The 72089-nt window shown below is 43.2% G+C and overlaps 1 protein-coding gene across 1 annotated transcript; it reads right to left on the bottom strand.

The window, feature by feature from the left end:
- Window positions 1–23221: 23221 nt before the first annotated feature.
- On the bottom strand, window positions 23222–49932 carry YWHAZ (tyrosine 3-monooxygenase/tryptophan 5-monooxygenase activation protein zeta). Its single transcript, XM_042035740.1, has 6 exons — window positions 49815–49932; window positions 47275–47578; window positions 32090–32213; window positions 28367–28530; window positions 28182–28277; window positions 23222–24284 (listed from the first exon to the last, which is right to left on the bottom strand). The coding sequence occupies exons 2-6, from the start codon at window positions 47566–47568 to the stop codon at window positions 24225–24227; spliced, it is 738 nt and encodes a 245-aa protein (XP_041891674.1). The 5' UTR covers window positions 47569–47578; window positions 49815–49932; the 3' UTR covers window positions 23222–24224.
- Between the last annotated feature and the right edge of the window lie 22157 nt (window positions 49933–72089).

Raw genomic sequence — 72089 nt, forward strand, 5'->3', positions numbered from 1 at the left:
CACAATCCTGAGTAATGTGCTCTGGAGACGCAGCTCATGCAGGGAGGTGGAACTAGATGATCTCCAGTGGTCCCTTCCAACCTTACCCATTCTGTGATTTTCTGAAGAATCCACAGCTACCCTTGGGCTACAGGAATGTGGAACTGAAAAACAGGGCTGGCTTCCCATGGCTCTTCATTCTCACTTTCTGAGTAATTCTGTCATTTTGAGAGTGGAAACAATCCTGTATTCTGCTCCAGAAGGATCAGTCCCAGGAAGGCATGAGTGTCCCAAAACAGACCACTCCACAGGAAATTCTGCTGCTAATTAGCTTTGGCTTTCCTGATTTTTTGTATAATTTTGCTTTTGCCCCACCTTCACTTCTTTGTCATAGATGAAGCCTTCTGCCACTGTAGCCAAATGGTGGCTGTTTGGGACTGGAGCACCAAAATGAAAGGCTTTCTTTTCTGCATTTTGTTCCCTTGGAAAGGGATTTGCCTCCATGCTTTTCCCGATGTCCAGTTACCTGTACCTGGCACTCATCTCTGCTCTTCAATTTTCCTGCCTATCCCCTTTCTGTCTTTGTTCTTTTTGTTGGGTCCGCCTGAAAGCCAGCATTTTTTATACCCAGGATGTACCACTAATTCCCACTGCCAGGGAGCAAACAGGAGCCCTGACATGTATTGCTTGGCTTATCAGAAGGAAGGGTTGTATGGTGAGAAACTGCAGCAGGCAGGAATACACAACCCATTGTGCAACTCCTTTCCCTGAAGGAAAAAGTTTGCCATTACCTACACAGAACAAGTCCCGGCAGCCAGCAGCACCCTGTGCTCCTTCCACACTGCTGTCTCCTGGCTTTGCCAAGGGGGGAGAAAACATGGGGAAGGAGATGTCCTGGCAATGCTGAGACCTGGCTAAGACAACAGGCTGCCAGCACATTGTAAAGGCAGGACACAGATTTGGGCCATCTCCAAGTGCCTCTGAGCAACCTGCAGGAAGTACTTGAGGGCTATGGGGAGAAGTGAACCCAGCTGAACCCAGCTGCCTGTGTGGGTGAACCCCCTCACTCGCCTCACTGCCAGGGCTGCTGGTGGTGGTGAGGCACTCTGCAGCTCCCCTTTCCCCCGTTGCCCTGCTCACACCACACGCATCTGCAAATTGCTTCTCTTCATCCCCCTTTTCCCCCTTTGCAAGATGGTCAGAACAAGAGTTCCGTCCAAGAGTTTCCTGTTCTCTGAGTTACTTTTTTTTTTTTTAAATCATTGTGTTGTTTCTCGCTCAGCCTCCTGACAGATCCCTAGCTGTTACCTTGGACCATTTGAAGCCCCTTAGTTGCTGCCCCATTCTTTGCTGGCACAGAAGTTTGTGGCCAGGTTGTGGTTGCAGAACATGAATCACCAGCTCTGAAGAGCCTGGCACAGTTTCCTGTGTCCCAGCCCTTCTCCTGCAAGCAGCTACCAGGCAGGTTGTTTTGAGCCATAGCCTGTTTTTTAAGCATTTCCTGTTGTTATTATGGAGATTCTGCAAGATTTTTTTCTCAGTCACTGAGGAAATCAGCCTGAAAGACAAACTGGGAGCAGAGGGGTCCCAGCTTGGTCTTATTTGGTGCAGAATGTCCCATGGCCCATCAAGGCCCTGGAGCACATGCTGCCTCCATGTGCTGCTCATGAGCTGGATTGTGCCTTGAATCTGTACCTGGGGATGATTTCCATACTGAAAACCAGTAGGTATCACACCTACCTCCTTCTGACCTTCACATAGGTCATGGAGATGAAGTTTGCCTTGGTTGTGGAGCCAGGAGTGAGTATCTTGACTAAATACAGATCTTAGGCTAGGGACACAGGATTTGAAGCAGTCAAGTTAGCAGGTTAGAATTGTAGAATAGAATCCTAGAATAGGTTGTATTAGAAGGAACCTCTTATAGTCATCTTGTCCAACCCTCCTGCCATGGACAGGGACATCTTCAAGTATATGAGGTTTCTCAGAACTCCAAGCTGACCTTGAATGTTTCCAGGGGTGGGGCATCCATTACTTCTCTGCACAACTGTTCCAGTGTTTTGCCACCCTCATCATAAAAAACTTCTTCATTCTATCTTGAGTTCCATCCCATCTGCTGAGCTTGGCTTGACCCTACACAAGGTAAGATATTTCAGATTACCAGACCTCCCAAATTACTGTCCATCAGATGAACTATCAATTGTGACTAATGTCTCTTCATGCTGCCAGTAAAGTGTGCTGGTCTGAAACCCAAAAGAAAGTGGGAACCACTCAGGAGTACTGGGCTGGGTCTGGATCTGTGTGTCTCTTATCATGAGGGTCTTGCAATTCAGTGCTCATGTACATCCATGTCTCCCAATATCGTTGAAACAATATGCAAGCAATAGAATGGTGCTCAGGCTGTTTCCTGAACATGAACATAGTTACACCCTTAACAAAGCCATCCCAAAACAAGTGAGTAGTTGGTACCCTCTGTTCCCAGCTTTGGTATGAGAGCCAGCCCACAGAGGCTCTCCCAGCTCTACTGGCTCTCCTCCTGCCATTCTTTAGTCCACTATCATAGTAGTGGCACAAAGGCTTTCTCCCTGCTGCAAACGGGGCTATCACAGCCAAGGCTACATCATCTACCATTATCGCAAGTGTCAGGTCAACCAATTAAGAACAGTTACCTTCTCCATCTCTTCCCCATGGCCTTTCAGCTATTGCACCAGGAAAATCTGTGTTTCCTAACAGAAGAGCCTTGTTCTCCACTGCTGTTTTGACTGGGATCAGGTTGGTGGTAGCCTGCCTGCTGCACCCCCCACGAGTGCTTGGCTTGGGGCCTGCCCTGCCTAAGCAGGGGGCAGAGGGCTGACGGGAATTTTCTAGCTGTGCCCTGCCCTCTACCTCACTGCCAACCGCTGGGAGCCTGAAGGAGGTGGCCAGAGGCACTGGTTCCAAGATGCAACTCCCAGGCACTACTGCTGCTGCTATTTATAATTCCCCCTGCCTGTGCCATGTGGATGAGATAATAGGATAGCTGTTCTGCTAGGCAAGCTGTATTTGTTTTTACCACTGATGTATCTTGCTTTGTCATGGTTTCCTTACTTTAATAGGAAGCTTTTTTTTTTTTTTAATTAAATGACTCACTAATTTCTGTCAACAAGGAGGATGGGGCACATGTTGGAGAAACTTAAAATGTTTGCAGTGAAATCCAGTGTCACATAGCAGAGGTGTACAGACTAGGAACTGACCATGACTCACCACTTCATCGCTCTGAAGAACCATATCCAGAGATGACAGTATTAGCCACTTGGTGGCTCCTCCATGCATTTTTGGTGGCCTGATCCAGAGGTTACTGGCTCCTTACACTGACTTCTGTGAGAATCTTCATGTGCTTTTTTGTCCCTTTGCTGGACCAAGGTTGGAGTGCCCAGTGTGCTATAGGACAGAGTCTGCCAGGTAGAGCTGTCTAGTCACTAGTTTCTCTGACAGCAACAAGGATTGAAACATTTCTCTGAAATACAGTGACAATCCAGAAGGGAATGAGATCCTATCTGCAAAAGCTTGCCTGGAGAGCTGAATGGAAAATTATAGTCCTGTAACACCATTTACAAAAGGCTAGTGCAAGAACTTTTTGGCTAATTAACACTCCCTACCTTGTCTTTTGAAAAGTAGAACTATAATTTACAGGGGGGCTTGATCCAGAAGCTGGGATCTCAGAAATTGCATATGTTTCTGTAAATATCTGATTCATGTCCAAAATTTGCTGCTAGCTTCCACTAGTATCTCAGGACCGAATGCGTGAGGATGGGCTCTGCTTCCCCTGAAGTTCAAGCTGTGTGGGTCTGGACACCTCTTATTTCACCTGTACAACTATTACTCCAGCTTGAATCTAACCTGTGTTTATTTGACAGTCTGAATTCAAGCTGATGGTTACAAGCCTGTATCCTGAGAGGACCTTTCTTCCAGCGGCTGCGGAATCCTCCCTGCAGACCTGGGCAGCTTGTCACCCCAAAACAACATGGGGTGGAAAGCCATATTTGGGATGTGTAACAAAAAAGTGAATTTAAGAAAGCCATCTCTCCTAACTTGTTGCTCTGTGATGTCTCACATGCAGGTGACCATAGCAATCCAGAGGAGCTTATTTTCTTGTGAAAAAGCTGATTTCTCCTTTCTTGAGTTCTCCTTCAGCCTCCACTTTTTTAACAGTTGATTGCCATCCCCGTTCTGTGAGTAACGAATCTCAACCTCACGGTGAGGCACACAGCTCTCACTGCCTCTACTGCTCCTCTGGCTTCCTTCCTGTTGCTTCACACCCTTCAGAGGTTTTAGAAAAAAGGTAACAGCAGAACAGGGAAGGTTGTCCTGAAATGCTGATCTCCTTTTGCTGATCTCCAAATGGCCATGTCCTGCAACCTTCATGGAGAAAGGAAGGATGTCACCAGGCTTTTAAACTCACTTTTCCTGGCAGTGCTGCCTCTCCACTCAGGGGAAGCTTAGGTCTCTTGGGTCTCCTGCCATCCACTTTCTTGTGGCACAGGATGGGAGTCTGCTCTTCTTTCTGTGTTAAAATGTGCAAAATGATTAACCTGGAGGACAGCTTCTCCTCTAAACCATGTGGGGCCCTGAAGCAATGTCCAAGATTGTTCCCAGTTGGATAGGAATAACTGAATCAAAAAGCCTCAGCCTGCTCCTGCTAGCCCATGGTCCATCCCCTCAGACATGTTCCCCAGGCACGTCCCCAAGGCACGTCCCCAGAGCACAGCCCCTTTCTCTGCAGGCTACCAGTGCTTGCAGGGCATCCATGCCCCTGGGCTGGAGTTGGGCTGGATGCAAGCAGAGGAGAGGCCAGCATTACCCCTTCTGTGGTGAGGGAAGCCCAGTGCAGGGTTCCTGGCTGGCTGGAGCTGCCTTTCAGAGGCCACCAACTGCATGTCCCCTGTACCACCACACTGCCGGGGATGAGAGGGAATGAGGTGTGTGGGAGCAAAGACAGCCTGTCCTCCAGGCACTGTGCTGTGGATGCTGGGAGATCACCGTGTTCATGCTCGTAACTCCACCACCAGCTTGTGGCCAGTGACTAAATAACCTTGGAGTCAATTTTTTGCTATTCCAGCACATGAGCTCCTTTTTCAGCAAGATGATGTGGCCCTGGGAGGCTCCAGCACTGATGAAGCAGCTGTCTTGCTGGATTTCCCCTCCTGCTGCTGATGAAAACCACTGCTTCCTTCCACAACCCATTCCGGCCCCTCCCTGTCCTGTTCCCTGGGGTAGCCAGGTACCTGCTGATCTCCCCAGTGCTACCTCCAGCCCCTGGTAGAAATACCAAATCCCCACACTGTTTTTGTGCTCCTGATCCCTTGCATCCCCAGGTGAAGGACAATGGAAAAAGCTGGTCCAGATGGTACATGCTAAATGCACTGAGAGATCTCGGTGTGGCACGAGCGGAGGAGGGTTTCAGGGCTCCTGACAGCAGTGGGGCATCACTCCTGAGTGGCACTTGGGCATTTTGCTGTTGACAGGCAGAGGTGCTGGAGTGATGGGCAGGCACATGGCAACTCTCCATCTCTCTTACATGATGATTTCTTTTTATGCTGGGGAATGTACCTGGCTATGTTCAAAAGGATGCTGGTGGCTTTCTGAAAGCAAATACATGTGCTTCATCAAGAGTGATGCTGCCTCTCTTCTTCCAAATGTGGGGGGGTGAGGCCAAATCAATCAATTAGCACTGATTAACCAGGAAGAAAAGGAAAGCTGGCTCAGGTAACATATCCGTGCACTCTGAGTACCAGAGCACAGAGTGTTCAGGTCAGGGTGCTCCTCAGTCACAGCCTCAGACACAAGGAGTAAGCTGTTCCTGGCTGCTTCCAAGTAGACAGTAAGCACAAAAGCACCAGGGTTGGGCAGGGTTGGCCTGGGGCAGGAAGGGATAGGGACCAGGTGCAAAGGGCTGGCTTACAGGGCTTGCAGGGCTGCCTTGGGAATATACCTTATCTCAGTTCTCCCTGGTTCCCAGACATTTACACTTCATCACTTTGATTCCTCTTTTTCTGTATTCCAACCTGCACAGTGGCAAAGGCAGTGCTGCAGCAGCCCCAGGTTTGCTTGGTTGTTTTTAGTGCCATGTGTCAAACAGACCCCAGAGCTTCTTGGTTGCAGTGCAAAACCATGGGGCTCCTCTAACGTCAGGTGCTCGGTCCAGCTCCCAGAAAGCAGAGTTGCCTCTGCAGGTCTGAGTTGAGATGTATCGGATCCACATGTCTATTGAGATGTATCCGATCCACTTTGTTGTAGACTAAGGGCTGGGATACACTTCTCTTCAGCAGGGAGCTCTTGTGTGTTTTGTCCAGTTGAAATTGAAGGCATTGTTGGTGGGAAGTTCTGCCTGCTTGGGTGAATGGGACTTGTATGCACACCTGAAGAGGGTCGTTAAGGAATATGAGAAAATCCACTGTCTGCCCAGACTGAGACACCTTCAAGAGCCAAATTTTTGTCCTTCACACCCCGAGCTCCGACTGTAGCAGCACTCCCTCAGCACAGAGCTTACATCTGAGGCCTTCAAGTCTTTGGCTAAAGTCGTATCTTGCAAGGGAAAGGCAGAGACAGACCTTGTGAAAGTGTCTTTCCTGTAATGGGGGCATCTTAATGTAAGTTCAGCATTTGCTGAATAGGAATAACCTGGTATCTCTTCTGTACCACCTTACAAACAATGCCAAAGTGCTCACTTTTTCTTAACACAATATTTTGTCACTTCATTATCAGTGGAAACAAGACTTATAGCTGCTAAGCTTGTAAACCCTCCTACTTCCAGAGAAGTTGCCTGTACCTGGCACTTTGGCAGAGGCAGCCTGGCGCAGCCCCACACAGGTTGTCCTTCCCCAGCATGCCAGGGGTAAGGCTGCTCGGGAAGGCTGGGAAGAACAACACAGTGTATTTGCTGCAGTATTTTAAGCACAAAGACACATCACACTGTGATTATTTTCCATGTGGATGTGAACACATGAAACATGGTGTAATTTATGTTAAAACTGCAATGTATGAGCTGCTAAGGTGGCCGAGGATTGAGCGTCAGCAGCAGGCTGCAGGTCGGATGGCAGCAGGCATCCAAGTTTGAGGAAAGCTCAAGATCCTCCAATCTGTGTGGCATTTGGTGAAGTCTACATGGAGATGGATGTTTCACCCTCTGCTTTCAGTGGGAGACATTGCTCTCAGCTTCCCCAGGAGTATCATGGGCAGGAGTGGGTGGAGACTGAGAGCAGGTCACAAGAACAGTCCTTGCAGTGCCGTATGTGCCCCTGTCAGCCTAATGAAAGCCTAATAATTAGGATTGCCATTCTCTTTATTTTTAATTATGAGGTAGCACTTTATTGTAGAGGGCAAAAGTAACCCTGTAATTAGCTTGTATGATTACTCAGTTATTAGCCAGTCTCTGATGCTGCAGACACCCAGGAGAACCCTTGGCAGGCTGTCACAGGGCTATGTAGGTTGGATGGGACCCCTGGCAAAACTTCCCCATCCTACTACTGAGACCATGCACAGACCTGGCAGGGACAATGACAGCACGAGGCTCCAAGCATGAGGGGATGACCTCTGGCAGTGAGGTTTTGCCATCCAAAAGACTTTAGCTCAGCTTCTCTGGGCTGCTGAGGCCTCACCATCCTGCATCCTCAGTGCCCCCAGTCTGGTTTCTTTCACCTGCTCAGGCACAGGTGAAAGCTCCAAGGCCCCACCACGCTGACAGCCCGCACTCACTGGGAGCAGCCTCCTGCCAGAGGGCATTGCTTAGCACTGCAGTGCACAGCAATATCCAAACCGTCGAGGGCATGGGCTGAGAAACATATGCGTTTATAAAACAAATTACTTAAGAAAGAAAAAATGAAAGGGTGCAGAAGGCTGCTGTGAGCAGTCCTGTGCTTCTCAGTCATCTGACCCCAGCTCGTGCTGGTGCCTGGGGTTGTTCCTGCTCAGGGGCAGGAGGTGGCATCGCCTCTGCCCAGGCAGGTTGCAGCCTGCTTACCTTGCTTGGATCTGAAGGGCTGAGAATTTTATGGGTCAATGCAGTGAGAGCCAAAGAGGCTTCACTGGGCATGAGGGAGGAGAGCAGTGCATTGGTGCAGGGAGCAGCTTGGCACCGGCCTGGCTGTCTGGTGCATGCAGGCTCACAGCTGTGCTGAAAACATGCTGGACGGGTTAATTTTTCCTTCTGCTGGGCAGGTGCAAACAATGTTCTCAGCTTAGCTGCCATTGCTGCCTGCATCCCACACTCTGCTGAGTTTGTGGGGGGTTTCTTGTCCCCTCCTCTCACCCCCGCCAGGTTTGCTTCTTTAGCTGAGCCATTCCGAGGGCTGGCTGGTATTTCAGTCCGTGAAGAAATTAGTAACTGATTTATGTAACATCTCGTGTGACTGCTGCAGGGTCTTCACAGAGAGACAACTGTGAACAAGTATGCTATCGGCAGAATAAGAAAAAGGGGCCCAGAACACAGCCCACAGTGAACTGTGGAATCATGCTGCAAGGCCAGATGCCACTCTGCTGCTGTGCAGTGGCACCTGTACCTGTGTGCCATGGCCATGTCCTGTTTCGCTGCAGCTCAGCTCTGCAGGCGAGGCCCAGCAGCCAAGTTACCACATTCTTCCCAGGGCTGACCAGAGCCTGTTCCCACCTTGAAAAGGAGCTTCTGGTCTCCTCTGTTTCTCCAGACATCAGGCCAGGCCCCGTCCCAGCAGCATGGCACTCAGCACTGAGGTGCTGTGTCTCCCAGGGCCTGCTCAGGCTGGCATTGCCCGCCAGCAACGCCTCTCCTGCTGCCTCTGCCCAGCTGCATCGGTGCCCAGCAGATGCAGGAGCTGCGGTTCAGCAGGGGCTAGGTGCTGGAAGCTCTTGCTCCTCCTCCTCCTGGCTCCCTGCTGAGACTTTGGTGTCTGTCTCTCACCTCTGGTCATCAATGCTCATGGTGGGGCATGAGGGATGGTCACTCCACACATGCATGGGAAAACCTGGGCAGAACAATGCTGGGACATTGGATCCTGCAACTCTCCCTGACTCTCCTGGGGCTGAAGCTTTCAGCATGGATAGTCCAGGGGTTATTCTGAGTGTGCACATGTCCCTGGGCCACTGGTGGCAGACCTGACATTCCTGTGCAGGAATGGAAACCCCACTGGTTCAGCAGTGGTGGGTGGGAAGGCTGAGCAACATGCCAGCATCCCTCAGCAGCTGTGATTCAGTAGCAAAGGAAATAACAAAGAAATGCTTGCAAAATAAAAATGCTTTTGATATGAATAGAAATGTTTATCATAATCTGGATTTTTTTCATGTAAATAAGGCTCAGAAAATGTGTTTTGTCAAAATGACACACAGCGAGCTCTAGTAGGTGTACCCATCTCAGGATAAAAGGAACAGAAGCCACTCACTTGATGAACCTGAAAGCTTTCTTAGAATTACAAAAGGAATAAATGATCTTAATCATATTAACTCCTGGGTGGTCGCCTGAGCCTTTGTGAGCAGTATTCATCACATCCCAGACAGTGTAGTTTTAAGCTTATACAAAAGACAACTTCAGATGATCTCATGGTCTCCTTTTCAGCAGTGTAAATTATTGATAACACCCAAAAGGCTGGGATTTAATTCCAACATGAGCATGTCCATTTCAGCAAATCTCAGTGTGGGAAGACAACTGCTGCTCTTGCCAGTGAAGGAGCGCTCTCTGGCAGCCTCCCAGGGCCTCTGCCAGAGCCTCAGCACCCACTGGTGTCTCACAGGGGCTCTGGCGAGGGGAGAGGAAGGGCTGCAGGAGCTGGGACATTCACTTCTGCCATGCCAACAGCTGGGCAGGGGATGTGGCCCCGCCTTGTGCCTCCCACAGGTGCCGTTCATGACGGCGCTACTTGGAATGGTTCTTGCCCAAGGTTACAGCAGTTTAGCACGGCATTGGCCAAGCAGCTGCAATCCTAACATCAGCTGTCGATGATCATGTTTATAAAGCTGCTATATCATCATGCTTATAAAGCATGAAAAACAATGTCTGGATTGTACCTTTGCCTCCAGCAGTGTGTTTTCAAAGGCAGTTTCTCAGACTGTCTTGATCTCAGGTGAGAGGTGCCACTAAATTTTTGCCATACTGACATCGATTCAGCAGCTGTTACCAGTCTTCTTGATTGTGAAATGAAAGTTCTTTGCCAAAGGACTTATTCAAATGCAAAATGAATTAGGCTTTTTTTATCTTACTGCACATGTACTTCAGGAATTTAGGAATATTAAGAACCCCCAGAGACTACCTTCTTTTCAGTTACCATGGTTCATCTTGACAAGCAGCAACCCCCTCACTTGCAGGCAATGCCAGAGTTTTGGTTTTTGATGAGGGCAGGTGGAAACAATCCTGTGTTGTTTCTGGAAGAGGTGCTGGAGTCTGGGCACGTGGTGGGTGAAGTGTTTTAAGAAGAATTGTCACAGGGCAATGGAAACCAAATTAACCCTCCACTCTCCCTTTCCATCCCCTTTCCTCCAACTGAGCTCATAGGAGATGGCAAACACTGTAAAATTCAGTTTATTACCCAGGGTCCTACCTATGTGTCACGGAGAGATTATCAAGTGAAAATGCACCAAGAGATGCTGTGCCCAACATTTACAATCTAAACTTGGTCTGATACAATGTACAGGTTGGTTCCTTACAAATCTTTCATGGCTTCTGTCTCCAGCTCATCCTGGTTACTGCAGCATGCCCCCAAAATCATAATCCTGCAGCAAATGTTAGGAGATCTCACCAGCATGTTGTTTTCATTAAGTAACAACACGAGGATGAGATAAACTCACTTAAGAAAAGCCTTCATGTGTATTGTCTATAAACAGAAAGTTCACCTTCCTCTTTCCTTTTGGGAAAAAATAATGAAGCAAAGTGCTTTTTTATTGCCTAACCTAGTTTCTTTTCAGGAATAGAAAAAACTGTAAACATTTTTAGCCTCAATTTATATCTTACACAGGAGTAGAGTGTGTGCAGGACAGTATCCAGCAGCAAGCGACCTCTGCTTCACACAGGAGTGGCTCATGGACAAATCAGTCTGGTTTAGATCATAAATGCTCACACAAAATATGGCTTTGCTCCACTGGATGGAGAAGCTGAGTACTGCACGTGGCTGTTGCAAGTTTGCAGAATCAAGCTCCTCATGCAGGCTGTGTTTCCTAATGGGCTGCGATCACAAAGGGTCATCCCCTAGTCCCGGTGCTGACGCTGTGCCTCATGCCCTTGAGATCAGGGACCTCACCCAATAGAAGATGCAGCTTGGTTTTCAGCTGCATCAGTTTTCTGATTGTGAAACCAGATGAAGAGATGCGTTGGATAGCCCAGTCCTCCTGGGAAAGAAACAGCAGGATTGTAAATCTTTCCCTGCAGTGTAAACTACAGTTTTTTCCATGATGCTTTTGCTCTCCATTTGCAGCACGTGCTTTCTGCCTTGTTGAGCTTCCAATATAGTTTCTCTGAAAGGTAACAGCAAGGCCCGTGCTGATTTCAGAAACAGCCGATTCCCTGCCCGGGATTTCTCGCAGCACAACACAAAGACCAGCCTCCAAACCTGGCCTGTACCCACTCCCCCCGGCTGTGTGGGGGCTGTGTGGGGAAACAGGGCTCCTTTCCTTCATTTTGCAGGGGAGAGGAGGTCAGTGTCCTGGTGAGCACCACTCCATGCAGGTAGCACCAACATGCTGCAGACAGCGTTGAATTAATAAGAAAAACATATCCAGGTCCCATTTGCAGGTTTCCCAAGTGCTTTTTCTGCTTGAACACTTACTCTCAGCAGCATTTGGATTTGCATGTATGACAGGTTGAATCAAAGGTTTATTGTCTGCACAGCTCCTCTGTTTCTTCAGAGATTATGATTTTGGCAAGAAACAGCTTCTCGAGGCCCTGGGGTGTCTGTAGGCACAGGGGTCAGTGCAGGCACCAACCCGGTCAAGGGGTGGCTCCGCTGCCCTCCTGCTTCAGCCACATAAGCACAGAATTGAGAGAAACCTGGAGGGTTTTGCAGGAGTCGCTTTCCCCACTGCTTGGCAGAGAGGGAATTCGTTATAAAAACAAGAGGGTTAAGAATCCCCCTGCTCCTTGTATTGTCGTCTCCAGCCATGCAGAAGGTGCCCTTCTGGAGCTCCTCATGCACACCAGCTCCAGAACAGTGCCACAGCTGCCTGCTCCTGGGACAGGGACCTTTAAACACACAGAGCCTGGCAATGATGGACAAGGCTGCACACACAAAACAGAGCAGGCATGAGTAAGATGCAGAGGGGCAGCTCCTCTGACTTCAGCTGTCAGAAACATGGGTTCACTTGCCCATCACAGGAGGGAAGGGCATCTCCAGGAGATCCCATTATCTGTCACATACAGCATTAGTCACCCATGTAGAGGGACCCATTCTTTTCTGTTGGCTTTAGAGGGGGCCACGTTGAAGCCTGCTCCTGGAGACAAGTGGAGGGAACACTCCCACTCTGCCTTCCCCATCTACAGTACCAAGTCCGAAAGTTAGATGCTTTACAGTTTGGCACCATGGCCTCTTCTATGGTCTGATGCTGAGGAATACTGTCCAGGGGTCTTTGGGCTCAAAACTGCTCCATTGGGCTGGATGTGGTGTTGAAATGTGGAGCCTGACATCTTTCTAGTCTGTGACCTACCACACCAGACACTTGCTGTCAGGAGATAGATAATGATGCTGTCCTATAATCAAGGCAAAAAGAAAGATGTTGGGTATTCTGGACAGAAAACATGTTGCTGCTCTACCACAAGAGCTAGAATTCATTATTTAATGCAGAAAATAAAGTCCCAGTTTGAACGGCCAACAGTGCTCATTTGCAAGCACCAAGGCTTTAGTACTTCGGTCTCTGGACATTTAGCAGATGGAGCTGCCAGGCAGTTATGGACAGAGAAATGAACTTCAGCATGGTGTTCAGCCTCTGGAAGAATTCTGCAGGTGCACTGAACAACAGCTGAGAGCATAAGCCCCGAGGGCATGTGTTTGCTATGCCCTGTGGAGCCCAGCACATCATTTGCTACCATTATCAACAGGAGAAACATCTCTTGAGAAGTTTTCCTCTTCTCTCAGATAATTCTGTATCTTCTGAGAATTCTGAGAAACAACACACCCTTCTCTCAGTACTCCTTCCTCAGCTACAGAATAGTCAGACTTCTGTATAGCATCCTCAGGCTCTCCTCAGAGAGGCAGCTGAAGGTGGGTGTCAAATAGTTTCAACAGTAGCTCTTAAGTAACTACAAGAATACTTGTTTTTCATCAACAACATGAACAACATGTTCATTTTTTGAAAGGTGGATTTTATTTCTTGCTGTAACACACCACTGAAGTTGCATTAGAATGTCTGATAGGTTCTTGTTATTTTGGTGGGTTTTTGTAGATGCTGAGGAGGCTAGCAGAGAAAAATTCTCCATTTTTTACTGTCTCATGTGAAAGTCTCTGTTCTCACGCAAGCTATCTCTCTGATGGTTTGCTAGTTGGTAAACATTTGCAGGTGCAGGGCTGTTGTGAGAACGAAGTGGAATTGTTTTCAGTTTACTGGGAATAATATTTTGAAATGGGTGGTTATACCTCTTAGCCTATCACCTTGAACTGATGGACCAATCATGTAATTTTTCTTTTGCGATCCATGCTATAAAAAGATGGTTTTTGGCATTAAAAGGTCAGCTTTGATCATCTTCTCTGACCTGAGTGCATGTTGTTCTTCGCTGCCCCTGCGCGCAACAGCGACAGGTTTTGTGTTTTATTGTCAGATGCATATGGTCTTATAGGAAGGCATTTTGGTCTATGACACAACTGGAAGCCTTAGCACATGCCACATGATAGAAAAGACATAAATAAAGAGGATCTTGTCACAAGAAATAGTATCAGAGTCAGTTCTGCATGACTTGCAAGTAAAAGAAAAATGTATGATCAGAGTGTAACAGACGTTTCTTGAATCAAGAGAAGGTCATTTGGCTCATCTCTCATGGACATTTTATTTCATCATGAAGGATTCTTAATTGATTTTTTAATTTGTTCCAGGAACCTTGTTAGGGAGAGTGTGATATAGCTTTTGCTCCATATGTGATACGGAGTCTGTTCCAAATTCAGCTTACACTCCCTCAAAAATACCTGTGATTTTGTATAAGGTTTTAAGTACATCTTGAAGTTCCTTGTTTGAATAATAAATGCTTTAATCAAACATTTCAATTAAAAGATCTCTTATATGAACTTAAGCCAAACCTGGCAGCCCTGCAGACTGAATTCCTTTCTTTAGCCAGGGGATAGGAGCAGGAGCAAGGCAGTCAGCTGATGACTTTTCCTGGTCTTAAAATCAAGAATCAAACAGGGTTAGAAGGGAAAAAGGGGTTTTACCTTTGTATTTATTTTAAAGATCCTTAGGTGCACCACATCCAGGTGGAATGCACTCCAATGCACACCGCAATGCACTCACACAATAGATCAAGTATAACATTATAGGTTTTACTAATTAGCATATCCATCAAAGATTCCCCAACGAGAGGCTTGAATGAGCCCCCCCTCCCCAAGGAATCTTCCCCTGGATGGTTCTATCTTAGTTTACAAAACGTGTTCTGGAGAGGACCTTGGTGTCTGGGGCATTCTGATCCCTAACTATGAGGCTTCTAAGATGTTTAGTCTCCTAGCTTGATAAATAAGTCTAAGAATGTAGGCTAAAAACCACTAAGAATACAGAAGTTATAAGGTATAAAAGGGGCATAAAAGAAAAGGCAAAAAATCATCATGGCATCACAGCCACCTTGAATTTCTCTGCCAATGTCTCAGGTGTGACCTTTAAGGACAGCATGTAAGGATAGCATGTAGGGGCAGAGAAGAACTTAGGCTTTCTCATTATCATTCCAAGAAAATGTAATTTCCTATTATCATCCCACAAAACATAGAGAGCACTGGAGAGGATTGGTGTGACTGCAGCACAGAGAGCTGCCCCTCTCTCTGGCTGGCCTTCCATGGGTGAGCTGTGTCACTTGCAGTCTGCACTGGAGGCCTGCAGGAAATCCATCCAGCTCCTTGTGGGTTTATCCCTCACAGTGCCTTCCCTGGTGGAGGAGGAGCTGACAAACAGGGGAAGGAGATCGGTCACATTGTCACTCCAGGTTCAAACGAACTGAATTCCTGGGGGACCAGTCTGGAATACTGCATCAGTGATGACAGTGACGGCTCAGGACTGGCTCTCCATTCCCTGGCTTTGTCATTTACAGCGTCAGCCTCGGACAGGATGTTCACATCCCAAACTTTAATGACCATAATGCATTAACTGACTAACCTGCAAAAATGCCTCAGGCATCCACTGTACCTACCTGCTGGGAGGGAAACTTCATGGCTTTGCTGGAATTTGCTCAGGGTTTCAGAGAAGAGAGACACAGCTGGGGGTGCAGCCCTTGGAGCGCTCCTGTGGTCAGCAGCAGGTGCTCAACACACACATCGCCCACTCCAGGTGCTCATGGAGACAGGGAAGCAGCATGACTTAAGGAAAAGAACCAGGGGAATGAGCTCTTGAGCTTCTCTGGGGAAGAAGATTCCTTATCCTTTTGTAACAAAATACCGTATATACAGAATTACCAGTGAACAGGCAATTCAGTAATTGGCCACCTTGTTTCATCCATTTTATAAAGAAAAGAGAAAAAAAGAAAAATATTGAAATTCAGAGATAGGAAATCCAGATCTTTTTTAGTCTAAAGTTTTTAGCGTAAAGTTTCTTTTTAAGTCACCTACTTGGCTGAAACCAGCCCTGCAACTTCTTTTTTTCTCTTCCCTTTGCTATCAGTCCCCAGGTGTTAGTAGGATAAAGGAGAAGGTGACTCATGAATCAGTGGCTCTTTAAGGTATGAGGCACAGTCTTGGGAGGCTGCAAACTCATCACAAACTTCATGCCTGTGATCATTGGAAGCCACCCTCCCCCTCCAGACATACATTTTCTGTCACCACCAAGTGGCCATCTAGGCATCCATTTTAGCCTTTCATCTGACTTCCAGGGGTTTCCCTAATTAAGTGCAGTTTGACTAGAAACCATCCTGGATCCATCCTTTACATTTCCATGGGTTTGGAACATGAGGTACTGCAAAAATGTTTAACAAGGGACTTCTTTGGAGATTTTTTTCCCCAGCTTTTATTATGTTTACCCCACCATAGGAAGACTGTCCACTGCACCCCAACCATTAGAGCTATTTCCTTCCTCCTCTTGAAAAACCATAGCCTTCTGCTTTCCTAACCCCACACCTCTCTCCCAATCTGCTGAACACTTCTGAGAAGCCCCAGGGCTTCCTTAGGCAGTTTGTCTATCCTGGCAGTTGCTCCTGGCAGCAGGAGCCAGGGAAGGCAACTGGGTGGGCAGCAGGCAGGTAGCTCCCACATGATGGGTGGAGATTGTCCTTGGCTTGAGCAGACTGCAACTGGGAATGTCAAGTCTGATTTTCATTTTACTTTGCAAGCCTATTCAAAACCTTGGGCCTTGTATATACGGCCGATTCCAGAGCAGGGAAGAATTGTTCCTGGTACATATTGTATCACTGAAACAGTTACTGAAGCTAGCTGACCCTAGCTGAACTCCTCTAGCTGACCAACCCCTCAGGATAATAATTTTGAGCTCCTGCAGTAATGGAAAAGGAGAAACTGTTGAGCCTGTGATGATATGCTCCAGCACTCACCAGGCAGTGGCAGATTTTTTAGCTAAGAAAACTCCAAATAAATTAGGCACTCCCTTTAAAAGTCTTAATCTGTGCAGCATTTGGTATCTTCACTCCAATGATGACATCATTTTACTGGTTCCCCTAGGACCTTACTTGTGACCTAAATTTCTATTGTGGATAGCAGTACAACCAAAACCAGATTTTCATCAACATCTCATCAGTTTTGTCAGTAACACAAGCCTGATACATGCTTAACAGATACATTCTTAATTTAGAAAAAGGTGGGGAAAAAAGATACAAATATAACTGTGCTTTTGAAGGTCACATTTAATGAACCTGATCGCATTTCACATTAAGTCCAGACCATTTCTCTAGGTTGCATTCTGTCTAAAAATTCTCATGTGTCAAGTCCACGTGTGGACAGCTTGTGAAACACCTCCCAGTCCTACAACATGGAAGGTCCCACTGCATGTGTCACTCGAATGGTCCCAGCTCAGAGGGCTGGCTTGGAAGTCGGGTTGTGTAATCTCCAATGTGCTTTGAGGTTGAATTTTTGCTGCCTCACTTCCCTATCTCTCTCAGCATGTCTTCTTACTTCCTTTTGTTTTAGTCTTGCCATCAGCATTTTCTTTGCTCACCTCAACAAAGTGTCTGTTTGCATTCTTTGGAAAACAGCTATTTATCTTCCAGAATACTTAATGCCACAGACTTATCTTCCCTAACACTTAAACATAAACTGTTTCTATAGCCCAGCTGTGCAACCTGCTGTTTTGCTGGGGCTTTAGCACACAATGAATTTCAAGCCTGACAAAAATAGACTGGGAAAAGATGGATAGTCTACAAAACTTGCTATGCAAATGTTAGACTTCTTTAATACTACTGATGGGCAGCAGGAAGTAAAACCTGCGTGACCTGCTGGCCAGAAACCTTATGACTTGGCACGTCAAGCTATGCTGGAATTGCAGAATGACCATTAATCTGCTTCATCATGGAGGAGGAAATTGCTCATTGCTGGTGTTTGCTGCCTTAGGTAACAGACCTACACTTCTGTTTCCCCATTACAGGGTAGGCACCTTGCTTCAGTAATGTTCTGCTGTAGTGCAAGAGCCTGTCACCCCTCATGGTCACTGCTCCTCAACACATGGCATGATGAGCACGTGGAGGTGAATGGCCTGAACTCACACTGCAACGCCTTCCATCACTTAGCCTGGGTGAGAGCTCAGCTGCAAGCACTGAGGAGTTAACCTTCCTCTACCTTGAATGGAACTGTGAAGCCACATAAACAAAAGCTGCCAGGTCTCAAAACACAAAAAGATGCTTTGGTGAAGTTCAGTGTTTTCTTTACAAAGCTTACTGGTATCCCCTTTGGCCACCCCAGGAACACCCTTTGATCAGAAAAATTCCCATTCATGAAATGCCACTTGCTGGCAACCCAGAGACAACCTCACTGACCTAGAAGGGTTCTCCAGTTTCTTTTGGCAGTGGGAGTGGAATTAGACATGCTGATGCTAAATGGCTTAGCATTAGCAGCCAAACAGCTTAAATACCCTGTCCCAGAAGGTTAAACTGCAATGAGCCTCTTAAAAAACACTCAGTGCAATGGGCAAGCACTTGGCTCTGTGGCACAAGGTTGGGAATCAGTCTTCCTCTCACCTCCCTGTGGGGCTACACAGCAGCAGAAAGCATTAATACATAGGAAAATATTTCCAAGTTTTCAAACGTAAAGAAATAAAAATTATAAAATTTAGATGTAAAGAAAAAACCTGATGGAATTAAATTTGACATTAATCTAAGGATATTCTACCTTGATAAAGATTTATACTTAAGCAACTCTTTCCTCTCTAACGAACCTAAAAAATTCAGCAGCAGGGACTTGGCTTTACAATTTTACACATTGACAAGCTGTTGTGTCTGTCCTACAGGTCACCTGGGGTCCACGCCAGCCTGCCTGGGATGGTAGCTCAGGTGTGTGACATTCACATTTTACGTGGCTGGCACCCTCATCTACAGCTAATGGCACTGCCAGTGGATGCTTCCAACAATACCATTTTACTCACCAAAAGATGTTGATTCCTGATGAGATGCTCCAACTTTAAAGCACTCTAGTAGAGTTTATACAAGGGACCAGGATTAAAAGCAAGGAGAGGAAAGAACACAAAGCAAACAAACAGTAAAGGAGTAATTTCTCCCACTGAAACCAGTGTTTCCTGCCAGGCAAGAAATGTCCGGTCAACAAAAACAATTTGCTAAGTTGCTTCAGAGAAGCACATCTGTAGTAAGAAAGAAACCACCATAAAACACACTCAGCCTAAGAAAGAACAAAAGGAAGGGAGCCTATGGTTGAAAAAGCTTATTTTCTTCAACTATTTTCCAATCCAAGACAAGCTCCAGACACGTAACCCAGGGCGTGATATAGTTGAAGTTCTGTCCTTGAAACCTTTTTTCCCTCTTCCTCCCAGTCAGGAGTCACATGAAATAATGGGTCTGCAATGAATTACAGCATTCCAGATCTGCATCAAGTAGCTGAGTTAGGGGGACCCTGCCTTTCAGCTTCTTTCAAGGCTACTTTCAGCCACTACAGTCTGGTAATATCTGGAGGCTTTGCCAGGAGGGCAAAACAACCATCTGAGCAGTGACCTTAAAAAGTTTTTGAAAAAAAAAAAATTCTGAAAAATAAAAAACTTCTGCAGAACAGCTCTACCAGAAAGTTCTCCAAAGATATCTCAAACAGCCCTGTTTGCTACAGGAACCTTGAATGTTCCAGAAATGTGGGCTCCTGAGAGGCCAAGCAAAACTGCATGGCTTGCAGAGTGAACCTCCAAAGCCCTTAGGAACTCCTACTTCCAAGCCATAATTGTTGCTGTATTTTGCCTGGGACCAGAATCTGAAGCTGTCATTTTCTCCCTAGTTCTGAAAAGACAATTTGGCATGTGGCATGATTGACTTGGCTCTACCCTGTATTTCACTGCTAATAAGTGTTAGCACACTGGAAAACCAGCAGGGGCATCCCTCATCTAAATGGTGGAGATAAGGGATGCCCAGTTTACAGCCTCACCCCAGGATCCAGGAGTCCTCCCACACCAGCCAGTGCTGACAGGATGGCTCATGCCCCTCGTGTCCCTGCTCATCTGTAAAGCAAATCTACACCTCTACAATAGTTCCTTCTGTTTCAAGCACACGGTTAAAGATGGAAGTGCTTTGCATCTATTGAAGCTACACCTCAGCCTCGCCGAGGAGAGAAGGTAATTTGACTCTCAACTCAAAGAGCTGGTGACAATGTGAAGTGCTGACTCCAGGAAAATCACACCAACCCTGAGACTTAAACCGAGAGCTGCCTCAGCTTTTCTGCTTTCAGCTGGAAACTGAATTAACACAGGACACAAAGTCTTCAGAGCACTTTTCTGTCGCTCATCTCTCAAAAGCAGAGTTTGGAGACAGCAGAGCACAATGTAAAGAACATTGAATTGAGGTTAATTATCTGGATTAATATTGAAGTTGTCTCATGAATATTTCTCAATTTTTCAAAGATCAAGTAGATGTTATGACACTTAGTACTTGGTAGGTTTAAAAATGTTTTCTGTTATTTCAAATCCAGCTACAAGAGGATAGGAAAAAAAAGGGAGAACAATCCTTAGGACGAATGGTTTTGTTACATAAGAATAAACATATAAAGCAACCTTTACTGTAGAATTTGTAACCCCAAGAGTTGAAAAGCATGCTTAGGTCTCACTCATCATTACTAGCAGCTCCTACTACTACAGCTGACAGGCAATGCCAGTTTTTCAAAGGGTGGGGTAGGCAAAAATTATTCTCAGTTAAATCCATAGGATTAATGCAAGGTCTCTGAAAAGAGCTCAAAGGTAACAGTGATTGCTTAGAACAGTTCTCCTCATGTGAGTTTTGAGGCACCTTAAAACCACAACAGTAGCAAACAAATTCCCCTGTTTAAAGGGTATTTTGAGTAACCATTTTCAGAAAGACTGGAATTTCCTATCTTCCAACAGATTTTAACTGTACCTTGGAAGAAGATAAAGCTACTTACCATTAAAAAAAACATCCCAAGAGAGCTGGGAAAAGCAACTACATCTTGACTTTGAATAGATTTTCTTATCCAAAGGGCTGTCTGTCCTTTTTTCCTTCTGTCCTCTGTCCAGAATCTGGGATACCAGCCTGCCAGGACCTTGCTGAGCTGTTAGTGACAGTAAGGAACACACCCCATCACACGATGCCTGCTGCACAGCTGCCTCAGCAGAAAGAGCAGCCAGCTGAGTGAGCTGCCTTCCCAGAAGTGCAACAGGCACTACCTAGGCTGTCAGGGCTGCCTCTGCAGTGCCTTGAACTGCACCTTTAAAGCTTATGCATGGCCAGGCCGTCATCCTGGGAGGCTTCCCCTTCAGAGGGGCACAGGGCTGCTGGGGAGGCGAGGCTGCCCTAGGTGCAATGGTGGGGTTCCACGCAGACACCCCCAACCCCTCCTGGTTTCGCCTGTTCAAGCTCTGTTGCCCATCCATCGTTTGTAGCCCTGTACAGATCCCAGAGGAATGTTTGCAGTGTGCAGTGTCAGTCTTGCACTCAACACTCAGAGCACGTGAGGCCGCCAGAAGCATTTTCTGCTCAGCGAAGCAGGAGGCAGCAATGCCACACTTCAGGGGCTTCGGCGTCAGAACAAAGATGCAAAATACGTGAAAATGTTTGTAGTAAGAGAAGGCTGATCACTCAATACAGGACATTTTTTCATCATCACAAATTGTAGATCACTTGAGTGGAAGAATGGGGGAAATGAAGACTCCAGGTGAACCTCCTGTGGTATTTAAAAGATCAGCCTAACTGCTGAGATCAGAGAAGGCTTTCTTAAACAAAACCCACCACACCATCCAGCGACCTACATAAATATACCTTTGTATTTTGTGTTTAAAGGCACAAGAGTGGAATACAGCAGAAGAAATATTATACTCTCTTGATTATATGTGCTTCTTAATTTTCAGGAATACCTTGATTTCTCCAGGTACATGGAATAGCTTCACAGAGCCCTATTACTCAAAGCTTTCCTTAAACAGTTGGACAAAGGTTAAAAAAAGAAAAAAGGCATTTTCCAAGGCACGTTGTTTCATCTAGTTTAAATATTTACCATGCAAGCTGAAAGCCACATCCTTTTAGCAAGGGAAGCAGCCAACGTCTTCATTAAAGCCTAAGAGACAGAACTCACATTTGCCACAGAGCTGTGGTCCTTCCTTTTTAAAAGTGGATCAAATACCCCCACTGGAATTTTTTTAGTCATGGCCTGTCAACTTGCTTCGATTCCAGACTGGAATGTAGCCCTTTGTTTTGTAAATGTATGTGATTACTGCTTTTTCCTTTTGACAAGTGCTTTCATGTATTAAAGAAGTCATTGTTACTTTTTCACTGGTGACTGAGAGATGTACCAAGCTCTCCTTAGAAAACCTTGTTAACCTCTGCCCTCCATACTCTTCCCTTTTTCCTGTTCTTAATCAGGTTCCAATTTTTATTATGTACTGTAACACCTTCCAATTCTAGGAATGGTGACTATGGCCCTAACTGCTTTTATAAAGGTGTTACATTATCCTAACCACCTTTACTACCAATATCTTGACCCTTAAATACCAGGATAAAGGGCTTAGGTGCTTCTGGAAATGGAACGTCCTGATCTAAATGCAATGATGTAAACTTTTTTTTAATACAAGAATATTTAATTTGTCAAAGTAAGATCTGTAACTTAGTTTAAGTCAATTCCATGTGCAAACAGGTAAGGCCACTGAGTTCATGTTCAGTGAGGTGGTTCAACTCATTCCTCCAGGAATCAAGATTAACCTGGTAACTTTTCACCCCAATAAACAATATCTAAAACTAGAAAATACTTACACTGTACTTACAGGTGCGGCTCAATCAAGAAAAAGCCGCTCAAGCTTCCCCCATGTTGACTACATAAGTATAACATTAATATTTTAATACAATTCAATTACTTTCCAAGGTAAGTACATGACAGGGATGTGACACTGTTTGAAAATCAGTCTCAATCTCTCTGTAACTATTTCAGTTTCACACAAAGTATCCACAAATGCCACAGTTACTCTGAATACCGTGGGTGCACACCTCCCTGGGGAAGTGGAATGGAAGAGCACCCTGGCTTCATTACTCTGGGCTTTTCCACAAACTGAGCTGTAGTGTCTGAATCCTCTGGACAACATGAAGACTCCTGGCCCAGTTCTCCTTTACAGACCCAACAGTAGCAAGCCAGGGGTTTCCGGATAAATAGAACTATTCCAAAAGGTCAGCTCTTAAGGAAGTTTTTATGCCTCTTGCTGTAAGTCTGGGGACCATCTACATTTTTAAGGTATCTCCAGAGTTCCAATCAGGAACAGTCAAAAAGCTTAGGCAGCTAAAAGTTGTAAAGTAATTAATTAGAGCAATCTTAAAATCAGGTATGATGTATTCAATCTCAACTTCCCTGACATGAACTAAATGTCTAGATGTGTATTAAAATTTTCCTTAATAGAAACACACTTTCATATTAAATTTCTGTATGGTATTGCCATTACTCTAAAGGGTGTGGGAAGAGAGATGACATGAAATCTACACCAAAGGTAGTTGAAAAGTCCATTCATAAAACTTTTATTCCACTTACATCAACTTAATACACATGTTCTGAACAGTTATGCTTGGATTGTTCATGAAAATTTCGTAAGACATTAAACAAAGCTAGCCATCATCTCAAGTTATTTCCCTGTTAACTATTTTTACAGCACATGCATGTTAGGCAAGTATCAAAAAAAAAAAAATCACAAAAGCAAAAAACCTAAAAAAGTTAAATACATGGGTTTTTGTTTTACTGCTGTGCTCGATATACAGTGTCATTATGAATATCAAGCAATTCATTTTTTACTGCATCTTTACTTGTACATTTGTTCTTAGGTTGCTTAAACCATTTAAATACAAATAAAATGTGTAGCAAAAATAATGAAAGCAACAGCAGGTAACTTTACAAATAATGGAATGTGAACCGTTTCTCTGTCCTTCTCTAGAGAAAGCTGACTGGGTTATCAAACTGTCTTAAGGAACACTTCAGCTGCAATCAAAGATGTACACTTGATTGGAATATTCCACAGATGTCACATGTTCACGTGACATGCAATATCTATGGGACATCAGTTTATTTGCAGCCATGTGTGCTCCAGCTTGGATATTCATACTAACTACACCTGTGGCTGCAACATTGATTATCCCTTTTTTCCATCATGACAGACCAATATGCAAGCAGTCATCTTTGCCTGACATAGAAAGCTGTTTTAACACTGGCCCTGTGGGAAGCCACAATGTACCAAAAGTACTATGCCAAACATGTAAAACTTGTATAAAAATTTCACAACCCTATATTGGCCACCTCAGATGAAAACAGATAAATTCCCCAAATGTTAACTGGCTCTATTCCCCTAATATTAAACAAAACCACATGGGAAATATAGAAATCCAAATAGAAGTAACATAAACCTGTCAAATCGTAAACAAAAACTATTTGTGGGACAGCATGGATGACAAATGGTCTACTGTTTAAATTTCAGAATGAGGCAGACGGAAGTTGGAAGGCTGGTTAATTCTCCCCTCCTTCTCCTGCTTCGGCTTCATCTCCTTGGGTATCCGATGTCCACAACTGTTTAGCAAAGGAAACAGAGTAACAGGTACATTATTACACACTTATTACTGATAATTAGTAAGTAATTTTTAGAAAGAAGGCCTATGTCTTAATAATAACAACTTCTAAGAGGTCCTACTAAGCACTGTGAAGAAAAAGCACACAGTAACATGAATCTATTTCTTGGCTATGACAAAATGGAAATTCAGCTTTAGGTGACCCAACCCTACACTGCATTTAATGAGTAAGTTTATGAACAGTCAATACCTATTAAATTGTCTGTTTCCATTCCTTTCTTCTTTGCCTCTGTTTTGTGAGTTCTTTTACTCAGAGTTCGGATTAAAACACAGGAGATGTTGAGCTTTTCTTCTGACTCAGATGTTTATTATTTCTTATCTGTGGTACAGCTGCATGGAATGTGCCTTTAAGTTGACAAGGTGGCAATGGCCCTCGAGTTCTACCTTCCAAGGCCTTTTAAAGCCCAAGCTACCCAATTATGGAATACCAACTAATTTATTTTTACTTATAATCTAATAACTAATCATTCATGTTCTGCACTGGGGTTTTTTTTGAACCAATACCAGATCACCCAAACTTGTGAGGAAGAAGGAAGAAGAAAGAAGAGGAACTAACCTACACCCAAAATCCTCCATCTTGTTACATCTATATTACTATATCCCATAAACCTAAATTTTCTCAACCCAGGGTTCCAACAAATACCCGTCTCTTACCCACGAGGCTGAGTAATATACAACTAACAAGCAGGCAAGAATCAGATCTACAGAACAGATAATTGAGAATCAGGAACTAACAGCAATTTGTTTCTCCTCAAGCAAGTTTCACATGCCTTTCTGAAGGAGAGCTCCAGTAAAGGTATCTCTCCACACCCAATGCTATAGCAAACATTACCTTTTCTTCAGAACAGGCATCTGAAGGTTTTTTCTGTTTTTTAAACACCAAAATATTTCACCAAAATCTCTATCCCTTGGCTCTGTTCAGCTAGTTGTGCTCCTCTTTAGCAACTTTCAGAACACGGAGCTGCCAACTTGGCAGGCAGGGCCAGGAGGGAAGAACATCAGGCTAAGCGTGCACTATGCACAAAATGTTATTTTCAGCTCCATAAAATCATACTAAGGAGCCACATATCAAGATTAAGTACCAGCTAAGGAAACTAAGCATCAGTTCCAGAGCAACAGCCAGGGCCAAGAAATTATTTTGTGAACCAAGTATCTCCATGCTGGCTACTTCCAAACTATTACCAGTCCAGAATGATTTGTCATCTCTCAGTTTATGGAGTTAGAGAAGCATTAAATGAATCATTCACACTCCGTAGTATAAGGTGGTAAAACATAAAACTAACTAATTCTCTCCACGTACAGTGCTATACCACTGAACTCTCACAGAATGCCTTTATTTTTAAAATCCATCATCAGGAACTTTTCATCCTTTCAGGAGCAGAAGGCAATAGTGAAACCTGCACAAGACCAGTAGCCTTGTTCTTGTTCTGAACATAATGCACGGTATCTGCACTTAATCTTCCTTGCTGAAGGCATTAAGCAACAAGTTATTTTACTGGAGACAACTGCACACCAGTAGTCTGTTTCTAGACCTGCACTGTGATCTTTACTACATTATTATATTACCACATTAGTCTCAATTTCAGTGCTATTCTTGTAAGGAAGAGTTAGTAAGAACAGTTTTATCAGAATTCTATCAGAGGTTTCTATCCTAAATCATCACCCCCAGAATACAGCCACAGAGTCATTTAAGATGGAAAAGACCTTCAACATCAAGTCCAACCATTAACACTGCCAAGTCCACCATGTCCCCAAATACCACATCTACACAAATTAAATACCTCCAGGTGCAGTGACTCAATCACTTCCCTGGGCTACCTGTTACAATGCCTGACAACTCTTTTAGTGATGAAAATTTTCCTCATGTCCAATCTAAACATACACATTCATTAAGATAAAAGGCCTGAGTGCTATGAAAGGGGCATTACCAATTTTACCAATTGAGATACTGAGATCAGTTTAACAAATCTGCTGGTGGGAGGGGGGGAACTGCTTAAGAAGAAGGGATGCCTTTTATTTAATAAAAGAAAACAAAACAATTTCATAACAGAGCAAAGAAACAATCTAGCAATTCCAGTAAAACAGATGTTGATGGTATGTTAGACAGCCCTCTGAACACTCCTCTGCCTTCAGTCCCCACTGAGAATGAACACAGACTTCTTCAGCCATACAAGATTCAAGGCAAAACAGAACCAACAACTGAGGGAAGTGCTCCTGCACAGAACTGATCAACATTCTGAATCACTGCCTAAAGCCCACCTACCTCAGCTGTGCACCAGCCTGCACAACTTGCATAACTGGCAAAACAGACCTTTTTTACATTTATGAAATTCACTGTAGTCTTTTGTCAGTCACACACATATCAAAAGTTATTTTCTACCTCAAGAAGTTGCGGATAAACATGGAATCAATGCACTCGTACAGATCACGCTAAGCATTCACGGCAAGACACATCATTCATTCAAGAATATGGAATCTTGCATCTGTTTACAGCTTTCTCCCTTATAATGGAAACTTCTCATCAATTATCAGGCCTACTACCCTAATTCACACACTATGGTAGCTCAGGCCAACTTTTGCTTGTGCGAAACAATCTGCTTTCCAACTGCTATGACAAGCTTTACATTATTTTTACTGGGAAGCCAGCAATTGAAGTCAGCTTCTATTCTCTGTTTCAAAACCACTCATTCAGAGGGCAGCTCTTGAGCAATCCCACTCAAGAGGACAGTACACACAGACGTTGAGAGTGATACCAACCCTGTATCTGTCTCCAATACAGAGGTTGAGAAATCACTTCAATTTGTTTTGTAAGCAACAAATGGAAAAATTACAAGTAGTTTTTGCAGCAATGTCATTCCAGTGGAAAAGGCTCCAAAAGAGAGAAATTAAATGTTAGACACAAAAGCAAGAAGTATGGCAACTCCAATTTTATGCAACTGTACAATTCTACTTGCAGTTACTTTTAAAGCAGTGCATTTATTTTGCAAAGGTCTCTGATATTAGATGCACAAAGTGTTAACAAGGGGCTACATGTGACAACAAGAGGTGCTTCTTATTTTTCATTTCTTGCTTGCAGCTCTTCTCCCCACAGACCAAGGAGTGAACTAAGCCATTAATTACACAATTGCATGTTTGCTTACATTTAATTTCATTTGCTTTAGATGTTTATCTTTCCCAGTTTTAAAGTTCAAAGTAGGTTAAAAAAATCCGCACGCAAGATGAAGATTTTGATTATTCTGACAACTTACACCAAAGACAGCTGTGAGATCAAGGGGGGAAAAAAAAAAAGAATTAAGACAGTTGTTTTACAACTGCGATGGAAATAGCCTGGCTAGCACTGATTTCCACTTCAGTTTTACCAAAATTAAAACCTGCAAACAACAGGTGCTTAAATGGGCTTGCTAGCTGCTACCTTTGTTTCCAGTTTTCATGCAGAATCTCTTCCTCGCAGATGTATTCACACAGAATAAGCTATATGAAATTTGACATAAGGTTTAAAGAGGGAAATGCAACTATTCTCAAATGCTGTTTAACACTGTGTAGTAGGTTTGCTAGTCACAGTCCAGACTGCATCATTTAAACATGCTAGATTCCTTGAATAAAATAACCTGAAAAATGTGGTTCATTTGTCATCTGTCAGAAAATGTTAATTAGCATGCAGACAAAAAAAAAAAAAAAAAAAAAAGTAGGCAGGAGAAAGATTTAGCTCAGAAGAATGATGTACTGTAGACCTGTTCCTAAGTGACAGAACAGCTCCACGGCCAGGAACAAAAAGGACAACTCAGAGTGCCAGGAAGACCAATCCTGTCGCCTATATGCAAACTTTGATGATACTCACTGTCAAGTTGTCTCTCAGTAACTGCATTATTAGCGTGCTGTCTTTGTATGACTCTTCACTTAATGTATCAAGTTCAGCAATTGCTTCGTCAAAAGCCTAGTGTTATAAAAACAAACAACTCCATTAGCCATGTGACAAAAGGTTATGCAAATAATTTAAACGGAATTTCCCCCTCTTTGACTTACCGTTTTTGCAAGGGAGCAGGCTTTCTCCGGGGAATTGAGAATCTCATAATAAAACACAGAGAAGTTCAGAGCCAGGCCTAATCTGATGGGATGTGTTGGTTGCATCTCCTTTTTACTGATTTCAAAAGCTTCTTGATATGCCTGTTGTGATTGCTCCACTATCCCTTAGGGAAAAAAACAAATACAAACAAAACCCACAACAAGTAAGTAATTCACACACTGTATCCAGACACACAATCAGGACTGTGTTCATGCTTGCATGAAGAAACCATGTCAGGAGTGAACACCTGTGAATGAGCACTTTACCTAACAAGTCACTATTTAATGGAGATTATATTAAATTACATTTTCAATTTACTAAAAAAGAGGGAAGTTGTTACTGACCAAATCGCAGGTTTGAGTCTTTCCTGACTGTCTCTTCTCTTCCTGTGGCTACTTTTATTTACAAATGTTTGCAGCAGTTTTGTAGCACTGAAGGTAAAACCCACCATCTACTTGACACACTACCACAATTTCAATGTCTTTAAATACTGCAATGCATTAGAGATCCACATTTTAGTCACAGGAAACACCGATGACCTTTGCCTGTCATGCTGAACCCTTCCAGTAACAGTCATCTGTGAGTCTCCATTCAAACTGCTTGGCAAAGATAGTGTGGCATACTTCAACTCAAATTAAATACATATTTTTAAAAGCTTCCAACATAGTTCTATTTCCAATGCAGATACGAAAGGCATTTTTCCCTAACTTAAAAGTTCTAGAGCCTATAAACTTCCAAGGGAGAAAAATTAATAATTTGGCTCCTTTCTTTTAGAGATGAATCTCTTGTCACCCTTAATTGATTCAGTCGTACAAGTTATAAACACTTGGCAAAAAGCAGAAACTACAGTGTGTATATGAAGATTGAAGAGCTCAGCAGTTTCTTTCCTCACTGAAGGCACCTGAACTTAGAGCAGGTTCTGCCTGCGCAAGTCAGACATCAGGCCCAACACAGCCCACAAGCTGCAGGGGCCAGGGAGGCTCTGGATGCTGAGCACAAAGGGGCCCTTGTTCCTCAGCTCCCCACCAGCATCTGAGAAAAAGGTGGGCAGAAAGTCATTCAATTCAGATGCAAAAGGTCTTCAATCCTACCACTTCTGGATCAAACCAGAAAGGCATCCAGCATGATGTCTGCAAGAGTGCAGTCACATGTATTCAAAAACAAAGAAAGGAATTTTAAGGCTAAGGACTCGAAAATACAGCAGTATTTAAGTAAGGAGTTTTCAGACTCCAAGAGTGGAAACAACTAAATATCAATACTCAGGATGTTTATGCAATCAGTTTGTTCACCCTTAGATACTCACAAAAATTAAAGCATCATATTGTTCTCTTCCACATGGAAGAGTGAGGACACTCAGTGCACAGTTCATCAGCACTGTCCTCTCTACATTCATCACTAATAATGGAATGCTTCAGATCAGACAGCTGCCCTAATATCTTGAAAATTACCAGATGTTAGTACATTACAGTTTAGAAGAACTAAGCTTACTGAAAGTTACATTTAGAAATTTTGAGAAATGTTTAAGTCTTCTCATAATGGAAAAGCCTTAGAAAATGGTGCTGTTTATAAAAGTCAAAACAAGAATGAAAAACAAATAACTTCAGGGAATGAAGCTGAGAGTTTTATTTTTTAGTAATTTTTCTTTAACATAATTTCAAAACAAAAAGCGTATTTTTTTCTCCTTATTTGAGAAAACAGTTACCTTTTGAGCAATGATTCGGAGCACTTAATGCATATTTTGATGTATTCTGTTAATTTTTAAATCAGCCACAGAGTATAAAAGTTTTTAACCTTGAAATCTTTAGAAAGTGCAGCTCCAAAGTTCAAGGATAAAATAAGAGTAAGGTACCTGCTTGACATTCCTGTCTGCTAGACTGCCATAAGGAAGCCTCATTTGATAAAATAAACAAAAATCCAATTCCTAGAGTTGGGAGCTTTATATTGTTGCTGTATTTACTGCAAAAGGCTGGAAGAATAGTGTCCAACTCAACAGCCATTCTTTCCTAAATAATAATTATTGACTGCTCTTCTTCAAGGTCACAGACAACATACAGGAAAAGCCTGTGACATGAAACACTGGAGGTGGGGGATAAATTGAAAAAATGGAAACCCACCAAAAGCTGCTCCACCAGGAGACTGGGTAAAATAAAAATAAACTTTAAAAGCACTTTAAACAAAGATTTTCACAGTCTAATTTTAGAGCCTGTAACTTAATCCTCAACAGAATAAGAAACTCCGGGATTCAAAATATTTTACCTCCTATGCATGTGAATAGAGATCACTAAAATTACCAAAGGAAAACATGGTAACTCTCTGTAACAGATCTAAAGTACTGCTAACACATACAGTTCTGCAGTTACCAAGACTGGGTCAGTAAACATCAGAAATCAAATTGAGCCTTCTGTACTAAGCCTTAGGATCTTTGTGTAACTCTCTATTATCCAGCATGCTGGGGAAACTGGGCTTCACTGTGTTAACGTGGATATAACACATATGCCACAAAGCAGACACATCTATCACCTTGAAATTATTCCACATCTGTTTCACCTCTATACCAAACTCAATCTGGTCTCTGAAGTCCCACCAAAATCGTTCTGTGCCATACTGGGGGGTTTATTAGCTTGAGAGCAGCACGAGCCACAGGGGCTGCAGGTGCCCAGGAGCTCTGCAAGGAGCCGAGCGGGTGCTGCCAAGGGCAGAGCGGTGCCGAGCGCCGGCTGCACAGCTCAGCGCCCACACCCCCGAGGGTGCCACCTCCATGGGCTCAGACTGTCCGCACGCTCCCATGCATCCCAAATTCCTGCAGGCTCAGGGCAGCCCAAGTGAGTCTGACATACCAGGCTGGCTCTGTGCTGAAGTGTGCTGCTCCCCAGGGCATGCTGCCAGCAGCCCTGAAGTGGCTCCAGGAAACAGCCTGGCACTGTTTGCTGCAAGCTGGATCTCAGCTAATGTATTGCTCTGAACTGAAGGTGACTCTGCATGGAGGCAGCAATGCTGTTAGGGTGTCTCCAAATACAGCAGGTAAGGAACCCAAAATGTTAAGTACCTCATATTAACTTTTCTAACTAAATTTAAGTGAAGGCAACTTACCTGCAATTGTAACAAGCTGCTTACATGAAAATATCAGAAACTTGAGGAGATAGAAGACATTTGGACATTGAACAACCATGGTTACAGAAGAAATTTTCCTAACAGTAAGATTAATTTTATTAAACCTTTTCTCCTCCAGGAGAAACAACCCCCAGGTCGTTTCTAGTCTGTTTGCTCACTGAACCTATGCAGACTTCTTATATTCTGTAGAAATGCAGGAAAAATGGCAAGAGTAAGTCTTCAGAAAGCTACAAGACTACAAGGAAGTAAAACCCCTAACATTCAGACAGACAAGAAATGCATAAACCTGTACTTCAGTGATAAACCAGGTACATGCATGCAGAAGTTGGAGATGATTTCAACCTTTTGTGACTCAACACCTGTTTCGTGGTTCCATCGGCATGTACATGGAAATTTTTGTAACTCATCTGAAAGCCAACAATTTATGCATAATTTCCCTTCAGAAAACAGGAAGCCTATTACTAAAGAAATTTACATCCAAATCAGAAATACTCTAAAATTAGAGTTATGTCGCTGCCCCACCGAAGGCAATCTAATTGGACAATGTCCATCCACGAGCTGACATACAATACCTTTCTTGTCATCTCCAGCAGCAACCTCAGCCAAGTAACGGTAGTAGTCTCCTTTCATTTTCAAATAGAAAACTTTACTTTCTGCTTGCGAAGCATTAGGGATCAAGAACTTTTCCAACAGAGACTAAAAGGGAAACAAAGAACACAGTGTTTTGAACATACATACTTTTACAGCATGCTGAACCAACAATTCAATTATACTTCAATTTATTTCAAAGTCAAGACAGCTTCACTTTTTGCTTATTTTCTTCACATCCTACATAACACAGTCAGCTACAGAACGTGTTCTGGATTCCGATTCTAGATATAAATGGAATGCTGCATTGTGTGCCTTGATAGGGAGAAGGAGGCTGTGTCAATTTAGCAGATGAATATGACCAAAGGATGGCATTCTACAAGCCATTATACAGAACCATGGCAAAAATAAGACAGTCCAAAGATTCTGGGCAGAGGGTATATCATGGAAGAAAGTCTCCATCCACAAAATACAATAAAAGCATTTGATACATCAGTTGCCAAATCAGAGACTCAATTATTTTACAAACACAGGCAATAAATAAGCCTCCTTAGCCCAGTTCCCATTAACTTGAATGCTCTACTGGCATCACCAGCAAGAAACCACAAGGTGAACCTGGATTCTTGTACAATCTTCCAGACAGCTAACAATCTGACATTCAGCTCTGTAGCACCTCTATCTGACTTTATGTGCTGCCCTAATAGGTGTTTCCTCTATCTTCCAAAGCAAAGGTAGCTCTCTGGAGTCACTCCACCAAATACTCCCCATGGGCTGACAGTTAAGACCAGGTTTTTCTAGATTATTCTAACTATAGCATAGTTCCCAGCTGAGGCAGTCACATAATTTAGCAAGAGTTCTATTGTGATGAAAAAAAAAAAAAAAAATCACTATCTCCAACACATTTAGTCAAATTAAGGTACAAGCTTGTCAAACTTTGTGATGTTGAGTGCTTGAAGTCAGACTTTGTAAGAAAAGCCAGTTATTTAAAAGTCAAAAAAGGTACAGCATGCCTGAATAGTCAGAATTTAATCAGAGGCTGTTACATATACTTGGTGAAGGCTATGCAGAAAATAATTTTTTAAATGAAATTTTAGTACAAATTTTTGGCCATCTTTTTTTTCCCCTGTAGATTAGATGACTGACATTGCAGTTTTGCTTCAGTTTTTTAGCTTGTATTTCCAATGATACCACAGAAATGGACAAACTAATTTAGTTCCAACTTACAGAATGATGGCTGCTTTACAGTACTTTCCTCTCAAGGCCATCCAGAAGGTTAAATGAATGTCTCACAGGACATACTCTTGGGACAGGCATACCCTGGATACGGTACGCTGCAACTACTGCACTGTGACATGGGCACCTGTGGTACACCTGCTCTGCTTAACAGGCCAACTGTTAAGCTACAGAAAACTAATTCATAGCAAGAGCAAGAAGAGCAAATCTGGTGTTGGTTTTTGTTTTGGTTGCTTTTTTCTTTAATCAAAGCACTGCTAATTTGGTACTAATGCTAATAATGAATATTTATTGGTAGACTCAAAGTTGCGTGAAATTGCTCAAAATGGAGTGACCCATCTCTCTCATCATTTCTATCTCACCATACAGACAATAAAGACATCAGGCTGACAGAAACCAAAGTCAGACAAGGTCAGCTGTGCCTATGCTACAATGAGATAAAAACCTGTAAGTAGACTTTCTTTAGTGGCTTTAATGTAGTGGATTTATTCGTTCATCTATAATATTAGGCCTTTCCAGTACTATGGGGCTTGGTATATAACTTCATTTTATAACCACACAGGGAGACACTGAAAAATACTGCATGTCCTTGCTTCCCATCCAAATGACAGCAGAGACAATTCTTTGGCAACAGAAGGAACTCAACACAAGCTAGTCAGAAGCAATAGTATTTTCTTTGGAGACAGTCAAACGGGCTGCCGAGCTGCCTCATGCCAAAGGCACCCATCTGAAGGCATCCCACCACACCAGGAGAAGGGTTCAGAGCCATCTCTGCCCCAGTGAGGCTGGGATGCAGCAGGAGGCTGGCAGGTTTATGGGTCACACCCCTCAGCTCTCTGTAACTACTCACATGCTCTGTCCTCACCAGTAGAGAGCTTCGAGCTTTGTAGCTATGACGTTTTCTTGAGTCCCAAGAAACTCCAGTTACAACTGAAGGTTACCAGCTACTGAGAATGAGGCTCCTTATTAGTTTTTCTCTGTGAGACTTCAATTAAGCCAGGTGTGTCAGTCTGCACCTACCCTTCCGGCACCAAGCTGCCCTCCTTCTGCCTCCTCCATTAATTGGCAAGACCAAAATATTTTCAGTGATTCCAGAAACAGAAATTATTCCTCATCTGTATTGTAAGTCATCTGATTAAAACATACAGCTCTACTCACTCCCACAGCAGCGACCAAGCTCCAAGATTTAAACTTCACTTAGATCACAAACCGGGTGAAGTTGTTTGCAAACTAAATGGGTGAATTGCACCGGCAGACAGATAGTAGGAAAGACTACTCATTGTCTTCTTAAACAGACCAATACTAGCAGGACAACAGGAGCTTGAACACTGTAAATCTTGTACTGGAAAAAGTTCTACAGCCATGTCGAATTTCAAAGACTGATGAACTGAGAAAATCCCTTTTAACAGCTATTCATAGAATATAGCCAATGCAAAGAGACTCCGACTCAAACTGCACTGGGCGCTTACTCATATTTGGATGAAAGAGTCTATTCTATACAAACAACACGTAGGACTGGTGTGCCACTATCTGTGGAAGAATTTTATTTATGCCAAATACTTAATAAATAGCAACAATAAAACCTGTAAGCAGATGAACATTTAAAAGCTAGCATGTGGAATGACTGAAAGGAGACCTCTACCCTATTATTTGTTTAGTTTTATAAATTCGGTTTTTTCTGTTTGTATTAGTCCATTTATTTCAGGATCTATTTTCTTTTACTGGCATAAGTAGACAGAGACCACTCCTTTAAAGTTAGCTGAAGATTCAGAGTACACTCTTTTATCCTAGAAAGTGGCTGTGAAAGCACAACCTGCATGGAGGTGGTGTGGCTACAGAAAGCCAGACAGGTAAGACCAATGGAACTACTAACCTTTAAAAGTTCAATTACGGAAGATAGCAGAATCAAAAGCACAACAAATCTAACAATTTGTTATTTGCCAACACATCAGCTTATGGGGAATACTGTTTATCTTGTGGATTTTTCTAATAGCTTTAACTGCAAAGTGTCTCTGGAGGATACAATTTTTCCCACAAGGAAGAATATCTTGATATTTAAGTCCTGTTCATAGGTTTGTCCAAAGCTTCAGCAGTACCAGCAATACATGCCCACCTTCCCTCTCCTTTACCAGTTGATAGGGCAGTGTTTATCAGTATAGAGCTGATCACCATACAGGCCACTGAAGTGGTAGCAGCTAGCCAAGACTGGATCAGTAAGTGATCTGTATTTACTGAGTTTGTGTGATCTGCACCACTGCAATGCATACAACGCCCTGACAACTGCAGCCCATACAGCCCATGTATATTATAGCTACATTAGATATAGTTAAGGTCTCATGCTTGTTCATGATGTTCCTGCTATCACGCAAAACTCTCATCCAGTTTTCATATATGCTAATACATGAGCAGTTAATTACAGCATCTTGATCAGCATCTGGTAGGAAGAGTTTTCCAAACAAAACTTAACGACCACTCCCTACCCTTGAAACCCCCCAAGGACACAGCAGTAATTGTCAAGAGCTTTTAATTTGACAGCAAGAGTCTAACTGCTGTGAAACAAACCATACCATTGTAGTCAACCAGGCAGATGCAGCAGCATTTTAAAGTACTTGTTGGCCCAAACCTGTAACAGCTTGTACAAGTGCTCCTAGCACTTTTTGTAAGTCTTTTCAGAAAGATTTAATGGGAATTACTTTTTTTTTGAAAGGATGTACTAAATCTGAGTATCAACTCTTACTAATATGCTGGCTGTTCAAAGATCGGGCTTCAACACTTCACACCTGCAATTCTGGTTATGACTAAGTCAACAGCTTTCTGGTTCTCTGGACTGGCAAACAAACATGTCCAGACTTGGGAGATGTCAGCTGTGCTCACACATACCATTGATAAGATTTGGTACATTCCCTCATCCCCAGCACGTACGTACTAGAGAAAAGTCTTTGTCTCCATGGACACACCAGAAGCTGTCTGCACACAACTTGAATTATTCTAATGGTGAACTTCAATTCTGGCTTATTTTAAACACTAAACTAGAAAGAGATTGACTTTCTTCATTCTTTCACACATTCTACTGCCTGAACAGGATACAGTCAACAAGTGGCAACATGAAGCACAACACATTTTAAGCCCATTTCGATGAAAGGCTCTATGTACCTTTTCCTGCGGTTTTGCAAGATAAAGTCTGAAAGGTTCAGAGTTACCAGACTTACTCAGGAATATGAAAGAAGCCTAACAAGTAGTAACAAAAAAACTCCCAATAGCCAACCCTCTCCAAAAAGCCTGTCTACTTCTTACTGCAAGTGGACATGCTTCATTAGTCAAACTGTGGTGAGGACTGCAGTTGAAGACAGGAAACCAACACGAAGACTTGAAGAGTCCTTTCCTGACACTTGAAGCTTAAAACTACTCTTGTTTTAAAACCATTTGCATCTTGCATCGGCCAGAAATCTATTCCCAAATCCATCTTAAGAGCACTAAATTAATTTTATTTTAGTGCTCAGTTTTGCCTTGTTGCTTCTAGTTCAGTGCTTATTTCCCTTTATTAAAGGCTTCGTCTCAGTACGTTATTGCCTAGAAACTTTAGATAATTATAAAAGCACTAGAGACAATTGCAACAACAAATCGATTTTCTATTTATGTATTTCCCTCCTGACAAGCAAGAAAATAAGAGTCAGATTCTAGAAAAATGAAGTAGAAATTAGTGGATAATACATAGGGGTAAAGTACTGAGAACAAGAAGCCTTATTTTTAAATACAAAAAAATTTAATTATTAAGATATCTAGTTGAGTAAAAACATTAGAACTATTGGAGAAATAAAAAGATACTATTCTTGCACAAAAGAACCAAGGTGCAGAATGGCAAAACTCCAAAAGAATACACTGATAAACTTTAGGTAATTTAAATAGTATCTGTTCTCCTCTGAGATAACCTGACTTTTTGCTTACTAAATAAACAGGCTTTTTGTTTTCATGCAGTATCAAAAGACACCTGACAATAGTTATGACATTTTTTTCTAATTTTGAGAATAAATTACACGAGAGTACTAGCTGAACTTCAACTCACGTGTCACCCATCTATGGTGTATGACATAGGGATGAAGATGACACGGAAGAACTCTTTGCTTTTTAAATTCATGAAAAAAGGGTATTTTTTTTTAAGCTCAGCCTAAAATTTAATGACAAGAGCCTGGTATTTTCATGATGGAATCAGCATTCCACTATCTTCCTCCAAGACATTATAAGAACACAAGAGGGATCATACTGGCTGACGGGACTCCTCTGTCTACTAACCTCACTGCAACACTGCCCAAAAGAGGATGCCACTAGAAAAACACATGAACAAAGCAAGAAAGTGTCATGCTTCTCTTAGCCTCCATCAATGTCCAGGGACTTCCTGAGCCAGGTGTGGTTTCTATGAAGGTAATAACCTTTTAACAGGCTTCTTGTCCACATTCCACACATTGTTCAAACTCCCATTACATCAAAATAACCTTAATACCCACAATGCACCAGAAGAGAAGCTGTAGATACCTGCCTACCTGTACATAAGAGTGCCACTTTTGTCTTTAATTTACTTCTCAGTTTCATTAAAAAAAAGAAAAGACACCTATCAACTCCCATTAGAAGCTAGCAAGTGATTTTGCATAAATGTTTTCCACACAAGGATTAGGCAAGTTATGAGCTATAAAACAACTCATGCAATTAGCTGCACTGCACAGATTGGCACACACACTACAAACGGTTTAATTAAACCATTCGTGGCCAGTCATTTTATTTACACGCATCCATCTGAATTGTTGGAGAAAAGTGATGAATATTTGCATTTTTAAGAGGAATATTTTTAGACAATCCCTTCCCAAACCCTGTTTTGACCCTGTTTAGGCTTACTGCTGCTCCTGATTACAGTTCTGCCCAGAGTTTGGGCTCTGCAACTGCTGCCTCATGGGTGACCTCCAACCCTCTTGTGGGAAAACCAAAAGGACTGTTGTCAGCCTTCTACTCCAATCAAAAGTGAAGCTACAGTTTAAAGTTAGCTACAGAACACTCTCTACTCATTTGCCCACCAGAACAGGAATACAAGAAAAGCTGTCATTATTAGTGGCTGCTGAGGCACTGGAGATCTCTGCTAAAGCATCAGCTGAAGAAGGAAACCAGCCTGCTGCTTGTCCTCAGTACCAGTTATTCTTTCTTCCCATCAAATTGGCTGCCCACAGAAACAGCAGCAGAAGTTTGAGAAAGGTGACAAGGATGGCTGGAAGAGATGAGGTGAGAAGCATGACCCTCAGCAGGGGAGGAATTCAGAATTTAGGACAAAGAACCTTCAAGGGGGGGGAAGAATTTGACTGCAGAGTAATTTGCAGCATTTATGCAACAGTGGCAGATGTGAAGCGCATAGGGACACGTGTAATTGCTAAGAGCAGGAGAAAGGTACACTTGATTAGCAGTTTTGCTGTAGTCAATCTGGTGAAGATCTATAAAAGAAAATAGAGGAAATGAAGTCTGAGTAGTAAGAGGGTAACTGAAAAAAAGATCTAAAAGGACTAATGGACAGAAGAGACTCCCATATGACAGAAAAAATGGCAAGAAATCTTAGTTTATACATAAAAATACTACTAAACCAGTCTAAATGTGTTTCCTTAGAAAAGAGAACAAAAGCAGCCTCACGTATGGGCAGGCAAAGGAAGCATGGAAGAAGTAGGACACCCTGAAAAATCATCTTCATGATGAGACATATGCTGAGGGATAGACACCAGTCAGTAAGAAGTAGGTGTATGCACAAAAATGCATACAGGCTACTTGGCATGGACACACCACTGGTCAGCAAAAAAAAAGGACAGCACCTGAGGCAACGAGGAACAGCATCTCAGTTCACACTTACAGCCATACATGTAGCTCCCTTTGCAGAGCTGCCTTCCTCAAATTAAGACTACCATATCCTTTACTAGCTAGTTTCTTCTACTATTTTGCTTTCCAATTAGTATTTATGGCAAGGGAGGCAAGTGTGCCTTGTATCAGGATATGCTCTTTTGAGAGAATTCAAAAGACTGCTCATGTGTTTTATGCCAATCATTACTGTTTTTTACCAAAGCATTCATAACAGACATGATGGTAAAGGAACCAAATTCTGAAGCACAGGCAAAAACACCTCTCCAGTTTAGTAACCCACTCTGAGGAAACTCATATGAAAGGCAGCAGTTATAAAGACACTTAACAGAAAAACATTAGGATTGAAGTCTTGAATTTTTTGAGGCATAGCTTTAGATACTAATAAACAGTTTCCACTGAGGATCAAAGTCAATATGCAATTTTTACCTGGGCCCTTTTTTTTTCATCATCACCTCATTAAACTGCTTCTTGAAAACTGGGGACTTGCATCAAAATTAAATGGTACCAGATACATCGATCATTACTCTTTTCAGAAAGAGTTTTCTTTTCATCCTCTGAGAAACTTGAGATAATAAAAAACTGAAACCAACTGAGTTGGGTGAGAATTTCTGCTCAGACGGTAGGTCTCAACTACAGCTATTGTAGCTGTACTCCAAACCAGAACACCTCTTAAGCTGTCTTAAGACTCTACAGTTTCGGTGTCTAAACAAATACAATAAAACTCCCCATAAATATGATGTATTTTATCCTTGATCAGAAATAGAAGCAGGAGCCATTTATCTTTAGCAACTTGCACTCTGAGCAGATTTGAAACTTCCTGAAGCAGAATGTGGATCGACTAGGGGTTCACTATAGCACAGTGTTAATAAAAACATTTTATTAGGAAAAATGCCATTTTAGCAATGTAAACCTATTCTGCACTAGGAGACAATGACCCGTTAAAAGATCAGATTACCTTTGTTAAATCCTTTGTAAAATAATCACAAAGGATAACACCCAGAAAAAAATGCACCACCAACAAAAACCAACTGACAACTTTTCTCTGCCTCATTGAATCAAAGAATCAAGTAGGCTGGAAAAGACCTCTGAGATCATTAAGTCCAACATATTTTATCTGATAAAAAAATTTAAGAATTTACTGTTGGTCTCAGCAGAACATGACTTATTATTACTTCTCCTTTGAAGAGGCATTGCCAATCTTCTGTCAGATTTCAAGAAAAATAATCCACTGCACAAGATTGACATTCAGTAAAAAAAAAGTTTAAGAAATAATCACAAACTTAATTCTCTTCCATCAACTTTAATACCACAAGCTTTCTCAAACTATTTCAAAATGGTAGTCAACTACTGCCTGAATGGACAACCAGCTTCAGAGGCAGGAGCTGGTGTCTGCCCACAGCAAAGAGTAAGTGAAGCATTTGAGAACCTGTTTCAGAAATGCACTTCTGTCATGTGCACGGCAATGAGACAGAAGTTTCTAGATAAAACCAGAGATAGTGCAGTATTTGATCATACAGATGTGCAGAGATAATGCACTAACACTGTTCACACTCTAAATTTTATGTTTCTACCACTTACAGCTTCCACAGGCACAAGGAGAAGCTGATATATTAACAATGCAGTGTTTCTGCTCTTAGACTTCAAAGCAACCAACCACTGAAACAAATACACCTAGCAGCTTCACAAAATTTCAAGTACATGCAATGAAGTTCTTTCTTCAGCAGCACAAAGATGAAGAGTTATCTGTCACAGGTGACTAAACTGATCAACTTACTTTATTTTGCTGTTTAGAGCTGCAGGTCAGCAGCAGGTACATAACAAGATTGCTGTCAAATAAAGCAAGTTGTCACTTGGATACTTTTGAACAGTATAAGCACTCTGTACCTTTCTACTGTAAATCAAAGCCAATTATTAAACATTATTGCCAAATGAAATTAGTACAGTGGGCTAGTGGTTATAATAAAGGTTTCTTCTACTTCCAATAAATGCAAGAGGATGTAGATACATGTACATACGTGTATACACATGTGCATGCACAGTTAATATAAGAAGTAGATGCATTTATGCAGAGCACCTTAGCTGATTTTATGATTAATGGGAGCATTAAACATACATGTCAACATTATGGATGCCCTTCTTGCTACAATTAGAATAAATTAAAAACAACACAAGTAATCTCATATTTAAACTGATCCATGAAGGATGTTTTAATTATCAAAGATTCAACAGTTCTACAACAGTCTAATTGCTTAAAAAAGTAAAGGAAATTACTCCAACTTAGGTACTGCTTTCACTACAGGAAAGCAAAAAAAAAAAACCCTAACAAAAACCAAACCAACAATCCAAACCAAAATAAAAAACCAACAGCCAAAAAAACCCCCCAAACCCGAAAGGGTGTAGCTACAATCAGGCAAGTAAGTGAAATAATGAGGTTGATACAAATTGCCTCTGCTTCCTACCTTCAGTATATGTGAGCAATTATACCAACCAAACCCTTACTGAAAAAGCCAGACTTGGAGAGTTAATCAAAAGCTTAAATTATAACCACCCTTAGCAAGCCCTGGCTACATTTTGCTCTGCAATATATAAAAGTTCATTCAGAGAAGCATTTGCGAACCAGAGTACTCACAGAGTATTTTCACATACGCCACTAACACACGTTATCAATTGACATCTTTTAATGCAAATTCTAACAACTTGAGATGACATCTTGAGTCCTACATCCAGGTTTGAGCTCCGCAGCACAAGAAAGACACAGATACACTGAAGGGGCTATGGGGCTGAGCACATGAGGTACAAGGCAAGGCTGAGAGAGATGGCTTTCTTCAGGCTGGAGAAGACCAGCAGATCTTACTGCTGCATATAGCTGCCTAGAGAAGATGGAGCCAGACTCTTTCGTGAGGTCTACAATGACATGACAAGAGGCAGCAGACAAGCTGCAACATGAGAAGCTCTGATTACATGCAAGTATTCTTTAACAATAAAAGTGAACAAATATTAAGACAGGCTGCCCAGAGAAGCTGTGGAATCTCCACGCTTAAAGATAATAAAAATTTGACTGACAAGGCCTTGAGCAAAGTGATCAAACCAGATCTGTCCTCCCTTCCAACCTCAATTATTTTGGGCACCTAACTCCTGGATTTCAACACATTAACCATCCCCTTCTGTAACAGACATTTTTGCAAATATAAGGTTCAATAAATGCCTCCCCTTTTTTTCTGAAAAAAATGACACATCTCAAAGACAAAGTGCAGTTAAAAAAAAAAAAAAAAAACTTTAAGCAAGCCTGAAGGGGTCACAGAACTTAAGGTAGTGATTTTCAGTCGGAAGACTGAATTTTCTGTATCAGATATCATCATAGCAAGGTTGTATGGTATTGTCAGACTACAGGTTAGCTGTGCTCTTTATCCATCAGGAGGACACACTGAGCATACAGTGGCCGAGTTTTAAGAAGACAATTCACACATGTGCAAGTCAAAAAGCATATGGCTTCTTGTAGGAGAGAAGATTAAATTTCCTAACCCTGTCATTAAGAATTATTAGACAGGTTTTATAGAAGTTAACATAGTAACCTATTAGATGTTTGCAGGCAATGAGAAAATAGTTCCACAGTAATTTGAGAACGATGGCAATAGGCATTAATTCTGTGGTATGTTCTTTAAAAAGCCATTTAGATGCATTTGGAATGGAACTACACTCCCTTACCCCAGTGAACTGCAGCCCCATGACAGGTTACTAAACATTCTACTCCCCCTCTCAACAATATACATAAAAATGAAATGCAAACCTAAATTCACTAATCTGAGAGGTAACTGAACCTTCTGTTCTCGCAACTACCACTTCTAAAAAGTGAAGCATCCATAAGAAGTGCAAGGAAATCTCAAGTATGAGCACACAAGGAGTACCATCTTCTGCTTCTGAGCGTGAAATTAGGAAGAAATAATGTAGTGAAGAAAGCAAACAATTCATCTTATTAGAAGGTCCTGAACAACACCATTAACCTGCTGCTTTTCTGGCAAGAAAGGAGTGAGGAAAAAGTGATGAGTAGCACCTATGTGCAACAGTAACTCCAGAAGGCTGAAGGGGAGCCAAGGTTTGCGGAAGTTCTCCAGACCTTAACAACTACAAAGGCAAAGAAACAGTGAAAGGGTGCTTCGGCACTGCCAGAGAAGAGTTTTACTTAGGGTATTTCTGTGGTGGAACTTGGAGGGGGAAGCAACATCACCCAGAAGACTGGGCATTGGGCAAGAACATGGGAACTGCCCCATACTGTGCACTTGGGGGGCATGCAGGGACTGCCGCAGTATGTGCCAGCCTAGGGAAGAGAGTGCAACTGTCTGGAATTACATTCATACTAATGTGAAGACAGCCAGTCATGTTTTCAGTTACTAGTTTACATTTAGCTCATGTCAGAGTCTACCTGAAAGCTACCAGAGCTCCTGAGAACTTTTAACATACAAGCAGTGCAGGGAGTTAGCTATTCAAAGACCTCTCCATTCTTCTGTGTTTCAGAACCCTTGTTAGCTAAAAAATTCAGCTTACTGCAGATTTAATTTGAACCACTTCAGTTACAGCTCATTTGTCTACTAAAGGCAAAAAGCAGTTTAAAGAAAATCCACACCTGTTACATTAATAACAATTTTTACTGTGGAAATGACAAAAGATTGTAACAGATCATTATACTGGTACTTTAGACAGACCCTCCTTTCTACTATAAAAACTGAAACAGGACGTGAAGCACACAGTTAGCTAACATGAGGAAAAGTACTTAACTAAAAGCTTAATTTCCTGTATCAATTGGAAATTTTCTATAATACTCAAGCACTTTTCAGATGCTCAAGTATAGCAATGTACTTCCTTACACACAGTGTCACACAGACTGTATTACTATTGAAGAATTTGGAAATACAGTCTTCATTGCCACAGTGCAAGGAGCTTGTACTACACTCAATGTGTCACAATTCCTTGATGTTTACCAGCACTACCAGACCAACTCCAAACTAGAGCTGGTTACATTACACTTTAATATACTTAAATGCATATATGACAGAACTGGTGCTGGAACAAGATATTTTAGGTGTCTCTTCTTTGTACAGAAGCACTCTGAGGCTGCAGCAAACAAGAGGATGAGTTCAACTCTTTGTAGAGCTGCAGAGGTACTCCATGGCAGGTTCAAGAAAAAAGGATTCAGGAAGTAGCAAGGATGCAGATACTGTCTTTCCCCATTGCAAGGTCAGTGTAAAGGAGAGAAAGAAACATTTGGACCTGACCACATAACTATCAAAAATTTTATCATTGGGCCCAATAGGGATGAAGCAAGAAAGAACTTCATCATTAATTGCTCCTATTCTCTCTGAAAATTAGTAGAAGAGATAGAAACAAAGTCCAGGAAGAACTTAGTATACTCGGTATCTACAGGATTAGAGGAGCTATTTCTTCCAGAACACTAGATTTCATTCCAACAGATGAGGGAAGAGAGCGGGAAGCTGCAGAGGAGCCAGCTTTGGCCACACTCTTCTGTAGTCACAAACACGTTCTCTAAATTGCTTTCCTCCCTTCAACACTGAAGTTAGGACAGCAGGCATACTCAGCTGTGATGTAACACCCCTGGGCATTAAATATTACTTAAGACACTAGCAGACAACTGAAGACACAACAACAGCTCAAACAGAGCCACAGACTCAATAAAAGATACAAAAGTTGCTGAGCTGCTTTTGTACTCTTAACTGATAAGGCTCATAACTAAAAGCTTTCAAAGTTTAACACTTTAGGTCTTATTAATCAGCGGCATACCTCACACCAATTAAGGTTTGGTAAGCCTCGCTTTTTCACATCCGCAAACAGTTATAGACTAGATTATGCTGCATAAAAGTTACAGAGATCTTCTGAAAAGAACCCCAAAAACTAAACCCAAACCCTAGTTCTATATTTGCATGTAGCACTGTGCAGACTTCTGTTCATAATAAACAACTACATGTTACCACAGTTCTTTTTTTTTCTGTTAAAGAGAAGTGGATGTCAGATAAAGCAATACAGTCAGCCACGTTTCTGGGTGAGTAAGAACATACATGAATAGGATCCTTCAAGAAAGAAAACAAGAGTATGTTTTTAAATATAAATCTAATTCTTCAGTGGAATTGGCAACATCAAAGGTAGCACATGTCATTTGAAAGTATTTTTAAATCCTATCCTTTGAATACAAAAGTTTTCATTTTTTTCTTTTTAAGTCAAAAAAGTAGGTTTTTTACTGCTAATCACTGCCTAAGGCATTGTTTCTTCTGGACAGTAATTTTTCCTTAACATATTAAGAAAAACTGGACTGGCAGTGTTAAAAATTAGTCATTAACTTCTTAAAAATAGTAACATGTCAGAGAACAGTAACTTCTTTGAATAATGTATGTCTCATTAACACAAAGAAATTCAAGTCCATTTTGAGATTCAGAAGATTTAACAAGACTCTCCACCCATATTCCTCCCCTCCCAGGCACTCTAGTTGCTGCAGCAAACTCAAAAGCTGGGTTTTGTTTTAATTTTTGTATTTAGCATGCACAATAAAAGCTAGCTTTACCTTAGCCTGTTTCCATCATCAGGCAAAAAATTAATTGCAAACACTAAATTCTTCTAAGGTTTCTAAATCCAGATTTAATTAAAATAATTTCTTAAATCAAAACGCAGCTTACAAAAGAATTTCAGATCACTCTCAACTGAAAGCATCTACCCCCAGCCTGACTTTCCCATTAATAAAACAAAGAAAGAAATAACAACCAATTAGAATGCCAGATTTGGATCCTCATTTCCTTGGCTTGAATAGATGAGCCACCACTTTACAACACAAGTAGCAGTAAATCAGTTCTTTCCTATGATAAGTTCTGCATTTCCATTTTCATAGTGGAAGTTAAAGAGCTATCCTTACACAAGACAACAAAACATACAAAATTGTGTGTGTTACAATAACCATAGCGGCCAGCCTGAACTGGAAGCCAAGACTCAGTTATTCATGCTGACTCTTACAAACCCTTGGAAAACCAGTCTTCTAGAAGCTATCATCACCCATATCATTTAGTTATCTCACACATCAAGCAAAATTTACGCTACTCATTGATCTTAAATTTTCATTTGGTATCAGATCTTCAGGCACAAATGTAGCTATTTAACACCTCCCTCATGTCGCATGTCATTCTGTCACCTGCAGTTGATCCCTGGTCACATATGGGATGACGCACCAGCAGGGTCCACAGTGCAGTGGACAACTCTATTGCTGACATTAACCTCTACCTCTCAAGTGGTCGCAGGACTGAACAGCTGCTCCTCGTGTGCTCATTGAAGCACCACAGGCATGTGCAGTTGAAAAAACCTGACAATCTGGAATAAGCATTTGGAAGAGGCTTGGATTTCATAAACCAGCCTCCCAGGGAAAATACAGCATTGCCTGCTGTGTACATGCACATTTTAATGTAACTACAAGTCTCAGAAAATGCCTAACTTGAACACCCTTTTAGTTTGCTACTAAAAATTTTAAGTTTAAGCGGGTATCACAGCATTTCTACTGCCTCTTCCCGCAGGCAATTTTCTGCACAGCTGAATCATAACTAACATTACATCATCTTACCCAGGGAGGGGCACAATTTCCGTAGAGTAAGAACTACCTCTTACAATTACAGCAGCATATTAAAGTTGCAGAAATCAAAGAGATCTAGGATACAAATATTGCATTAAGGGGGAAGGGCACTGGGGGAGGAGAAACCCTCAAACTAAACCTGTATACAGTTCAGTCTCAGGGAAATACGTTGACCCTTCATAACTATTACTTTATGTACAATAATGTTTCTACATGTCTCCAAATTTATTAGCATTCATAACTATAATCTGTATACAAATAATCAGCACATTACAGGGAAAGAAAAATTCAGACATTTTTTAAACCTTATCATCAGAAATAGCAAAGGCGGCCACAGCTTTACTGACAGACTAGAAATAGTCCCAGAGGGCCCAGTACCATTTACTCTGCAACTGTAAGTAAAAATGGATCAACAGTTTCATTATTTCTCACCAGCACATCATTGCAGATGTCTCTTAGCTCAGTCTCAATTTTCTCTCTGTATTCTCGAGCCATCTGCTGTTTTTTCTCAGCTCCTTCCGTCTTTTGTTCAATACTTGAGACGACTCTCCAAGATGACCTACGGGCTCCTACAACATTTTTATAGGCAACAGAGAGAAGATTTCTCTCTTCGTTGGACAACTCAGCTCCTTGCTCAGTCACAGATTTCATGCAACTTGCCATGTCATCATATCTTTCAGCCTGCTCAGCCAGTTTGGCCTTCTGCACCAGCTCATTTTTATCCATGTTGATATTTCTAAAGAGGAAAAATAGTGAGGCATTATTCAGACATTGGTCAAGGACAAAGGTGTTTTAACTTCATAAGCAGAGCAACCTGTATTCTCTAAGTAGTTTGGAACTGTAAGAGGTACAACTGAAATCCAGAACAAAGGCATACTAACAGCACTTGATGCTCAAACACGTGGACACATGGAGTAAAGAGTTAAAGCCACTGCTTCCTCCTGAAAAACTGTTAACTTTTAAAAGTATGTTATTTCAATAAACACAAAAAAAGCATCCAAAGGTGAACTGAAACAAAATAATTTCTATCTTATGCACAAAAATGATCCCAATTCTTTGCCACCACTCTTTCATAAGACTACATTATCAGTGTAAAAAAACTAACAAAGAAAATACCCAGTAGTAAGCTTTCAAAAGAGACAACCAAATAAAGGTTGGACAAACAATACCAAGCAGCATTCTGAGCCTTAACAGAATCATACAGTTACATGCAGAAGTACTTCACATACAGATCTGCAGATGAAAACCCACAATGGATGTTAAAAAGTCAGAATGCAACAAATATCTAAATCACAAGTTGTACACCTTCCCACAGTGCTAACTCCCTTTCCCAAAATGGAAATCCCCATTATGGGATGTTGTGTGTCAGGTATTGCTGCTCTGCCCGACAGGCTGTGCTTTGAGAGACAAAAGAAAATTTTACTACTTAAAAACATTACTTCAACATCAGTATTTCAGATAGCACAACCTGGCTGAGATGCTTCATAATCTGTCTTATCAGCACTTAAAGAACATAAAAAAATCAAGCTCTGCTGAGCAGAGGTATTGAGAAATTTATTTTCGTACAGGAGGAAAAAATACTTGCCCCTCACCCCCCATCCTTCCGTGTATCCTAACGTGATCATTTGGAGGAACTAGGATACATTATCCTTTAAAGTTTGACAAGATTATTAAAGCATGAACCAATTTTAGTCATGAATGCTTTATATATTTATGTATGTTCCACACATGCCCACCAAGCACCTTAATTTTTAACCACTCTGACTTTTGTCCTTTCATGTGATGTTAGGAGAAACAATGGCAGGGCTATGTTCCGTCTTTGGGAATAAATTAAGCACATTCTAACATTCCAGGTGACTACAACTTTTAATAGCTCCGGTCCCCAACAGAGGGGCACAAACCCGGCGTTTGTTTGCAGACGCGCGTTGAAGAATTTGCCCGCACCGCGCGCGGCGGGGTTAAGGAGCCATTTTAAAGCAAGCGTTCGGCGGTGGTTATTTACCACTCGGCATGACCGGGGAAACGTGGTCAGAACGCCGGCCCCGCCGCTAGTCCTCGGGGCACCGCAGGCTGCCGCGGCAGCATCCCCGGGAGGCAGCATCCTCGGGCGGGCGGGCCGCCCGCCGCCCCCGCGGGCTGGGCGCTGCCGCGGCTCCGACACGGCGAGCGCGGTGACAGCAGAAAATGGAGAGGCCCGGGGGCGGGCGGAGCGAAGGGCGGGGCGGGCGGGCGGCCCCGGGGCGCTGCGGCCGCTCCTCCCTCCCTCCCCGCGCCGCGCCCGCCGCGGGGACACCGAGCGCCGCGCCCGCCGCCTTTGTCACGGCGGGTGGGCGCCGGAGCCCGGCCCGCCCCGATCCCGCTCCCCTCCGCCCAGCGCCCCCGGGGGAGGATGCCGCGTCCCCGCCCCGGCCGAGGGAAAGCCCGCGGGCCCATCCCCGGGGGACTCGGCGCGGGGGAGGGGGAGCGGCGGAGGAGGAGCCCCCTCCAGTCCCGGGGGAGCCGCCGCTCCCGCCCGGACCCCTCGGCCGGGGCGGGGAGGATGGGCGGAGGCAGGGGGGCCTGGGCGGCGGAAGGGGGGGTTGGGGGGGAGCCTGGGCGGAGGGAGGGAAGCGAGCGCGGCCGAGGGGCGGCCGCCGCCGCGACTCTTCCGCGCCCGGCGGCAGACCACACCCGGCAGCGCCCGCCGCCCGCGCCCCGGCCCCCGCCCGGCGGGGGCGACGCTCCCCTGCCCGCGGGGTCGCCCTCACCTGCTGCCCCCTCCGCCGGTGCTCCCCCCTTTTTCCCTCCTATCCCCGGAGGAGAAGAGCCCCCGCCGCCCCGCGGAGCGGCCCCCGCGTCCCGCTCCCTCCCCGCGGAGCCGCCCCGGGGGGAGCAGGGCGGGCTGGGCGCTGCCCGCCGGCCGCCCCGCTCAGTGCTCCCGACCTGCCGTGTGCGGGGGTGGGGGGGCCGGTCCCGGGCGGCGGCCCCGTTACCTGTGCGCGGCGGGCGGGCGGGCAGGCGCGGGTGCGTCGGTGCGGGCGGGCGGCCGGCGCGGACTGTGCGGTTCTGGCGCTCGCGGCGCTGCAGCCTCGCTCCCTCCCTCCCTCTCCCGGCGCCGCGCACGGGGCGTCTCCGCCAATCACCGCGCCGCTCCGCGCGGGCCGCGCGCCGCCCGTGACGTCAAGCGGCGCCATGGCAACGGCGCGCGAGGGCGCGCGCGAACCTCCCCCCTCCTTGCTCCCCCACCCCGCGGACACGCCCAGAGCCGGCGGCGGCCCCGCCCGCGGGCGCGCGCCTGCACCCCCCCGCCCCCACCCACCGAGCCGAGCGGGGCGGCTCGGGGCGGCCCGGGGCGCTGCGGGTTCGGGGCCGCGTCCCGCTTCTCCCGCAGCACCGGCCCCGGCCCGGCGGGGAGACCCCCGCACCCGCCCATGCGCGGCGGAGCTGTGCCCGCGCCTGCGGCACAGAGCGGGGGCGGCAGCACCGCCTCCTCGTGTGGCCGCCGGGTGTGCGCGGATGTCGCCGCCGCCCCCCGCGCACCCCGGGCGGGCTCTCCAGGCTTTGTGCTGCCCAGAGCGCCCAGTGTCCCCAGTAACCCCCGCCGAGCTCCGCGCGTGGCTAGGTGGCTGAGCCCCCAGGGTGCGGGGGGGACCGGGACTGTCCCGGCACACGCGCGGTTGCGGGACGGCTCCGCATCGAACCGCGCCCCGGGAGCCTCATCGTGCACCGGGAGCCCGACACATGCTGTGGGTTAAAAACGAGAGGTGTAGAAGAGGATGGGAACCCGGGGGTGGCGGCAGGGCCCTGGGAGACCCGGGGCTGGCAGATGGGAGCGCAGCGGCTCTGCAGGCGCAGGACCGTCCCTCTGGAAGCCTCTCCCTTGGAAAGGCAAGTGGGCATTTCGGACAGCACCACCGAAACGTTGATGAGAACGTGCTGACAAGAGTAGGAAGAGTATTAAACATTGCTGTTGTTGGGAACGCATTTTCATTTTCTAAAAAAAAAAAAAAAAAAAGTGTTTCCTAAAGGTCTTGGAAGTCGGTATTCACTTGTCCCTTTTCTGAACAGCACGCCCCAGCTTGAATCCCTGTCTCAAGTATGCAGTGTCCTGACCTCTCCTGCTTTCTCCTGGGCTCTGGGATCAGCGCTGTCTCACAGAATTAGAAATAAAATGGAGAATAATAATATGGAGAAAGCCGCTCGATATATTTTTTGAAAAGGGCCAGTTAGGCTAAAGGTTCTCTTCTAGACTCATGTGGAATCTGGCAGTGCCATGGGACAGGGGCATCTCCAGAGTGGGAGGGGGATTCCCTCGCGGGGCTTGCTGCAGGCGGCCGCAAACCGCGGAAACCTCGGCGGGGGTCCCGCGCCGGGGCTGCCTCCGGCGGTGCAGCCGCGCTGCGAGTCCAGCGGCAGCAGCTCCCCAGCCACTCCCGCCCGCACCGAAAGGACTCGCTCGACTGTTCGGAACAACTCACGCAGGAAGAGCCCCGGCAGGGGACGGGCCTGTATTTATGTCGACAGTCATAAAAATCTGTTGGTGGGGTAGTGTGAGGGAGTAGCGTAGGAAGAGTGAGGTGCTTGTTTCTGGGAAAGCAAGAATAAGTTATGGATGTATTTGCGTTCTAGAGTGGCAGGGTGCAGGTTGGTTCGGTACCAGAGAAAACAGCATCTACAGATTCTCCCGCAGATGCGCTGCCTCCTGCTCTTGCCTGCACGCCTCTCTCTGTCTTTTCCAGGCAGTTCCAGGATAGCTTCCCGGCATGGTCCTTGTTTTCCTTCCACCCTGCAGTGACAAAGTGACTGTAGACCTGAGAGTGAGAAAGTTATAAGGATGGAGTCACTTTAATCTTCAAAACAGTGATCCTGTATTTTGACTAAATATCAGAAAAGTGCTACTTTAAGCTCCTCATGATAAAGTTGACTTTTTAAGAACTGGGCTTTTTTTCACTGTATCATATAAAGAGCAGTTAGTTCTTCCATGGTGGCATTTTACCATCAGAGTTTGTTTCTGGATTTCTTACTACTTTTCCTTGTGGCCTAAGATGTATCTTGGGGTTTGTCATAATGTATATTTTATTCCATGTAAGTTTTGCCCATCAGCCTCTGTTTTCTTAGACATTAATATAACAGTGGGATATTTAAAAAATTATTTCTCGTCAGTTCTAGTTCCTTCCATTAACTCCAAGGTTTAATGAATTTCGCTCATGTTCCTATGGAATATTGTTGGAAATATTCCAACGATATGTAGAGAGAGCTAAAAAAACCAAAATGGGCAATGTTGTGTAGAGTGAAGCTCACCAGAATTTACTTGCTGTGTCAGGTGAGAACATCACTGTTGCTTAATTTAAATGTGAAGAATGTAACCTTCTTCTTTGGTTTCTGAACAATGCTTTGTTGGAGTATACAGGTGCAGAGGGGTTTTTTTGAAACAAACGTTGTAAGGCTTAGGTTCATAATGTATTCCAATACATAGTGCGTCTTCATCTTATCTGTTTTTATTTTTTACCATTATTTTCCACTTTAGGAAGCAATAGGAGGAGAGCTTTAGAGCTGTACTTGAACACAGATGGTATGATGGCACAGCATTTGCTGCAACTTGTTTCAAGTTATGTTACAGAGTTCATTTTTAACATAAGCTAAAACGCTTTATTTTGTAGAAAAGTCTCATTGAAATGGCAACCACCCAAATATAGACTATACGTTTTTAGAGGTACTTGAACACTTCGTGGTAACATGATGAAAAATTAACTGATACAGGAAAAATTGTAATCCTTAAAAGTGCATAAAGAACCCAGACTGGAGTATGCATTAGATGAAGCACAAGTGTGTATTGCTTTTTGATATTTCCAGGAAATATATGGTGGAACCCCTTGTGAAGTAGGCTGCAATACTGTAGGCAGTGTTAATAGTTTTGTGGAAGGAAAACATCAGCCTTTCCATTCTGTCCTTTCCATTATTTTCAGTTTTGGAGTGAACGGAACATCTCCTGCAACAACCCTAATTGCCACTAACCATAGTTTTTGTTTGCTAACAGCCCCGTGCATCAATAGATGCTGCACTCCTTCCCCTTTAAGTGCGCTATTTTTGCCGAACACCGTTTCCACTCCTCTGGATTTCATGAACACTGCCATTTGAAACAGATCCAAGGAATTAGACATTACTCACCTTTGCATATGCTGTCCCTTGAACAGATACTCTCCTGCTGTCTACTATTCTTATATTTCCTGCACTTTTCCCCTATTGTGGAATGTTTTATTTTGTCTTGCTTATTGCAGTTTTGACCAGGGAACTTGGTCTCCTAAAAACCTAGGCTTTAAGCAGCTTTCCTGTTCTTTAGATGCATTTTCTCTGTTGCTCGCCTCACAGCTTTTTGTTTGATGACTTGCACTTTCACTATCTCAGACTCTCAGGCGGCAGCCAGCAGCAAAAACTCATTTGTAGAGTTAGAAACATTTACATATGAAAGTACATATATGCATGTTTATTTACACTCATTCTTACTTTACTTTCTTACATGAGAAGAAGAAATGGAGGGATGGGGAGGGGAGAAAATGACTCCAGTATCTTTTATTTCCCCTCTAAAACAGCTTTTCGTTCTTCTTCCCTCCCATCCTTTCTCCACAAGTGTGTAGTTATTCTTTCTTGTGCTTAAACATAATTAATTAAAAGTAGATGAGTACAAGGTAGGGTTATCCCCATACTAGAAGAGGATGGCAGGATTTTTGGGGGTCACCCTCACATACACCAGGAATGACAACCCAGGAAATCCATAGGAATAGATTTTAGAAGTTGGTGAATGCTGTCAGGACTGGAAGGCTCAGTGGTGGTGACCCTTGGTGCTAACCAGGCTGCTGCTAGAAAATGGAGATGTTCTGAGTTACTGTTGGTTGGTCTTTGTGGTGGTGTTTTTTTTTTTTTTCTGGGAACAGGAAAATGAGGAAAAGCAGCCTAGCAAAGGGCATTTCCCCAGAGACCAGGAGATGATTCTGCAAATTTATGGCCTGCAGAGGGAAGAAAAGAAGAGTTGGCAGCTCTGTCGTGTGCTCTCCTACTGTTAAGAGCTACATTTCCAAAAGCTGCTTGCTTAAAATCCTGACTGTTGTGATTTTGTTACATACCTTTCTGTGCTGATTCTCAGGCTACATGATCATATGCATATGGGTGTATTTTTATGCAGCCTTTGTGTGCTTCTCTAGGGTTTTGAACTTCTTTCCCTCCACTTAGCAAAAGTAAGATCCTTTGATTATTACAACCTTTCTGGAATAAAACATTTATTGACATTTTTAGGAATATGTCTTACCTATCTTTATTTCTTTCCTTGGCCGCTGCCTGTGATTTGCAAGCCGAACTTCAAGCTTTGCACAAGGGAATGAGATCTTTTGTTCATCTACTTTGTAGTCTGATTGTGCTTTTGGATCAACGGATACCCTTCGTCCTCAGGACACTCTTGTAGGTTGACCCAACCAAAAGACTTTAGTGAAGGATGCATGCATTTAGAGTATTCTTTTCTTTTTTGTTCCCTTCCCCCACCCCCAGTGTTCTAAAATGAGTCAGATTCTGACTCTCTGTCTGGTGCCAGTGATAAAACATGAATTGTGGATAAGGCTACTATTTTCCATCACTGAGTGGAAAGAAGTTGGAGCTGCTGGATCTCACATGGCCTTTCTCTCTGCCTCATCGAACCTTATGTAACCTCGTCATCTATCTGTAGTCTAGTTTTTTTATAAAAATTACAAATCTAGCCAAAGAATCAGTGTACCAGTGAGTCCTGTGTGAGTAATCCTTTACCTTGAATTCAAATCCTCAAATGATTTTGTATATGGGTGGATTTAAGTATCTATATTAGAGAGTTAGTGCATGGTTGGAAGTGTCCCTAAGGGTCATTCCTCCAATTCACCTGTCAGTACAATGCAAAGATCCTTTCCACCAAAATAATTTAAAGATGTTTGCAAACATCTTGTCAACAGTGACAAGTATCCAAGAAGGATGTCAGGATACCCAACAAATAAATGGCATAGAAATGATGAATTGCAAGTTACCACATTCCCTGATTCTGATAAAAAAGTAATGTAAAATGGCAACTGCCTTCACAGAACCTGTCACCAAGTGATGAAGATAAATCAGCACTGTTCTTTGCTTCCTACTGACCTTTCTGAGAAAGGAAGATAGATGCTGGTCTTCCTTGTTTAGAAAAAGCTGAAACTTATGAAGGTAAGTTTGCAGAGGGGTCACTAAGAGCTGAATTTACTCTAAAGAACTTAATTTCTGACCCTCAATGTATGAGATGGGGGAAAACGTCAAGAACTGGCTGCACTTACAGGGCTGCAATAACTTCCAGTAATCCATTAGCTGAAAGGAGGGTTTGAGAGGTCTGGGTGGAGAGGCTGTCACATACATATATATATGTTTGTATGTATGTATAGGTTCTGAATCTCATTTATTTCCTTTCATTGTAGTGTTCAAGTACGTTAGTGACATTGTAAAAGTGCGCAAATTCTTGAGCTGTTGAGAGCTGATTTTGAAAAAAGGCATCGTGCCATTGCTTTGGGTGTATCTGCTTTCTTAGGGAAAATCCGGTTTGTTTCTCTACCTGCACTGATCTTACAATACTAGATATGAACTCAAAAGCTGCATGTAAGAATAAAGTTCATCACACATGAGTAAGATTGATAATTCAGACTATTTTGAGATGCAGCTAGGGAGCAAGTGTTTTGGGGATGCTGCTGCAGTCATTAGAACTTTGAAGAAACCAAATGAAATATCCCCACCATCAGCAACAAGGAGATTTAACATGAATGTTTAAAAACTTGGCTAGACAGAGGCCTGCAAGTAGAATATACATGGTTTATATATTATAATTTTATTATATTCTCATTCCTATCTGATTGCCTAATGCTGAGGTATTTGCATGTCTTCCAAAGACACACTGAAAGAGCCCATCACATCTATTTTCTTCACCATTTCTCCCTACAGGAAGCAAGATGGATGGTGCTGAAAGGGGCACGCTGTGCCCTGGGATGTGTGAAGCTGGTTGGGCACCCACTCCACTGGGAGCACTGACTGAACCTGAGTCCTCTGGGGCTGCAGGTACGAGTTTGAGTTAACTTAGCATGGCATTGATAAATTCACTGTGCGTTAGTCTTATCCCAGTCATTCACACAGGGCTGAATTACTGAATTACTGAATCCAGAGTAATCCTTATCATTTATAGATGAATACAGTTCTTTACTCTTTGCTAACAATAGCCATTGGGATTTGGGAACTCAGAACTCTTAGCTTGTATTCATTTTCACTATGTGTAACTGCTCTTGAGTGAGCAGGATAACACGTAAAAAGTGTTGCCAGAAGAGACAGGATGTCTTGAAGCAAACTTGAGACTAACATTATTCTATTATACCTACTTTGATTTATTTTTGGACTTATTTTTTATTTATTTGTTCTTATTAGCTAATGTTATTTTAATGTTGTTTGTCAGGAGAAAAGCTCCATAATGTCTTGGTTCAAATCAGTTGTGCCACTTAGTTTCAGAGCTTCTCATGTTGCATGCATTTATTGTGAGTTTGTCTCTTATTTTTTAAAGATAAATTGTTTGTTTTCTTTGCATTCTTTAGAAATAGAACGTAGTTGTTGGAGTTGAAGGGCTCAGGAAAAAATGCTAAGGTGCAAGTCTTATAGGGTATGTTCTGAGGATTTCTGGAGGACCTAAAAAATGAAACAGCATAGCTCCTATAGGATACATGCCAAGTTCTAAACTCTCACTATAAACATTTGCCATTAAAAGGATCAATGGGTCACATATTGAAACTATATGTCTGTAAGGTAATCCAAGGAATTACTAATACAGTGAATTGTTTATCAGATAATAATTTGAAGTTAAAAGTAAAATGAGACAGCACTTCAAAGGTCATTTTATGAGGTGGCCCTATAAAAGACAATTTCTAGAGTAAAAAAACCGCATTAATCACTTACTGGTATCTGAATGATTTGATAGAGCTGTGGATGAAGGTGAATTTACTAATATATTTTACCTAAATTTTCACAAGCCCTTGGCAAAATTATCACAACAGGCTACTAAAAAAATTCAAAATGTAGTTTTACAAGGAAAACTTAGGCCCCTAAATACATACTAAAGTAACTTTATTCAAGTTATAGGCATTAATAGCACTTCTAATCTTGAAGCTTTGCTTAATGCAGTACGAATTTATATTTTCTACGGGTAAAATTGCTCAGTTCCCTTGTTTTTGCTGCCGAGCATGTGCAAAACCATCTTGACAGCTCCAGGCTGCTAAGCCCCAAAGAAATACATAAAATAAGCATTTTCTTGCAAGTTTCCTCACAACTGCCTGTCAGCTTCAGTTTTGCATCCCAGCAACCGATTTCAACTCATTTTATTTTATACTGACTACATTTATCAGAGTTTATTTTATATTCATGATAGGATATTGAGGGAAGCTCTCAGGGCCACAGCATTTCACATGCTGCCGAAATGTTAGACAACATTTGGCACGAACAGGATAAGAAATTAAAACCTGGCATTTTTTAGCCTGGTTGCCTTTGAAGTTAGGTTTATGAGATTATGTTGTTTATCTCTCTGTACATTCAGCAATTCCCCCGAAAAACTTTGGGACTGGGTTTCAAGCAAATTTGAAAGATGAGCTGAAATCTCAAGATAAATAAGGCCTGTGAAAAACTGCAGCTGTACAGAGGACAAAGCGTGTAATGAAATGCCTGTGCCGAGGAAAGGCAGGTGGATGCAGCCCTTATGCAGTGGCTGAGAGCTGCCAGCCTGATGGACTGTGCTCAAAGATTTTTGATTGAGCATAGCATGTGCCCTATAGACAGTGGGCTTTGGGAGAGGTCCTGAGGTTGTAACGGCAGAGGAGATTTTAGGAGACAAGGAACTTAAGTCTATGAAAACAATCAATCAAACCCCACCTTGTTTGTTCAATTTCTTACAGAACAACTTGATTCTCTTGCCCTGCCTCTTCTTCCTCCTTTTAGCCCAGAACACCTTTTATCCTCCCAGGATCTCTGGAGTCTGTTACTATCTTTGTATTCCCTTTGCTCTCCTGGCTTAGCATTAATTCCTGTAACTGAACCAGTCTAAGAATTCTGTCTGATTTAGAAATGAGGTCTCAGATACACCCTGGTGTGAGCCAGTTAATGGCTGGCTGTTTCTTCCTCCAAGAAGTTCAACCAGGCTGTTAGGATGTGCTCCTGTCAATAGTTGTAACAAAACTAATTGGTACTTACCCCTTTCCATTCTGACTGGAGAATCTCCTGCTTTGATATTTATACTCCTGAAACACTTGTGCATTCTTATCATGCCCCCTTGCCACCTACCTGACATTTTGAAGACCCAGCTGTTGTGTGTGGGAACTAATTAATCTAGTTTAAGAGAAGCTAACTAGAATGAAGCGAATTATTACTTTTTTAATCTATACACACATTTCAAATAGTACATTGCAGTGGTTTTATAATATTCCTATATGGAGTTTTACAACTGTCCTACAGGGTCTGTATTACTCTAAAAATCTGTGAGTGTTGTATATTTTACAAATCAGCTTAGCTAGAGAAACAAAGAAAAATGCTTGCCTCCTTTTTGTGTTTTCTGTCAGATTCTTTCACAAGATGGATAGCTTATCTAGCCTGGAAATTTTTGTTGTTCTTCTCTGGTCAATTATCTAAACAGGACACAATTGAGCTGATGTCAAAACAAAGACTACACACATGCATAGTGCTGGGCTGTGATAAAAGCTGCTCTTCTACACAACTTCCAGCTTGTGAAACCTGACTGGTTTTGCATAATAGATAAGCCCCAGGAAGTAGAAAATTAGTGGGAGTACTTGCAGTGTGGCCAAGTTACAGTTTTACAGTCGTTTAAAGGTCAGCAGCAAATTGACATCTACACCCAGTCCTGCAGGAAAAGTCTCTGTAGGGACAGAGCTCCCAGGCAAATGTCCATATGATTTCCCTGTGGCCATATGGAAAAACCTGAGGCTGAAAAAGGGGCTGAGATCACATTTGCAGGCTAGTGCCAGAGTTACCAAGCCAATCTTTCTTGTCATTTATCTAGGGCAGACTTTGAAACCTAGGCCCCAAAGAAAGATTTTTGAAGAAAAAATCCAGGCCTAAGGTCTCACAGGGCAGGCACTCTTTTTTTCTCCCAACTTTTGGATTCTCTTTCTTGTATTACCTAACTTGAAAAGGATGTTTCAATGAGAAAGAGGTTAAACTGCTGAACAAGACTACCAAGTTTATAGATGATATTATCTCTCAAATAGTTAATGTCTCACTTCTCAGTTAAGCTATTTTTTTTTCCAAACTTGCAGGCTTCTGGCTTGGCTAATTAAGAGTGCAACTAGGCTGTAACCAGATGATCTCTATGATACGATAAGCAGCATGTGAGAGCAATAATAGCAATAGACTAACTTCAGAATGCTGAGTTGCTCTGAGCTTCACCAACAGATTTGTTGATCAGCTCCAGATTTTACAATGTCATTTTTCTTCTTTTACAGAAAAACTGTCACCAGAGCTGGTTACAGCTCACGCCTGCAAATGCAAAAAGTTGTGTGGAGACAACAGTGCACAGGAAGACTTACTAGGCTATGGATTAAGTCAATTTTCAGAGAAGAAGGTGTGCACAAGGAAAGCTCAGAATTCAAAAGCAGAGATTAGGTGCCTTTCTAAGAAGAATAGGTGGAGGGACAAGATTTGGGGAAAAGAACCTGCTGAAGAAAATGTTCCACTTACTATGAAAACAGAAAGGGAGGAGGGTAGTAAAAGAAGAATGAAGCCTATCTAGTCAAAATGTGGCTGAAGAAAAAGAAGTAGTAAAAATCACTACTACAGATGAGATCCATAGATGATCTTACAGGATGTAGAAAGATCTGTACTGTATCCTGCAACTATCAGAAAGCACATGGGGTAGGGGTTTTCTTAAGAAGCAGTTTATAAGACAAAGTAGAGATTTGGAGGTGTCCAGCTATAGCTACGGTTGATGTTCAAGCAGGAAGTTCTCAAAATGTCCTGAATTCCAGGCTTATATCCGTCTATCAATGCAGTCTATGGTACAGCTGCTCAGCACTGATGAAGAAACTCTCTGAACTTTTTGTTTTCTCCATCTCCTACTGGTAGCTGGTGATGGGGAAAGCATGGTTAGGAGTTTTCTTTCTGATGAAGCTTTTAAGTTCTCAGTGCATAGGCACTTGATCTGCAACACCAAACCTACTCCTCAGCATCTGGACACAAACTCAGGGAAGATTTTTCCTGCAGGTTTTTGGGTAATGAGCTAGGCTGATGTACCTGCACGTCGGCTGTAAATGAAGCCTCTCCTGGCACTTGTACAGTGTGCCACTCCCAGGAGGATTTGAGAGTTTGCTTGACATGTCCTGCCCAAGGCTTACACATTCCCTGGCACCACTCTGACATTCATACAATTTATATCCCCAGCAGATCACTTCCCCAAGTAAATATGGCATAGCAGCTCAAAGGGTGGTCAAGGACTGTTCAATACATTCATTTGGATATATACAGCACTAAAGCGCTTTTTTCCTGTGCCTTGGTGCTTTGCCACCAACCAAAAATTCCCGCTCTCCCTCCTGCCATGATCTTCCTCCCACAGACCAGCCTTGCTGGAGATTTTGTCTTGCTCCTCCCTTCCCCAGCAAGCTTCTTGCTCTGACAAATTCTCCCTTGGCTACAATAGCTCCTGCCGGGTTCCTCCCAGCCTGTGGTGATGGCTACTGGGGTGTGAAGTGTTTTGCCCATCTGAGTCAGAACTGCTCGGCAGCTCCTCTGACAGCACAAAGTCCCAGCTGAGCCGTACCCAGCCATCCGGCTGGCTCCATGAAAAGGGCTGGATGTGAGCATACCTGGCCCCAATGCCACAACCTCCCTTTTCACCCCTACCAGCCTGCAAATTGCTTCAAATTCATTAATCCATCCTGCATGTAATTTGAAAGTGCATTTTCTTCAGAGGAAAAATAAATTGCAAAAAGAAAAGTGTCCCTACCTAAAACCAAGCCTGAGTTTTGGGAGTGGGAAAGAATCCCCAAACAAGATGACAAAAGCACACAGTATATGATTTTGATTACAGTTGTTCTAACTGAATATTTTTACAGAACTGACAATTATTAAAGGGATTCAAAAATACAGGAGGTACATAGTTTTTTTCCTCCTAGTGTTTTGAAATCGATCTTCATGTTTGCTAGAGACACTTTTCTCTGCTCTCTTGAACCAAGGTTCCCAAGTAAGATAATGTTTTTCTTGGGGCTTTTGGGGGAGAGTCTTAATTAATCTTGATTAGACATTTTTAGAGAAGGCTGGCTGCCACAAAACCATGGATACTGCAAAGGCAGTATTTCTGAGATATGGTATTGGTGGGGGCTTGTTCTGTAACCCTGTGGGGAGATCTTTGCTGGACCAAGTGCATGCTGCTCTTTTCATGGCACACCTGTTGTGTCCTCCTTGGAGCATCTGTTCATTACTGTCAAGGGACCCCGGGCAGTTGGCTGTCCACAATGCCGAAGGGAATGTCTTTAATCAGGTTGGGGGGCATTAACGTGGTTTTCTTGTGGAGATGACAGCAGCAGGTTTCTGCACATGTTTGTTTCTTCCCATCTTCTTTTTCATGATGAATTCAGTCAAGGTGTGATTTGTTTTATATGGGGGAGTTTTGGTCTTTTGCTGTACTGCTTACTGCTGCAAGGAGGGCGCTAGGGAATCCTGATACTCCTTGGAAAGATATCCTGAGTTTGTTTTACACAGCAATCACCAGATAAGATGCAAAAGTAGTCCTTAGGGCACAGAGCAGAACCAAATCTTTTCACCCTTGTTTGTGAGCTCTGGATAGCAGACTGTTGCTGTTGCTGTTGCTCTTAGGATCAATGCTCTGTTATTAATTTTGGATAAATATGGCAAACATTTAGCAGGAGCTAAAGATCCCCTTGTGGAGATTGATAGCAAGAGTGTGCCCTGAAGAAATGGATCTGCGTTCTCTCAGGTGGAGGAGTGAATTGAATTTGGGTTCTCCATGTCTCGGGCGAGTGCTCTTCCCACTGAAGTGCTGTGTTAAGGTGATGGGGAAGAGAAGGTAGGCAATTTCATTCACTGTTGGAAAGGAAAGCTTGCTCTGCTCACAAGAAGAAGAAGAAACAATCAGCTCTTAATTTCCAGCAAAAAGATATTCTTCTCTTCAACCTGCACGTGGGCAGAATGATGGTGCACCATTGGAGAGATGGTGCAAAGGATCTGGATGCCAGGCCTGTGCATGCAGCAGCAACAGCAGCAGCATTTTCAGGAAAAAACTGACAAGACTCAGATGGGGCTCTGTCGTGCACAGCAAGTAAAAGGTATCCCTCTGTGTAGGCAGAAAGTCTGTCCTCTGGGAAGTACCAAAATCTTGCCAGAACTTGACATGAGGTGGGTGGGAAGGAAAGGGAGGTTTCCATGTTTTAGGCTGAAACAACATGCATATTCACAAGCCTCCATGTTCACGGTCTTTATTGGTGTGCTGGGTTTAAGCAGCAGCCAGTCCCACTTAGAAGGCAGCTGTGTATGGGATGGGCTGTGGGTTGTTATTCCTACTTCCGTAACACTTGCGTGTAAAAATGTCAACCTGTGCTGAGATCCAGTTAGGCTATAAACACAGCAAGCTGGAATCCCTTGGAGAAACAGAAAGATAGATGACTTGCCTGCAGACAAACATAAAAGACGGTGGCAAAAATAGTACGTGGTCTCTGGACTGAAAAGCCAGCATGGAATCAGCTTGGTTTGTCCTGTGCTTCCCACAGCTCGCAGACAGATGTGAATATGTTGGGCTGAATTGGAATCTGTTAGATCTAATTAATTATAATATGTTAAACAATTAAAATAATGAAGATCAGGCACAATCAAATTTCAAAACAAAGAGATTTAGCAAGATTAGGCTGTTAACACTGTACAGATGATGCCATTAATCTTGCCGGAGGCCCAACATAAATGGTACAATATCTAGCCAGCTGGGAAGATGGTAAACTGGAGGTAATACCAGGTTCCCAGGGAGCAAATGGATTTTCCCATTCCATTTTGCAAGCTTAGTTTTAGACAAGAACAAAATACTGAACATATCAAAGCATGTATATGTGTGCACATGTACCCTAGGTGTGATGGCTGTGAGTCATACGATTTGTGGACTTCAAGGACACAGGGAGTTCACAGCTTGAAATGCTTGGTTAGTTATATACACTACTGTACTTCCCATTGAAGTTTGTAAGAGTTATTCTGTTATTTGTGGTCACTTTAGCACTGGGGAAGCTGACTTTGACTGACAACTCTGGGAGCAGAAGTTGTTCTTTGTCCATAAACAGGTACAGCCCTTCAGGAGATGAGAGGGGGCTTGGGGCCCCATGCTCATTCCTTTCCGGGCCTCTGCAGGATCTCATCAGCACTGTTGTCAACAATAATGCATTTATGACACTCTGGCGTTTGTGAGAAGAGCCCACTGTGTGGTTCACATGAGGCATGTTCCCCCCTGGAAACCCAGATCTGGTGGAAGGTCCTGGAGCCCGGGCACAAAGCCATGGGGAGCTGCAAAATACCCCACAGCTGTTTGTTGGAGGCTGAGCATGGGAAAGAACAATTTGTAACAGTTGCTAATGGAAAAGCAGGTGAATGTGACCAAAAGCCTGGCCTGCTTTCACAGGTAAAATGATTTTACCAGAAAAGGAAATTCTTTTTAAAGAGCCAAACAACAAAGACATCTGAGGCCTCCTGTGGGAAATAAGGATGAGCAATCGGAACTGCTGGTTTTCTTTGTATAATTGAATACTGTATTCCTGGAGGGATCTTTTTATTTGGTTCTTTGCTCTCTCTGGTTCTTCTCTACAATGTACACAAGCTGCAGTACAGAAAATAGAAATAGTCAAAGAGAGATAACACTGTACTGAGAGAATTTAATTAATAAGTCCTTGTGGGACTGAATGGGTAAGTATGGAAAGAATGGAGGAAAATGAGCAAAAAGAAATCCTATTAATGTCTGACTGTATTAAATATTTCATTGAAAGAAAGCAAAAGATGCACCAAAACAAGTTTAGAGTTCTTGAAAAACCTAAAAAATAATATTAGGCAATGTATTTTCTCTTTTGATTTTGCTTTAGACAAACTTAGTGCTGTGCCACTTTCAAGGAGGACAGTTTAGCAATAGACATCTGAAGACCTCAGAAGGAACTGGGGAAACAGAACAGAGGGAAAGACTCCCTCTTTTTTTCATAACCACCACCTTCCACAGTAGTTCAGGAGACACCCGTGAAGTCCTGCGTGGGCGGATGCCGGGTGCACCAAGATACAAACACTGGACACCCATTGCCCCACAGCACGCAGTAGGCAGGCAACAGCAATGCTGTTTAATTTCAGGCTGACCCATGAATGAAAGATTTTTGGCATACTGATTTTGACCTCTCTTCTGTCCTGTCAGCTGTTACTTCCCAATGCCCTTGGGCTCGCTGAATTTGCTCTTGCTGATGGCCTTTATATAGTTCCTTGTCCTGGTGCTTGTGTTGAAACTTTTGGGCTTTTAGGTTTTTCAGTAGATTTTGGAACTGCAAATTAATATCACATATCCCAGCTTTTATTAGAAGCTTTGCTGAAGTCCAGAAGTTGCTGGAAGCCTGATACTCTTCACCACTTACTGGCTGTGAATTATGTAGCTACCCATATTTTTAATTTCCTTTCATTTATTTGTGTGTGCAGGACCTCTGTCATGACCAGCAGGAGACTCTCCCCTGGGTACAGAGAGGCAATTCAGCGTCTGTGCCAACCCTGGCTTGTAAAAGCCTGGCAGCTCTTGACAAACAAAGCCTAGAAATGTTGCTAATAAAAGCATTTATTGAATAAATCCAGATGTGACAAAATGATAGCTGCAAAAAGCAGTAGAATTGTTTTTTAATGGATAAATCTTATTTGAAAGGTAAAGCTGAGCTGGGAAAGCTCAGAGAACAGTCACCTGAGGATAGAGCTTTGAGCAACATGGGAAAAATTAGAACCAATACGAACAATATAGAGGATAATAGATTTGAGAACATCTGCTTTGAGTGGAAGCTTTTATGTAAAGAAAAGAGAGGATAAGCCTGGATTTAACTGTGGTATTTGAAAGTTGTCACAAATAGAGATAGCAGAAGAAGCCCTCGTTCCCTTCAGCAGGCCTGCAGCAGGCAGGAGCAGCGGGGGCCCGGCTGCCCAGCGCAGGGTCCCGCAGGCTGCAGAGGGGTGCAGTGGGCAGGCTCTGACTCCCAGCCAGGGCACAGCAGAGCTCTCAGGCCCAGGACTGCTTTGCACCTCTGCCACATGTGGCCCCAGCCTGTCAGCCCGTGACAGCCAGGGTGCTGAGGGAGGCAGGGCGCTGAAACCTCCCTACAGGGCAGGGAAAGGAGCAAAGGAACAGGGATTGTGTAAAGGCTCTTGCAACAGCTGAAGAGCAGCTCTGCTGGAAATCCAAAATTTCCGTGGTAGAGGATCCTGACTTTATGTCTCTCTGCTTAAAGTGTCTTTGCTTTGGCCTTTCCTGGGTGATCAGAACTTGGTCTAGACAAGCTGCAGAAAAAAAAGGTCATTGTTTAAAAAGAGACATTGGGACAGTATTTAGCCACAAAATTCCTCCCCCCTCGCCCCCCACCTTTGCTATCTGAATTGTTGCTTAGATACTGAATAGAATTGGTCCTGATGGGCTTTGGGCGGGTGATCGAATATTTCCTGTTGAGGGATGGGAAACTCTTTATTAGAAGTGGCAGTGGCAGATGTGGTAACCTAGAGGTGCAAAATATCCTTCCTGGGAATAAGCAGTCTCCAGCAAGGACAGACAGCTCCTGTGGCTGCTGCTGACATTCATGAATGCAGTATGGGAGTACTCAAACTAATTCAGGAATTTCTTGGCACACATAATATCCACATTAGGGAAATGTTTTGCATCATTTGAGAGACGGTCTAGCTTGTCCAGCCTCTTCAAAGAGATTATTGGAGAAACTATGAAAACAGCATATCAGGATTATAAAGGTTTACTGAGAGCTAGATAGAAATGAAAGGGAGGACTGAACAATGTTACGGAAGAATGAAAACAAATAACATCTGAAAGTACAGCATCAGAACTGAATCGGCAGAGAACTCCCAGGTGAATGTCACATGCAAACTCGTATTTAGAGAAGATACTTGAGAAGCAATGAGTTCAATCTAGCAAGGAACAGATTTTTCAAAATCAGACATAGGGAAACAGTAAGAAGCACCTACTATGTTTGGAATATTACACACACAGGTGCAAGTGCCCAATTTAGAAATGAGTCTGACATTCCTGCTCACAATCTAGGAGCAAGTGAATGTTTGTGTGCACATATTGCTGTAAATCAGTCTCATCACCTATGAATATCTTGCTTTTGGAAATGTCAATATTTTCTGGGAAAAAAAAATATTCCTCTCTTCAGTTTCTTCCCAAAATAAGATGCCTAATGTTGGTAAAATTATTTCAATATTTATCTCACTGGCTTTTCTATAATAGCCATTTTCCTATGTAGTGCTTCCCAAAGTGGTAGTGGTAGAGCTGTGACAGATCATCAGAGAACATCATGGGCTCAGTGCATGCAAACCATTTTTAATTAGAAAACATCTTAGTGAAAAAAGCCTCCCAGTTTCCAAAATGTGGGCTACTTAAACCTTCAGAAGTGTCTAAGATCCATAATTTATACTATGCTTTACTCTAAAAAAAAAAAAAAGGTGGATAAAAGAAATATAAGATCTAAACCTTATACAGGGGAGAATAGCTAGAAAATAGAAGCACATTGTATTTAATTCACAGGTAACATCCCCTTTGCATTAAAAGTGAGCCAGGGTACCACTGTTGTATTCCATTCCTCAACTAGCTGGAATACCATGTAAGTAAAGCCCAGCTCTGCTGTCTGGTCTTCCTTCTTCCTTTGCCTGGTGGTTTTGTTGTTCTGGGGATGAACATGGGATGCTCTGCTCCCTGCCAGCCCCAGCCAACCCCACAATGGTTTCTGTCTCGGGAAGAGAGGCCTTGATTCCAGACATTTTATAAAGTGCCTGCTGTATGGGGCTGTATCACTGCGAAGAGTAAGATGGGTCTGAAATGCAGAGTAGAATAGAATAGAATAGAATAGAACAGAATAGTTGGGAGGGGCATACAGAGATCATCTAGTCCAAGCAGATATTAGATATTAGCAAAGCCTTCTACAGGGGCTGCACAGTGTTTTGTCACCAAGTGCAGATTGCAGATGCAGACCCCCAGCTCCCCAGGGAAATATCCACTGCCACATGCTCCCCACACAGGGTGTGTGCTGGGCACAAACAGCACAGGCACAGGACTTCAGGCTGTCACAGCAACACTAGGAATCAGACCCGGGAAACAAGGCTCACAGAATCACAGAATCACAGAATCACAGAATAAGCTGAGTTGGAAGGGACCCGCAAGGACCATTGAGTCCATATCTGGGCCCTGCACAGGACCATCCCCAAGAGTCACACCAAAGGCTGAAAGCATTGTTCAAACACTGCCTGAACTCTGCCAGGCTTGGTGCTTGGTGGCTGCAGTGGCCGGCAGAGGAGCACAGGGAGCCAGGACAGTGTTCGCTGTTGGGGGTAAAGGGAGGGCCCCATCCTGCAACAGCATTTCTGTCTTCACCCTTCCTATCTCTGCAGTAGGGGTGGCAGTAGCAAGCCTGGTTTTCCGTCACAGTGCTGCCCTTCCTTCCCCTTTCCTGTGGCAGGAGCAACTCAGCCCTGGCCCCTTGTTCTCAGGATAGCAATTCTCAGTGCCACCAGCTCTTCTGAGGAGCCTTTGATTGATTCTGCCTTGAATTCCCCATAGCAGAGTGCTGCAGTTAAAGCTGGGGACTCACAGCATCCCCTGGTCCTCAGGCAGCCCACAGGAAAGGTATGAATATGTCCGTCACAGGAGTTCTTAAGGAAAAATCAAATGCTTTAGTTATATTAGGATTCAGAGCTTGCAATCAGGTTTTGCCCCAGCAGAATAACCTCCCAGCTAAGGCAAGGTCAGTGAAACTGGAGAGCTCAGCCCGTCTCAGCCTGCAGGGATCTGAATGCACATATCCATCGGGAATATCATAACCACCAAACTGTGCTGCTGCCCATCCAACCAAACCAGACCTTTTCACCGCAGGACTCACAGAGGAGCTGCTGCCTCATCCTCCAGCCCTTTGCTGCCTATTTCTGAGGGAATTTAGGCAATCTGCTCCAGCCTTGAACCTGTACTATGAACTAGCAAAAGCACTGGACTCGGATGCCTTTGAAATCACTTTGCTCTATTTCTTCCAACAATTACCATTTATATACTGTGACATTTAAGTGTCCCAGACCCTTGAAGCAGAACGACTGGGCAATTATAACCTGCATTTGTTGTTCAGCCTGTGCCCCCCTCCCGTGAGCTGAACCGTGAAAACAGAGCTCACGCCGGCTCTGCTCTTGTGAGCAGGCAGCACCATTTATAAACCTCCAGGATGGGGCTTTATGGCCCATCCACAGTGATGGATGCACAACTCCTGCAGTTGCACAAAGCTCGATGTTCAAACAGTCAGTCTGGTCTCCAGATTCTTCCTTTCACAAGGCTTGAAAAGCTTCTCAGTAGAAAAGGGCTAATCTGAATTTCCCATACAAAAATCCTGTTTGCATCTCTGTTTGCAGACTCACTTGTTTCTTGGCCTATTTACAGTGGAGGGTGCTGTATAAAGATTATTTATTATCAACCTCCCTGGGAATGGAGTGGGACTGTTTACAATAATCCCTTGTATTTCTGTAACACTTTAGCTCTGATTTCCTAACCCTTGGCAAATGTTAGCACTTCAGCATTGCAACGTCTCTTCAGGAAGGTCAGTGCTGTTATCCATGGGTTACAGGTGGGAAACTGAGGCACAAAGGTCTTAAATGGCCACTGGCATCTCTGACTGCTGTGTGAAGTGGATTTAAATGCAAATCATTCCAGCTTCAGGTCTGTGACAGCCCTCTTGTAACAGGGCCAGCAGGAAGAGATGAGTATGATGAATTCTGCCATCCCAACAGTAGTACAGTTTGCCAGCTTTTGCCTGGACATGGGGAGCTCTAAACAGGACTGATGGGTCACAGGGCCTGGGGTCTGTATCACCTTCCATCACCATTGCTCTGGGGCAGTGACTTACACTGGGTCCTTAGGTAGGACAGATGATACAAACAACCACTGTAGAATTGCCTGGTGTTTTCTATCAAGAGACCTTGATGAGAATCAGAAGGTACATTTCTAATACAGCCAATTCCTTTCCAACCACAAAGACATCCTTCCTTCCCCATGTGTATCTGTCACTTGTTCCGATAGCTGCCATATTTTTCTAACATGAAATAAGCACACATAATAGGATTTTCCTCCCTATTTCTTGAGTTTATCTGATACAAACATATTTAGGAACTGGATAACAGAGCAGAATGCCAGCCTTCAAACCATAACTTTTAAAGTTGGGTGAAAATTAAAACAAAAATAGATATTAAATTTGAGAGAGGCTGAAAAAGTTCTGTTGGAACATGGAGGAATTTCAAATGTTATTTTTAACCAGACATTTAGCTCTTATGGGAAACAAAACTTAGAAGGACAGATATAATTAGGTCAGATATTGAGAAACTTATTATGCTTTGCTACAGATGATCCCAGGAGAATGTAACTTAAGCCCTTTTTCTGTATTAAGATTCAATCATGGTTCTTCGCTTTTTAGTGTAAAATAAAGTAGGATAGAAATATGCTTTGTATTACTAACGGCTTCAGCATGTGAAGCAATGGATATTTGACAAGAAATCTAAGGACAGAAGGCAAGATTTTTATTTTGCTTTGTACCAAAATACATAACATTATGCTAGCATCTGTGCCTGCTTTTGTTCACTGTGTAGATACAATTGATTTACTGGTGCATCCTGGGAATATCTGATGCTTGGTATCTCCCAAGCACCACTGTGCAAATATTAACTGCACCTTGCAGCATGATTGCAATGCAGACATTATTCCTATTACAAGTGGGGAAACTGAGGCAAAGAGCCCCTGTTGTTTGATCACCACTGAGCCTGTGTCACTGTTGCAGTCAGGACTTCAGAACTTCTGCCTTCTGCTCCCACTGCTTCTGCAGAGAGATCCACCTTGACACAAGAAGTATGCTTCATGCAAAACCCGGGGAGAAAAGCCTTTATCAAAAGAAGAAAGGAGCCAGTAGGTGGCTGATAGTGTGGTTAACACATGGATCTGTCATTACTCACAGCATTTATCATGTCTGTTGCTGTGAAGCACACTGTTCTTCTTTAAAGTAGGTGTCTAATTTGAGGGATACTGGTTTTCCTAGCAGCTACATGATCTGGGGAAGGAGACTTGGTGAGGTGCCTGAAGTGAGATATTGCACATCATTTGTTGTAAAGTCTGCCCAGAGAGAGGTGAAAGTGGACAGGAGTCATGCTAGGCAGGTCCTGGTTACCAAGTTTTCCCAGCACAGCCCCACTGGCTCAGGAGTAGAAAAAACAATATTCTCACTAACAAAGATTTGCCAGTTCTCCTGGAAACCTGAAGCCAAAGCAGACACAACACATAAAGGTGAAAAAAGCTAGAGAGCTGGAATTTTTCAGGGAGATGGTTTAACTCTGTCAGCAGCAACAGGTCTCCATTGCTAATGTAAAATGTTTCTCCATCCTACTGGGAAGTTGTGTGTATAAGTATTAGCAAAGCTTTTGTAGTGTCGGATCAAAATGCAAATATCTGCAGTGACTGGAGTATGTGGATTTGGAGTTTGGGTTCAAACCTTCATCATAGATGAATGAAATAGGAGGAGTCTCTTCTTGTTGCTAGATCGTGTCCAGGCCAGAAGTGGTGGTAAATCTGAACAATGCATTTATCTTGAATCCATCTTGAATCTAAAGCAAAGAGCAGCCAGATGCAGTGGCAGGACCATCTAGAGCTAACTAAGCACACTCAAAACAAGCTGATTCAACTGGTGTTTACCTGGACCAAGACTCTATACCTAACATGGCATTGGAGAAACATTAAATAAGCCAGGAAACATCAATATTTCTTATAAAATTTTTGACAAGTATAGGTGAAAGGAAACCATATAAATTCCTATGGTAAGTAAAAAATCTCATGCTTGATCAAGACAAAGTGGTGGAAAGTAACTGATTCTGGTGCTGCATATATTTGTAGCAACACAAAGTGTCATCCATCCCACTGTTGCTGATATTCAGGAGTTCACTTGCTTTCTATACTTGTAAATGGTAGCAATTGCAGTCAAAGCTTCCCTGTCTGCCACAGGAGGTACTAAGGTTGATGCGCTGTTCAGAATTATTGCTAATGATGACAAGGTAGTGATATTGCTCTTCACCTTCAAGGTAGTAAGTGGTGTCAAGCTATGGCAATAATTTCCTGGAACAAACAATGTACTTTTACTTTCTAATGTAAAGTGTACTCTTATTGATGCAATAAACTGCAACTGTTTCTTCAGGCTGTGGAAGACTTCCAGTAACTCATAAAAGCCTCAATCATGTAATTCTGTTGGGTGCTGCTTCCTCCCAGTGCCTTGCTTTCTGATCTTGCAATAGGGGCCATACAAAAGAGACAGTGTACAGCAAATTTGGCCATTTCCAAGCAGAGCTTGGTTGTTTTCTTTCAAACATGCCACTTCTTACGTGCAGTTGCAGAACCTCACTGCCCCAAGAGACTCAAATCAGCTGAGTTATAGCTCAAAGTCCAGAAGCAACCATTCCAAGATAGGGAACTATCTTGGATAACTTGTTTGGCATAACACTTCGTGGTAGTGCCCAGACAACAAACTGACTTAAATTGAAGCTAATTAAGATTAATATTATCTGAGGCTGCACATGCTTTCCTATACCAAGTAACTCTGCAGCCACACTTCTACAACAGTACTTTCTTACCCACTGCTTCTTTGTGTTTCTGATCTGAGTCATCTGTCATGTCTATCTCAAGCCTTGTCAAGCCTTGTATAGTTCTGCCAAGAGAGTAAATTTCCTTACTCAGGGTACATTGGATAAAAGAAGTTTGATTGGTTTACTTTTGTTTTCTTTGCTGGGTTTCTTTTTTTTTTTCCTGAGGGAGATGGTTTAACTTTCCTCAATCCAAAAAACCTATCCCAACAAAGTTACTTTTTTGCTTCTGTACAAAGAGTCTGCTTTTCCCAGGACACAAATATCATGTGGATGCATAGTATTGGACTCTAACAACTGGTATAGCAGTGTCAGCTCTCTCC

Source organism: Corvus kubaryi, unplaced genomic scaffold (genome assembly GCF_017639235.1).
Source record: "Corvus kubaryi isolate FWS band 111438036 unplaced genomic scaffold, C.kubaryi_AGA036_p1.0 37385, whole genome shotgun sequence".
Classification (NCBI taxonomy): Eukaryota; Metazoa; Chordata; class Aves; order Passeriformes; family Corvidae; genus Corvus; species Corvus kubaryi.

Coding starts and splice junctions, on each gene's coding strand:
- YWHAZ (XM_042035740.1), bottom strand. CDS start 47,568: ATGGATAAAAATGAGCTGGTGCAGAAGGCCAAACTGGCTGAGCAGGCT. Junction 32,214..47,274: donor ACATCTGCAATGATGTGCTG/GTGAGAAATAAT, acceptor TTTCCCTTTTAG/TCTCTGTTGGAAAAGTTCTT. Junction 24,285..28,181: donor TACTGAGAGACAACTTGACA/GTGAGTATCATC, acceptor TTTGCTAAACAG/TTGTGGACATCGGATACCCA.